Source organism: Coregonus lavaretus (genome assembly GCF_964263955.1).
Source record: "Coregonus lavaretus genome assembly, chromosome: 5".
Taxonomy (NCBI): Eukaryota; Metazoa; Chordata; class Actinopteri; order Salmoniformes; family Salmonidae; genus Coregonus; species Coregonus lavaretus.
The window spans coordinates 1,497,091-1,569,179 of record NC_139992.1 but is presented as its reverse complement, the minus strand read 5'-3'; the positions used below and the strand labels follow the sequence as shown (position 1 = coordinate 1,569,179).

Below are 72,089 nucleotides of genomic sequence, written 5' to 3'. Positions count from 1 at the left end.
GAGGGTATACCAGGTATTCTCCAGTGGTGTAGTGGAGGGTATACCAGGTATTCTCCAGTGGTGTAGTGGAGGGTATACCAGGTATTCTCCAGTGGTGTAGTGGAGGGTATACCAGGTATTCTCCAGTGGTGTAGTGGAGGGTATACCAGGTATTCTCCAGTGGTGTAGGGAGGGTATACCAGGTATTCTCCAGTGGTGTAGTGGAGGGTATACCAGGTATTCTCCAGTGGTGTAGTGGAGGGTATACCAGGTATTCTCCAATGGTGTAGTGGAGGGTATACCAGGTATTCTCCAGTGGTGTAGTGGAGGGTATACCAGGTATTCTCCAGTGGTGTTGTGGAGGGTGTACCAGGTATTCTCCAGTGGAGTAGTGGAGGGTATACCAGGTATTCTCCAGTGGTGTAGTGGAGGGTGTACCAGGTATTCTCCAGTGGTGTAGTGGAGGGTATACCAGGTATACTCCAGTGGTGTAGTGGAGGGTGTACCAGGTATTCTCCAGTGGTGTAGTGGAGGGTATACCAGGTATACTCCAGTGGTGTAGTGGAGGGTATACCAGGTATTCTCCAGTGGTGTAGTGGAGGGTGTACCAGGTATTCTCCAGTGGAGTAGTGGAGGGTATACCAGGTATTCTCCAGTGGTGTAGTGGAGGGTATACCAGGTATTCTCCAGTGGTGTAGTGGAGGGTATTCTCCAGTGGTGTAGTGGAGGGTATACCAGGTATTCTCCAGTGGTGTAGTGGAGGGTATTCTCCAGTGGTGTAGAGGAGGGTATTCTCCAGTGGTGTAGTGGAGGGTATACCAGGTATTCTCCAGTGGTGTAGTGGAGGGGTATACCAGGTATTCTCCAGTGGTGTAGTGGAGGGTATACCAGGTATTCTCCAGTGGTGTAGTGGAGGGTATACCAGGTATTCTCCAGTGGTGTAGTGGAGGGTATACCAGGTATTCTCCAGTGGTGTAGTGGAGGGTATACCAGGTATTCTCCAGTGGTGTAGTGGAGGGTGTACCAGGTATTCTCCAGTGGTGTAGTGGAGGGTATACCAGGTATACTCCAGTGGTGTAGTGGAGGGTATACCAGGTATTCTCCAGTGGTGTAGTGGAGGGTATTCTCCAGTGGTGTAGTGGAGGGTGTACCAGGTATTCTCCAGTGGAGTAGTGGAGGGTATACCAGGTATTCTCCAGTGGTGTAGTGGAGGGTATACCAGGTATTCTCCAGTGGTGTAGTGGAGGGTATTCTCCAGTGGTGTAGTGGAGGGTATACCAGGTATTCTCCAGTGGTGTAGTGGAGGGTATACCAGGTATTCTCCAGTGGTGTAGTGGAGGGTATACCAGGTATCCTCCAGTGGTGTAGTGGAGGGTATACCAGGTATTCTCCAGTGGTGTAGTGGAGGGTATACCAGGTATTCTCCAGTGGTGTAGTGGAGGGTATACCAGGTATTCTCCAGTGGTGTAGTGGAGGGTATACCAGGTATTCTCCAGTGGTGTAGTGGAGGGTATACCAGGTATTCTCCAGTGGTGTAGTGGAGGGTATACCAGGTATTCTCCAGTGGTGTAGTGGAGGGTGTACCAGGTATTCTCCAGTGGTGTAGTGGAGGGTGTACCAGGTATTCTCCAGTGGTGTAGTGGAGGGTATACCAGGTATTCTCCAGTGGTGTAGTGGAGGGTATACCAGGTATTCTCCAGTGGTGTAGTGTAGGGTATACCAGGTATTCTCCAGTGGTGTAGTGGAGGGTATACCAGGTATTCTCCAGTGGTGTAGTGGAGGGTATACCAGGTATTCTCCAGTGGTGTAGTGGAGGGTATACTCCAGTGGTGTAGTGGAGGGTATACCAGGTATTCTCCAGTGGTGTAGTGGAGGGTATACCAGGTATTCTCCAGTGGTGTAGTGGAGGGTATACCAGGTATACTCCAGTGGTGTAGTGGAGGGTATACCAGGTATTCTCCAGTGGTGTAGTGGAGGGTATACCAGGTATTCTCCAGTGGTGTAGTGGAGGGTATACCAGGTATTCTCCAGTGGTGTAGTGGAGGGTATACCAGGTATTCTCCAGTGGTGTAGTGGAGGGTGTACCAGGTATTCTCCAGTGGTGTAGTGGAGGGTATACCAGGTATTCTCCAGTGGTGTAGTGGAGGGTGTACCAGGTATTCTCCAGTGGTGTAGTGGAGGGTATACCAGGTATACTCCAGTGGTGTAGTGGAGGGTATACCAGGTATTCTCCAGTGGTGTAGTGGAGGGTATACCAGGTATACTCCAGTGGTGTAGTGGAGGGTATACCAGGTATTCTCCAGTGGTGTAGTGGAGGGTATACCAGGTATTCTCCAGTGGTGTAGTAGAGGGTATACCAGGTATTCTCCAGTGGTGTAGTGGAGGGTATACCAGGTATTCTCCAGTGGTGTAGTGGAGGGTGTACCAGGTATTCTCCAGTGGTGTAGTGGAGGGTATACCAGGTATACTCCAGTGGTGTAGTGGAGGGTATACCAGGTATTCTCCAGTGGTGTAGTGGAGGGTATACCAGGTATTCTCCAGTGGTGTAGTGGAGGGTATACCAGGTATTCTCCAGTGGTGTAGTGGAGGGTATACCAGGTATTCTCCAGTGGTGTAGTGGAGGGTATACCAGGTATTCTCCAGTGGTGTAGTGGAGGGTATTCTCCAGTGGTGTAGTGGAGGGTATACCAGGTATTCTCCAGTGGTGTAGTGGAGGGTATTCTCCAGTGGTGTAGTGGAGGGTATACCAGGTATTCTCCAGTGGTGTAGTGGAGGGTATACCAGGTATTCTCCAGTGGTGTAGTGGAGGGTATACCAGGTATTCTCCAGTGGTGTAGTGGAGGGTGTACCAGGTATTCTCCAGTGGTGTAGTGGAGGGTATACCAGGTATTCTCCAGTGGTGTAGTGGAGGGTGTACCAGGTATTCTCCAGTGGTGTAGTGGAGGGTATACCAGGTATACTCCAGTGGTGTAGTGGAGGGTGTACCAGGTATTCTCCAGTGGTGTAGTGGAGGGTATACCAGGTATTCTCCAGTGGTGTAGTGGAGGGTATACCAGGTATACTCCAGTGGTGTAGTGGAGGGTGTACCAGGTATTCTCCAGTGGTGTAGTGGAGGGTATACCAGGTATTCTCCAGTGGTGTAGTGGAGGGTATACCAGGTATTCTCCAGTGGTGTAGTGGAGGGTATACCAGGTATTCTCCAGTGGTGTAGTGGAGGGTATACCAGGTATTCTCCAGTGGTGTAGTGGAGGGTATACCAGGTATTCTCCAGTGGTGTAGTGGAGGGTATACCAGGTATTCTCCAGTGGTGTAGTGGAGGGTATACCAGGTATACTCCAGTGGTGTAGTGGAGGGTGTACCAGGTATTCTCCAGTGGTGTAGTGGAGGGTATACCAGGTATACTCCAGTGGTGTAGTGGAGGGTGTACCAGGTATTCTCCAGTGGTGTAGTGGAGGGTATACCAGGTATTCTCCAGTGGTGTAGTGGAGGGTATACCAGGTATTCTCCAGTGGTGTAGTGGAGGGTGTACCAGGTATTCTCCAGTGGTGTAGTGGAGGGTATACCAGGTATTCTCCAGTGGTGTAGTGGAGGGTATACCAGGTATACTCCAGTGGTGTAGTGGAGGGTATACCAGGTATTCTCCAGTGGTGTAGTGGAGGGTGTACCAGGTATTCTCCAGTGGTGTAGTGGAGGGTATACCAGGTATCCTCCAGTGGTGTAGTGGAGGGTGTACCAGGTATTCTCCAGTGGTGTAGTGGAGGGTATACCAGGTATTCTCCAGTGGTGTAGTGGAGGGTATACCAGGTATTCTCCAGTGGTGTAGTGGAGGGTATACCAGGTATTCTCCAGTGGTGTAGTGGAGGGTATACCAGGTATTCTCCAGTGGTGTAGTGGAGGGTATACCAGGTATTCTCCAGTGGTGTAGTGGAGGGTGTACCAGGTATTCTCCAGTGGTGTAGTGGAGGGTATACCAGGTATTCTCCAGTGGTGTAGTGGAGGGTATACCAGGTATTCTCCAGTGGTGTAGTGGAGGGTATACCAGGTATTCTCTAGTGGTGTAGTGGAGGGTATACCAGGTATACTCCAGTGGTGTAGTGGAGGGTATACCAGGTATTCTCCAGTGGTGTAGTGGAGGGTGTACCAGGTATTCTCCAGTGGTGTAGTGGAGGGTGTACCAGGTATTCTCCAGTGGTGTAGTGGAGGGTATACCAGGTATTCTCCAGTGGTGTAGTGGAGGGTATACCAGGTATTCTCCAGTGGTGTAGTGGAGGGTATACCAGGTATTCTCCAGTGGTGTAGTGGAGGGTGTACCAGGTATTCTCCAGTGGTGTAGTGGAGGGTATACCAGGTATTCTCCAGTGGTGTAGTGGAGGGTATACCAGGTATTCTCCAGTGGTGTAGTGGAGGGTATACCAGGTATTCTCCAGTGGTGTAGTGGAGGGTATACCAGGTATTCTCCAGTGGTGTAGTGGAGGGTATACCAGGTATTCTCCAGTGGTGTAGTGGAGGGTATACCAGGTATTCTCCAGTGGTGTAGTGGAGGGTATACCAGGTATTCTCCAGTGGTGTAGTGGAGGGTATACCAGGTATTCTCCAGTGGTGTAGTGGAGGGTATACCAGGTATTCTCCAGTGGTGTAGTGGAGGGTATACCAGGTATTCTCCAGTGGTGTAGTGGAGGGTATACCAGGTATTCTCCAGTGGTGTAGTGGAGGGTGTACCAGGTATTCTCCAGTGGTGTAGTGGAGGGTATACCAGGTATTCTCCAGTGGTGTAGTGGAGGGTATACCAGGTATTCTCCAGTGGTGTAGTGGAGGGTATACCAGGTATTCTCCAGTGGTGTAGTGGAGGGTGTACCAGGTATTCTCCAGTGGTGTAGTGGAGGGTATACCAGGTATTCTCCAGTGGTGTAGTGGAGGGTGTACCAGGTATTCTCCAGTGGTGTAGTGGAGGGTATACCAGGTATTCTCCAGTGGTGTAGTGGAGGGTGTACCAGGTATTCTCCAGTGGTGTAGTGGAGGGTATACCAGGTATTCTCCAGTGGTGTAGTGGAGGGTGTACCAGGTATTCTCCAGTGGTGTAGTGGAGGGTGTACCAGGTATTCTCCAGTGGTGTAGTGGAGGGTATACCAGGTATTCTCCAGTGGTGTAGTGGAGGGTGTACCAGGTATTCTCCAGTGGTGTAGTGGAGGGTGTACCAGGTATTCTCCAGTGGTGTAGTGGAGGGTGTACCAGGTATTCTCCAGTGGTGTAGTGGAGGGTATACCAGGTATTCTCCAGTGGTGTAGTGGAGGGTATACCAGGTATTCTCCAGTGGTGTAGTGGAGGGTATACCAGGTATTCTCCAGTGGTGTAGTGGAGGGTATACCAGGTATTCTCCAGTGGTGTAGTGGAGGGTATACCAGGTATTCTCCAGTGGTGTAGTGGAGGGTATACCAGGTATTCTCCAGTGGTGTTGTGGAGGGTATACCAGGTATTCTCCAGTGGTGTAGTGGAGGGTATACCAGGTATTCTCCAGTGGTGTAGTGGAGGGTATACCAGGTATTCTCCAGTGGTGTAGTGGAGGGTATACCAGGTATTCTCCAGTGGTGTAGTGGAGGGTGTACCAGGTATTCTCCAGTGGTGTAGTGGAGGGTATACCAGGTATTCTCCAGTGGTGTAGTGGAGGGTATACCAGGTATTCTCCAGTGGTGTAGTGGATGGTATACCAGGTATACTCAGTATATCCATTTATGTTTCAGTGGGAATCGTCTATACTCACTTATAAATCACCAGGATGCGTATCAAACTAGTGTAGTGGAGGTCTACGCCGCATCAATTAATACGGTGGATGGAACAGATCAGAATGTTTAGTTTAGAATGTTGATCAACTATTATTTATTCACAGGAGCGGCAATGTGCACATGGCGGAAGGCCTCCACGCGAATGTTACTAAATGCAATTTGCAGTAAAACACCGTTCTCAAATGTGCACTGCACATGCAAGCGTTTTTCATGGACAGAGATGGAAATACAGTTAGAAGTTTAGAAAGAGGGGAGATCTAAAGATGCAACAACTATCATGGGGTTGTTAATATGACTGGGATAATGCCTTTGTCTGCTAGACAATGAAAGAACGTTGAAAGAAAACCAATAGAACAGGAGAACACATATGAGGAAGTCTTTATAAAAGAATTGCCTCCACGTTTCTACAGTGGGATTTTGGCTATAGGCTACATTGAAGCAAGGTAAGACATGGCCTCATAATATGAAGTAAAATGTCCAGGTTTCAAACAATGAAGGAATAGAAAACACATAATGATACAAAATGTTCACACATGGCGCCTTTCCTTCGCCAGCCGTTTGGGAAATGTTCGGCATAATTAGAGTCTAACCACTTATCCAGGCACCAGTGGATATTACAACACCACCTCTGGCCTTACTGCTTTAACATAAAATCACGATTGGTAACACTTTACTTAACTAAAGTCTGCAGGTACAGTTCCCGCCGTAATTATTGGGACAGTGAAGCAATTTTTTCTTCTTTTGGCTTTATACTCCAAAAGTTTGGATTTGAAATCAAACAATGACTGTGAGGTAAAAGTGCAGAGTGTCAGCTTTAATTTGAGGGTATTCTCATTCATATCCGTTTAGAAATGACAGGACTATTTCCACATTGTTCCCCCATTTTTAGGGCGACAAAAGTATTGGGACAAATTAACTTTTGTGTATTAAAGTAGTAAAAAGTTAAGTATTTGGTCCCATTAGTATTTGGTCCCATATTCACAGCACGCAATGACTACATCAAGCTTGTGACTACAACTTTGTTGGATGCATTTGCTGTTTGTTTTGGTTGTGTTTCAGCTTCTACCCCCAAGCCATAAGACTCCTGAACAGCTAATCATGGCTACCCGGACTATATGCATTGTCCCCCCACCCCACCCCACCCCATCCCCCTCTTTTACGCTGCTGCTACTCTGTTTATTATTTATGCATAGTCACTTTAACTCTACCCACATGTACATATTACCTCAATTACCTCGACTAACCTGTACCCTCGCACATTGACTCTGTACCGGTACCCCCTGTATATAGCCTCCCTACTGTTATTTCACAATGACTCTGTACCGGTACCCCCTGTATATAGCTGTATATAGCCTGTATATTGTGTCACGCCCTGGCTCTGGGGACTCTTATATGTTGAGCCAGGGTGTGGATGTTCTATGTGTGATTTTCTATGTTTTGTTCTAGTTCGTGTTTTCTATGTTGGCCAGGGTGGTTCCCAATCAGAGGCAGCTGATTCTCGTTGTCTCTGATTGGGAACCATACTTAGGCAGTCCGTTGGCACTAGTTATTTGTGGGATCTTGTTCCGGAAGGTTTGTGTTCAACCCAGGACTTCACGTATCATTTGGTTTGTTGTTTTGTTAGTGTTGTGTGCGAAATAAAAGATGTACGCATATCACGCTGCGTCTTGGTCCGCTGTTTATAACGATCGTGACATATTGACTCTGTACCGGTACCCCCTGTATATAGCCTGTATATAGCCTGTATATTGACTTGGTACCGGTACCCCCTGTATATAGCTGTATATAGCCTGTATATTGACTCTGTACCGGTACCCCCTGTATATAGCCTGTATATAGCCCCTGTATATTGACTCTGTACCGGTACCCCCTGTATATAGCTGTATATAGCTGTATATAGCCTGTATATTGACTCTGTACCGGTACCCCCTGTATATAGCCTGTATATAGCCTGTATATTGACTCGGTACCGGTACGCCCTGTATATAGCCTGTATATAGCCTGTATATTGACTCTGTACCGGTACCCCCTGTATATAGCTGTATATAGCCTGTATATTGACTCGGTACCGGTACCCCCTGTATATAGCTGTATATAGCCTGTATATTGACTCGGTACCGGTACCCCCTGTATATAGCTGTATATAGCCTGTATATTGACTCTGTACCGGTACCCCCTGTATATAGCCTGTATATTGACTCTGTACCGGTACCCCCTGTATATAGCTGTATATAGCCTGTATATTGACTCTGTACTGGTACCCCCTGTATATAGCTGTATATAGCCTGTATATTGACTCTGTACCGGTCCCCCCTGTATATAGCCTGTATATAGCCTGTATATTGACTCTGTACCGGTACCCCCTGTATATAGCTGTATATAGCCTGTATATTGACTCGGTACCGGTACCCCCTGTATATAGCCTGTATATTGACTCTGTACTGGTACCCCCTGTATATAGCTGTATATAGCCCCTGTATATTGACTCTGTACCGGTACCCCCTGTATATAGCTGTATATAGCTGTATATAGCCTGTATATTGACTCTGTACCGGTACCCCCTGTATATAGCCTGTATATAGCCTGTATATTGACTCGGTACCGGTACCCCCTGTATATAGCCTGTATATAGCCTGTATATTGACTCTGTACCGGTACCCCCTGTATATAGCTGTATATAGCCTGTATATTGACTCGGTACCGGTACCCCCTGTATATAGCCTGTATATTGACTCTGTACCGGTACCCCCTGTATATAGCTGTATATAGCCTGTATATTGACTCTGTACCGGTCCCCCCTGTATATAGCCTGTATATAGCCTGTATATTGACTCTGTACTGGTACCCCCTGTATATAGCTGTATATAGCCTGTATATTGACTCTGTACCGGTACCCCCTGTATATAGCTGTATATAGCCTGTATATTGACTCTGTACCGGTACCCCCTGTATATAGCTGTATATAGCCTGTATATAGCCTGTATATTGACTCTGTACCGGTACCCCCTGTATATAGCTGTATATAGCCTGTATATTGACTCTGTACCGGTACCCCCTGTATATAGCCTGTATATAGCCCCTGTATATTGACTCTGTACCGGTACCCCCTGTATATAGCTGTATATAGCTGTATATAGCCTGTATATTGACTCTGTACCGGTACCCCCTGTATATAGACTGTATATAGCCTGTATATTGACTCGGTACCGGTACCCCCTGTATATAGCCTGTATATAGCCTGTATATTGACTCTGTCCCGGTACCCCCTGTATATAGCTGTATATAGCCTGTATATTGACTCGGTACCGGTACCCCCTGTATATAGCTGTATATAGCCTGTATATTGACTCGGTACCGGTACCTCCTGTATATAGCTGTATATAGCCTGTATATTGACTCTGTACCGGTACCCCCTGTATATAGCCTGTATATTGACTCTGTACCGGTACCCCCTGTATATAGCTGTATATAGCCTGTATATTGACTCTGTACTGGTACCCCCTGTATATAGCTGTATATAGCCTGTATATTGACTCTGTACCGGTCCCCCCTGTATATAGCCTGTATATAGCCTGTATATTGACTCTGTACCGGTACCCCCTGTATATAGCTGTATATAGCCTGTATATTGACTCGGTACCGGTACCCCCTGTATATAGCCTGTATATTGACTATGTACTGGTACCCCCTGTATATAGCTGTATATAGCCCCTGTATATTGACTCTGTACCGGTACCCCCTGTATATAGCTGTATATAGCTGTATATAGCCTGTATATTGACTCTGTACCGGTACCCCCTGTATATAGCCTGTATATAGCCTGTATATTGACTCGGTACCGGTACCCCCTGTATATAGCCTGTATATAGCCTGTATATTGACTCTGTACCGGTACCCCCTGTATATAGCTGTATATAGCCTGTATATTGACTCGGTACTGGTACCCCCTGTATATAGCCTGTATATTGACTCTGTACCGGTACCCCCTGTATATAGCTGTATATAGCCTGTATATTGACTCTGTACCGGTCCCCCCTGTATATAGCCTGTATATAGCCTGTATATTGACTCTGTACTGGTACCCCCTGTATATAGCTGTATATAGCCTGTATATTGACTCTGTACCGGTACCCCCTGTATATAGCTGTATATAGCCTGTATATTGACTCTGTACCGGTACCCCCTGTATATAGCTGTATATAGCCTGTATATAGCCTGTATATTGACTCTGTACCGGTACCCCCTGTATATAGCTGTATATAGCCTGTATATTGACTCTGTACCAGTACCCCCTGTATATAGCCTGTATATTGACTCTGTACCGGTCCCCCCTGTATATAGCCTGTATATAGCCTGTATATTGACTCTGTACCGGTACTCCCTGTATATAGCTGTATATAGCCTGTATATTGACTCTGTACCAGTACCCCCTGTATATAGCCTGTATATTGACTCTGTACCGGTACCCCCTGTATATAGCCTGTATATAGCCTGTATATTGACTCTGTACCGGTACCCCCTGTATATAGCCTGTATATTGACTCTGTACCGGTACCCCCTGTATATAGCTGTATATAGCCTGTATATTGACTCTGTACCGGTACCCCCTGTATATAGCTGTATATAGCCTGTATATTGACTCGGTACCGGTACCCCCTGTATATAACTGTATATAGCCTGTATATTGACTCTGTACCGGTACCCCCTGTATATAGCTGTATATAGCCTGTATATTGACTCTGTACCGGTACCCCCTGTATATAGCTGTATATAGCCTGTATATTGACTCTGTACCGGTACCCCCTGTATATAGCTGTATATAGCCTGTATATAGCCTGTATATTGACTCGGTACCGGTACCCCCTGTATATAGCTGTATATAGCCTGTATATTGACTCTGTACCGGTACCCCCTGTATATAGCTGTATATAGCCTGTATATTGACTCTGTACCGGTACCCCCTGTATATAGCCTGTATATTGACTCGGTACCGGTACCCCCTGTATATAGCTGTATATAGCCTGTATATTGACTCTGTACCGGTACCCCCTGTATATAGCTGTATATAGCCTGTATATAGCCTGTATATTGACTCGGTACCGGTACCCCCTGTATATAGCCTGTATATAGCCTGTATATTGACTCGGTACCGGTACCCCCTGTATATAGCCTGTATATAGCCTGTATATTGACTCTGTACTGGTACCCCCTGTATATAGCTGTATATAGCCTGTATATTGACTCGGTACCGGTACCCCCTGTATATAGCTGTATATAGCCTGTATATTGACTCTGTACCGGTACCACCTGTATATAGCCTGTATATAGCCTGTATATTGACTTGGTACCGGTACCCCCTGTATATAGCTGTATATAGCCTGTATATTGACTCTGTACCGGTACCCCCTGTATATAGCCTGTATATAGCCCCTGTATATTGACTCTGTACCGGTACCCCCTGTATATAGCTGTATATAGCTGTATATAGCCTGTTTATTGACTCTGTACCGGTACCCCCTGTATATAGCCTGTATATAGCCTGTATATTGACTCGGTACCGGTACCCCCTGTATATAGCCTGTATATAGCCTGTATATTGACTCTGTACCGGTACCCCCTGTATATAGCTGTATATAGCCTGTATATTGACTCGGTACCGGTACCCCCTGTATATAGCTGTATATAGCCTGTATATTGACTCGGTACCGGTACCCCCTGTATATAGCTGTATATAGCCTGTATATTGACTCTGTACCGGTACCCCCTGTATATAGCCTGTATATTGACTCTGTACCGGTACCCCCTGTATATAGCTGTATATAGCCTGTATATTGACTCTGTACTGGTACCCCCTGTATATAGCTGTATATAGCCTGTATATTGACTCTGTTCCGGTCCCCCCTGTATATAGCCTGTATATAGCCTGTATATTGACTCTGTACCGGTACCCCCTGTATATAGCTGTATATAGCCTGTATATTGACTCGGTACCGGTACCCCCTGTATATAGCCTGTATATTGACTCTGTACTGGTACCCCCTGTATATAGCTGTATATAGCCCCTGTATATTGACTCTGTACCGGTACCCCCTGTATATAGCTGTATATAGCTGTATATAGCCTGTATATTGACTCTGTACCGGTACCCCCTGTATATAGCCTGTATATAGCCTGTATATTGACTCGGTACCGGTACCCCCTGTATATAGCCTGTATATAGCCTGTATATTGACTCTGTACCGGTACCCCCTGTATATAGCTGTATATAGCCTGTATATTGACTCGGTACCGGTACCCCCTGTATATAGCCTGTATATTGACTCTGTACCGGTACCCCCTGTATATAGCTGTATATAGCCTGTATATTGACTCTGTACCGGTCCCCCCTGTATATAGCCTGTATATAGCCTGTATATTGACTCTGTACTGGTACCCCCTGTATATAGCTGTATATAGCCTGTATATTGACTCTGTACCGGTACCCCCTGTATATAGCTGTATATAGCCTGTATATTGACTCTGTACCGGTACCCCCTGTATATAGCTGTATATAGCCTGTATATAGCCTGTATATTGACTCTGTACCGGTACCCCCTGTATATAGCTGTATATAGCCTGTATATTGACTCTGTACCAGTACCCCCTGTATATAGCCTGTATATTGACTCTGTACCGGTCCCCCCTGTATATAGCCTGTATATAGCCTGTATATTGACTCTGTACCGGTACCCCCTGTATATAGCTGTATATAGCCTGTATATTGACTCTGTACCAGTACCCCCTGTATATAGCCTGTATATTGACTCTGTACCGGTACCCCCTGTATATAGCCTGTATATAGCCTGTATATTGACTCTGTACCGGTACCCCCTGTATATAGCCTGTATATTGACTCTGTACCGGTACCCCCTGTATATAGCTGTATATAGCCTGTATATTGACTCTGTACCGGTACCCCCTGTATATAGCTGTATATAGCCTGTATATTGACTCGGTACCGGTACCCCCTGTATATAGCTGTATATATCCTGTATATTGACTCTGTACCGGTACCCCCTGTATATAGCTGTATATAGCCTGTATATTGACTCGGTACCGGTACCTCCTGTATATAGCTGTATATAGCCTGTATATTGACTCTGTACCGGTACCCCCTGTATATAGCCTGTATATTGACTCTGTACCGGTACCCCCTGTATATAGCTGTATATAGCCTGTATATTGACTCTGTACTGGTACCCCCTGTATATAGCTGTATATAGCCTGTATATTGACTCTGTACCGGTCCCCCCTGTATATAGCCTGTATATAGCCTGTATATTGACTCTGTACCGGTACCCCCTGTATATAGCCTGTATATTGACTCTGTACCGGTACCCCCTGTATATAGCTGTATATAGCCTGTATATTGACTCTGTACCGGTACCCCCTGTATATAGCTGTATATAGCCTGTATATTGACTCGGTACCGGTACCCCCTGTATATAGCTGTATATATCCTGTATATTGACTCTGTACCGGTACCCCCTGTATATAGCTGTATATAGCCTGTATATTGACTCGGTACCGGTACCTCCTGTATATAGCTGTATATAGCCTGTATATTGACTCTGTACCGGTACCCCCTGTATATAGCCTGTATATTGACTCTGTACCGGTACCCCCTGTATATAGCTGTATATAGCCTGTATATTGACTCTGTACTGGTACCCCCTGTATATAGCTGTATATAGCCTGTATATTGACTCTGTACCGGTCCCCCCTGTATATAGCCTGTATATAGCCTGTATATTGACTCTGTACCGGTACCCCCTGTATATAGCTGTATATAGCCTGTATATTGACTCTGTACCAGTACCCCCTGTATATAGCCTGTATATTGACTCTGTACCGGTACCCCCTGTATATAGCCTGTATATAGCCTGTATATTGACTCTGTACCAGTACCCCCTGTATATAGCCTGTATATTGACTCTGTACCGGTCCCCCCTGTATATAGCCTGTATATAGCCTGTATATTGACTCTGTACCGGTACCCCCTGTATATAGCTGTATATAGCCTGTATATTGACTCTGTACCAGTACCCCCTGTATATAGCCTGTATATTGACTCTGTACCGGTACCCCCTGTATATAGCCTGTATATAGCCTGTATATTGACTCTGTACCGGTACCCCCTGTATATAGCCTGTATATTGACTCTGTACCGGTACCCCCTGTATATAGCTGTATATAGCCTGTATATTGACTCTGTACCGGTACCCCCTGTATATAGCTGTATATAGCCTGTATATTGACTCTGTACCGGTACCCCCTGTATATAGCTGTATATATCCTGTATATTGACTCTGTACCGGTACCCCCTGTATATAGCTGTATATAGCCTGTATATTGACTCGGTACCGGTACCTCCTGTATATAGCTGTATATAGCCTGTATATTGACTCTGTACCGGTACCCCCTGTATATAGCCTGTATATTGACTCTGTACCGGTACCCCCTGTATATAGCTGTATATAGCCTGTATATTGACTCTGTACTGGTACCCCCTGTATATAGCTGTATATAGCCTGTATATTGACTCTGTACCGGTCCCCCCTGTATATAGCCTGTATATAGCCTGTATATTGACTCTGTACTGGTACCCCCTGTATATAGCTGTATATAGCCTGTATATTGACTCTGTACCGGTACCCCCTGTATATAGCTGTATATAGCCTGTATATTGACTCTGTACCGGTACCCCCTGTATATAGCTGTATATAGCCTGTATATAGCCTGTATATTGACTCTGTACCGGTACCCCCTGTATATAGCTGTATATAGCCTGTATATTGACTCTGTACCAGTACCCCCTGTATATAGCCTGTATATTGACTCTGTACCGGTCCCCCCTGTATATAGCCTGTATATAGCCTGTATATTGACTCTGTACCGGTACCCCCTGTATATAGCTGTATATAGCCTGTATATTGACTCTGTACCAGTACCCCCTGTATATAGCCTGTATATTGACTCTGTACCGGTACCCCCTGTATATAGCCTGTATATAGCCTGTATATTGACTCTGTACCGGTACCCCCTGTATATAGCCTGTATATTGACTCTGTACCGGTACCCCCTGTATATAGCTGTATATAGCCTGTATATTGACTCTGTACCGGTACCCCCTGTATATAGCTGTATATAGCCTGTATATTGACTCGGTACCGGTACCCCCTGTATATAGCTGTATATATCCTGTATATTGACTCTGTACCGGTACCCCCTGTATATAGCTGTATATAGCCTGTATATTGACTCGGTACCGGTACCTCCTGTATATAGCTGTATATAGCCTGTATATTGACTCTGTACCGGTACCCCCTGTATATAGCCTGTATATTGACTCTGTACCGGTACCCCCTGTATATAGCTGTATATAGCCTGTATATTGACTCTGTACTGGTACCCCCTGTATATAGCTGTATATAGCCTGTATATTGACTCTGTACCGGTCCCCCCTGTATATAGCCTGTATATAGCCTGTATATTGACTCTGTACCGGTACCCCCTGTATATAGCTGTATATAGCCTGTATATTGACTCGGTACCGGTACCCCCTGTATATAGCCTGTATATTGACTATGTACTGGTACCCCCTGTATATAGCTGTATATAGCCCCTGTATATTGACTCTGTACCGGTACCCCCTGTATATAGCTGTATATAGCTGTATATAGCCTGTATATTGACTCTGTACCGGTACCCCCTGTATATAGCCTGTATATAGCCTGTATATTGACTCGGTACCGGTACCCCCTGTATATAGCCTGTATATAGCCTGTATATTGACTCTGTACCGGTACCCCCTGTATATAGCTGTATATAGCCTGTATATTGACTCGGTACCGGTACCCCCTGTATATAGCCTGTATATTGACTCTGTACCGGTACCCCCTGTATATAGCTGTATATAGCCTGTATATTGACTCTGTACCGGTCCCCCCTGTATATAGCCTGTATATAGCCTGTATATTGACTCTGTACTGGTACCCCCTGTATATAGCTGTATATAGCCTGTATATTGACTCTGTACCGGTACCCCCTGTATATAGCTGTATATAGCCTGTATATTGACTCTGTACCGGTACCCCCTGTATATAGCTGTATATAGCCTGTATATAGCCTGTATATTGACTCTGTACCGGTACCCCCTGTATATAGCTGTATATAGCCTGTATATTGACTCTGTACCAGTACCCCCTGTATATAGCCTGTATATTGACTCTGTACCGGTCCCCCCTGTATATAGCCTGTATATAGCCTGTATATTGACTCTGTACCGGTACCCCCTGTATATAGCTGTATATAGCCTGTATATTGACTCTGTACCAGTACCCCCTGTATATAGCCTGTATATTGACTCTGTACCGGTACCCCCTGTATATAGCCTGTATATAGCCTGTATATTGACTCTGTACCGGTACCCCCTGTATATAGCCTGTATATTGACTCTGTACCGGTACCCCCTGTATATAGCTGTATATAGCCTGTATATTGACTCTGTACCGGTACCCCCTGTATATAGCTGTATATAGCCTGTATATTGACTCGGTACCGGTACCCCCTGTATATAGCTGTATATAGCCTGTATATTGACTCTGTACCGGTACCCCCTGTATATAGCTGTATATAGCCTGTATATTGACTCTGTACCGGTACCCCCTGTATATAGCTGTATATAGCCTGTATATTGACTCTGTACCGGTACCCCCTGTATATAGCTGTATATAGCCTGTATATAGCCTGTATATTGACTCGGTACCGGTACCCCCTGTATATAGCTGTATATAGCCTGTATATTGACTCTGTACCGGTACCCCCTGTATATAGCTGTATATAGCCTGTATATTGACTCTGTACCGGTACCCCCTGTATATAGCCTGTATATTGACTCGGTACCGGTACCCCCTGTATATAGCTGCATATAGCCTGTATATTGACTCTGTACCGGTACCCCCTGTATATAGCTGTATATAGCCTGTATATAGCCTGTATATTGACTCGGTACCGGTACCCCCTGTATATAGCCTGTATATAGCCTGTATATTGACTCGGTACCGGTACCCCCTGTATATAGCCTGTATATAGCCTGTATATTGACTCTGTACTGGTACCCCCTGTATATAGCTGTATATAGCCTGTATATTGACTCGGTACCGGTACCCCCTGTATATTGCTGTATATAGCCTGTATATTGACTCTGTACCGGTACCACCTGTATATAGCCTGTATATAGCCTGTATATTGACTTGGTACCGGTACCCCCTGTATATAGCTGTATATAGCCTGTATATTGACTCTGTACCGGTACCCCCTGTATATAGCCTGTATATAGCCCCTGTATATTGACTCTGTACCGGTACCCCCTGTATATAGCTGTATATAGCCTGTTTATTGACTCTGTACCGGTACCCCCTGTATATAGCCTGTATATAGCCTGTATATTGACTCGGTACCGGTACCCCCTGTATATAGCCTGTATATAGCCTGTATATTGACTCTGTACCGGTACCCCCTGTATATAGCTGTATATAGCCTGTATATTGACTCGGTACCGGTACCCCCTGTATATAGCTGTATATAGCCTGTATATTGACTCGGTACCGGTACCCCCTGTATATAGCTGTATATAGCCTGTATATTGACTCTGTACCGGTACCCCCTGTATATAGCCTGTATATTGACTCTGTACCGGTACCCCCTGTATATAGCTGTATATAGCCTGTATATTGACTCTGTACTGGTACCCCCTGTATATAGCTGTATATAGCCTGTATATTGACTCTGTTCCGGTACCCCCTGTATATAGCCTGTATATTGACTATGTACTGGTACCCCCTGTATATAGCTGTATATAGCCCCTGTATATTGACTCTGTACCGGTACCCCCTGTATATAGCTGTATATAGCTGTATATAGCCTGTATATTGACTCTGTACCGGTACCCCCTGTATATAGCTGTATATAGCCTGTATATTGACTCTGTACCGGTACCCCCTGTATATAGCTGTATATAGCCTGTATATTGACTCTGTACCGGTACCCCCTGTATATAGCTGTATATAGCCTGTATATAGCCTGTATATTGACTCGGTACCGGTACCCCCTGTATATAGCTGTATATAGCCTGTATATTGACTCTGTACCGGTACCCCCTGTATATAGCTGTATATAGCCTGTATATTGACTCTGTACCGGTACCCCCTGTATATAGCCTGTATATTGACTCGGTACCGGTACCCCCTGTATATAGCTGCATATAGCCTGTATATTGACTCTGTACCGGTACCCCCTGTATATAGCTGTATATAGCCTGTATATAGCCTGTATATTGACTCGGTACCGGTACCCCCTGTATATAGCCTGTATATAGCCTGTATATTGACTCGGTACCGGTACCCCCTGTATATAGCCTGTATATAGCCTGTATATTGACTCTGTACTGGTACCCCCTGTATATAGCTGTATATAGCCTGTATATTGACTCGGTACCGGTACCCCCTGTATATTGCTGTATATAGCCTGTATATTGACTCTGTACCGGTACCACCTGTATATAGCCTGTATATAGCCTGTATATTGACTTGGTACCGGTACCCCCTGTATATAGCTGTATATAGCCTGTATATTGACTCTGTACCGGTACCCCCTGTATATAGCCTGTATATAGCCCCTGTATATTGACTCTGTACCGGTACCCCCTGTATATAGCTGTATATAGCCTGTTTATTGACTCTGTACCGGTACCCCCTGTATATAGCCTGTATATAGCCTGTATATTGACTCGGTACCGGTACCCCCTGTATATAGCCTGTATATAGCCTGTATATTGACTCTGTACCGGTACCCCCTGTATATAGCTGTATATAGCCTGTATATTGACTCGGTACCGGTACCCCCTGTATATAGCTGTATATAGCCTGTATATTGACTCGGTACCGGTACCCCCTGTATATAGCTGTATATAGCCTGTATATTGACTCTGTACCGGTACCCCCTGTATATAGCCTGTATATTGACTCTGTACCGGTACCCCCTGTATATAGCTGTATATAGCCTGTATATTGACTCTGTACTGGTACCCCCTGTATATAGCTGTATATAGCCTGTATATTGACTCTGTTCCGGTCCCCCCTGTATATAGCCTGTATATAGCCTGTATATTGACTCTGTACCGGTACCCCCTGTATATAGCTGTATATAGCCTGTATATTGACTCGGTACCGGTACCCCCTGTATATAGCCTGTATATTGACTCTGTACTGGTACCCCCTGTATATAGCTGTATATAGCCCCTGTATATTGACTCTGTACCGGTACCCCCTGTATATAGCTGTATATAGCTGTATATAGCCTGTATATTGACTCTGTACCGGTACCCCCTGTATATAGCCTGTATATAGCCTGTATATTGACTCGGTACCGGTACCCCCTGTATATAGCCTGTATATAGCCTGTATATTGACTCTGTACCGGTACCCCCTGTATATAGCTGTATATAGCCTGTATATTGACTCGGTACCGGTACCCCCTGTATATAGCCTGTATATTGACTCTGTACCGGTACCCCCTGTATATAGCTGTATATAGCCTGTATATTGACTCTGTACCGGTCCCCCCTGTATATAGCCTGTATATAGCCTGTATATAGACTCTGTACTGGTACCCCCTGTATATAGCTGTATATAGCCTGTATATTGACTCTGTACCGGTACCCCCTGTATATAGCTGTATATAGCCTGTATATTGACTCTGTACCGGTACCCCCTGTATATAGCTGTATATAGCCTGTATATAGCCTGTATATTGACTCTGTACCGGTACCCCCTGTATATAGCTGTATATAGCCTGTATATTGACTCTGTACCAGTACCCCCTGTATATAGCCTGTATATTGACTCTGTACCGGTCCCCCCTGTATATAGCCTGTATATAGCCTGTATATTGACTCTGTACCGGTACCCCCTGTATATAGCTGTATATAGCCTGTATATTGACTCTGTACCAGTACCCCCTGTATATAGCCTGTATATTGACTCTGTACCGGTACCCCCTGTATATAGCCTGTATATAGCCTGTATATTGACTCTGTACCGGTACCCCCTGTATATAGCCTGTATATTGACTCTGTACCGGTACCCCCTGTATATAGCTGTATATAGCCTGTATATTGACTCGGTACCGGTACCCCCTGTATATAGCTGTATATATCCTGTATATTGACTCTGTACCGGTACCCCCTGTATATAGCTGTATATAGCCTGTATATTGACTCTGTACCGGTACCCCCTGTATATAGCTGTATATAGCCTGTATATTGACTCTGTACCGGTACCCCCTGTATATAGCTGTATATAGCCTGTATATAGCCTGTATATTGACTCGGTACCGGTACCCCCTGTATATAGCTGTATATAGCCTGTATATTGACTCTGTACCGGTACCCCCTGTATATAGCTGTATATAGCCTGTATATTGACTCTGTACCGGTACCCCCTGTATATAGCCTGTATATTGACTCGGTACCGGTACCCCCTGTATATAGCTGTATATAGCCTGTATATTGACTCTGTACCGGTACCCCCTGTATATAGCTGTATATAGCCTGTATATAGCCTGTATATTGACTCGGTACCGGTACCCCCTGTATATAGCCTGTATATAGCCTGTATATTGACTCGGTACCGGTACCCCCTGTATATAGCCTGTATATAGCCTGTATATTGACTCTGTACTGGTACCCCCTGTATATAGCTGTATATAGCCTGTATATTGACTTGGTACCGGTACCCCCTGTATATAGCTGTATATAGCCTGTATATTGACTCTGTACCGGTACCACCTGTATATAGCCTGTATATAGCCTGTATATTGACTTGGTACCGGTACCCCCTGTATATAGCTGTATATAGCCTGTATATTGACTCTGTACCGGTACCCCCTGTATATAGCTGTATATAGCCTGTATATAGCCTGTATATTGACTCGGTACCGGTACCCCCTGTATATAGCCTGTATATAGCCTGTATATTGACTCTGTACCGGTACCCCCTGTATATAGCCTGTATATAGCCTGTATATTGACTCTGTACCGGTACCCCTGTATATAGCTGTATATAGCCTGTATATTGACTTGGTACCGGTACCCCCTGTATATAGCTGTATATAGCCTGTATATTGACTCGGTACCGGTACCCCCTGTATATAGCCTGTATATAGCCTGTATATTGACTCGGTACCGGTACCCCTGTATATAGCTGTATATAGCCTGTATATTGACTCTGTACCGGTACCCCCTGTATATAGCTGTATATAGCTGTATATTGACTCGGTACCGGTACCCCCTCTATATAGCTGTATATAGCCTGTATATTGACTTGGTACCGGTACCCCCTGTATATAGCTGTATATAGCCTGTATATTGACTCGGTACCGGTACCCCCTGTATATAGCCTGTATATTGACTCTGTACCGGTACCCCCTGTATATAGCCTCCCTACTGTTATTTTATTTACTGCTGCTCTTTAATTATTAATGTTATTATTATTATTATTAATTATAAATTTTTACTAATCTATTTTTTACTTAACACTTTTTATTTTCTTAAAAACTGCATTGTTGGTTAAGTACGCATTTCGCTGTAATGTCTACACCTGTTGTATTTGGCGCATGTGGCAAATAAGATTTGATTTGATTATTTTGTGGCCAATAGAAATGAATGGTAAATAATGTATTGTGTCATTTTGGAGTCACTTTTATTGTAAATAAGAATATAATATGTTTCTAAACACTTCTACATTAATGTGGATGCTACCATGGTTACGGATAATCCTGAATGAATTGTGAATAATGATGAGTGAGAAAGTTACAGACGCACAAATACCATACCCCCAAGACATGCTAACCTCTCACCATTACAATAACAGGGGAGGTTAGCATTTTATATCATACCCCCAAGACATGCTAACCTCTCACCATTACAATAACAGGGGAGGTTAGCATTTTATATCATACCACCAAGACATGCTAACCTCTCACCATTACAATAACAGGGGAGGTTAGCATTTTATATCATACCCCCAACACATGCTAACCTCTCACCATTACAATAACAGGGGAGGTTAGGATTATATTTCATACCCCCAACACATGCTAACCTCTCACCATTACAATAACAGGGGAGGTTAGCATTTTATATCATACCCCCAACACATCCTAACCTCTCACCATTACAATAACAGGGGAGGTTAGGATTATATTTCATACCCCCAACACATGCTAACCTCTCACCATTACAATAACAGGGGAGGTTAGCATTTTTGGGAGATGATATTTTTCCCATAGAGAATAGGGTACACATCCATAGGAAGGCCAGAATCAGAATCTCCTGGTGACTGGATGGTGGATTCTCTTAGGCCCTGTCTTCTCTCCAGGCTTAATGTTCACGTAGTCACTCCTTTCAGACACTTCCTTCTTCAGTTTCCTCTGAGGAAAAATAAATATAACATATCAGCACATCAGAAGATGTGGGACAATGATGGGATGTAGGATGTGTACGATAGGTCAGTCATTGGTCAGGATTGTGTTAGAATGATACAACATGTTGTTTTTAGACAGTCACTATGTCATGCTTTTATTTCTACAGGGTGGGTCACCATGGAGACCAGGGTCTCATTTACAAGGGAGCCCTGTGAACGTGAATTTTATTTATACAGGGTGGGTCACCATGGAGACCAGGGTGTAATACAACATCATGTAAAATAAGGACACAACAAGAATCAAAAATCAAAAAGGAACACAACATACATTGGCTTGCGAAAGTATTCACCCCCCCTTGGCATTTCTCCTATTTTGTTACCTTATAACCTGGAATTAAAAATTTTTTTTTTTTTTGGGGGGGGGCGTACATTTTTTTTTGTATCATTTGATTTACACAACATGCCTACCAGTTTAAATGTTTCCCCTTAAACCACTCGAGTGTTGCTTTAGCAGTATGCTTAGGGTCATTGTCCTGCTGGAAGGTGAACCTCCATCACAGTCTCAAATCTCTGGAAGACTGAAACATGTTTCCCAAAAGAATTTCCCTGTATTTAGCGCCATCCATCATTCCTTCAATTCTGACCAGTTTTCCAGTCCCTGCCGATGAATAACATCCCCACAGCATGATGCTGCCACCACCATGATTCACTGTGGGGATGGTGTTCTCGGGGTGATGAGAGGTGTTGGGTTTACGCCAGACATAGCATTTTCCTTGATGGCCAAAAATATCAATTTTAGTCTAATCTGACCAGAGTACCTTCTTCCATATGTTTGGGGAGTCTACCACATGCCTTTTGGTGAACACCAAACGTGTTTGCTTATTTTTTTCTTTAAGCAATGGCGTTTTTCTGGCCACTCTTCCATAAAGCCCAGCTCTGTGGAGTGTATGGCTTAAAGTGGTCCTATGGACAGATACTCCAATCTCTGCTCTGGAGCTTTGCAGCTCCTTCAGGGTAATCTTTGGTCTCTTTGTTGCCTCTCTGATTAATGCCCTCCTTGCCTGGTCCGTGAGTTTTGGTGGGCGGCCCTCTCTTGGCAGATTTGTTGTGGTGCCATATTCTTTCAATTTTTTAATAATGGATTTAATGGTGCTCTGTGGGATGTTCAAATTTTCGAATATTTTTTTATAACCCAACCCTGATCTGTACTTCTCCACAACTTTGTCCCTGACCTGTTTGGAGAGATACTTGGTCTTCATGGTGCCTGGTTGCTTGGTGGTGCCCCTTGCTTAGTGGTGTTGCAGACTCTGGGGCCTTTCAGAACAGGTGTATATATACTGAGATCATGTGACACTTAGATTGCACACAGGTGGACTTTATTTAACTAATTATGTGACTTCTGAAGGTAATTGGTTGCACCAGATCTTATTTAGGGGCTTCATAGCAAAGGTGGTGAATACATATGCACGCACCACTTTTCCGTTATTAATTTTTTTGAATTTCACTTCACCAATTTGGACTATTTTGTGTATGTCCATTAAATGAAATCCAAATAAAAATCCATTTAAATTACAGGTTGTAATGCAACAAAATAGGAAAAACGCCAAGGGGGATGAATACTTTTGCAAGGCACTGTATCACCTCCCTTAAACTCCATATTAAAAATATTTATATAATACAAAGCATGTAGAGGTCTGTAATTTTGGAGAGGTTGGAGTCTGTTTGATTGAGTGTGTGGACAGGTGTCTTTTATACAGGTAACGAGTTCAAACAGGTGCAGTTAATGCAGGTAATGAGTGGAGAACAGGAGGGCTTCTTAAAAAAAAACTAACAGGTCTGTGAGAGCCGGAATTCTTACTGGTTGGTAGGTGATCAAATACTTATGTCATGCAATAAAATGCAAATTAATTACTTAAAAATCATACAATGTGATTTTCTGGATTTTTGTTTAAGATTCCGTCTCTCACAGTTGAAGTGTACCTATGATAAAAATTACAGACCTCTACATGCTTTGTAAGTAGGAAAACCTGCAAAATTGGCAGTGTATCAAATACTTGTTCTCCCCACTGTATATTAAAATAAAACTAAACTAAAAGCATTTTTTTTTTATAGATCCCAGGACTCCCTGAACTCCCTGGAAAACAAAATGGCTGCTGAGTTTCCTGGCTAGAGTACTAAACAGAGTGACCAGACTCCCAGGACACCTCTTCTCGATAGCTAAACAACCGTACCTTCTGCAACAACAAAAAATATGGAGCTCTGCTGCTGTTTCCCCCTGCCTTCCTTAATAACATGAAATGAAATGAGTACTGACCCAGATGACGATGGTGATGATGGTGATGATGATGCTGTAGAGAGCCCCACATCCCACCAATAATGGACACAGTGGGAGGTGTTTAGGAACCTCTGTACAATTCTGGTTGGCCAGCAGATCTTGATCTTGATTGGCCAGTGGATCTCGGTGTGTCAGACACTGCTTCTCTGTGAACCAATCAGAACGTACTCGAAACCAGTAATAAGAAGCCATAATTCATCCACTTCACAGCCCAGCCACAACCAGGCTTCACCAGGGACGTTGTGTACCATGACCATGTCACTTTCATTTTCAAACTGTTTGTGCTATCATGCCAACTCCCTGTCACTCATTGCCAATGACAGCGATCGAGATAGCAAGAGCACAAACAGATCTTTGTGCAGTGCAACTGCTTTGTAGACGGTCCCTTACCTTCAATCAATAGAGTGTGAACAGAGTCCTCTTGATAAGGCGGAGACCACATCCTTTCTGCTCTGCAGGTGTACACGCCTGTGCTGTTGACCGTGAACACATAGCGGTTGGTCAAGTTCTGGTTCAGATTTTGGTCAACTAGAAAGAACTGGGCCCAGGTGTCTGGTTGGTTGGTTCTGGTGTGGCTCTGGTTCCTCTGGAGCAGTGTGGTGTGAACGAGGCACTGGTTCACAGACAGGTGGAACCTCAGCTCCTCCCCTGACATGTTAGGGCAGGAGATGGACACTCTGCTCTGCAGAGACACACGCTGGATGGACAGAGGTCTGTCTGTATGGGGAAACAGGATGGTGGGTCAGGGTGGGTTAAGTAATGCTGCAAGGCAAACGCAGCGTTTCATTGGAAATTAATATACTTCTGGTGTACAAGGCGTTAGCCTAGCTAGCACTTCAACAACCACTAGCATTAAGCCTAGTTGCCCATAAGCACTCTGTTATGTTGCGGATGTTATGCATAGTCTCCCGAGTGGTGCAGTGGTCTAAGGCACTGCATCGCAGTGCTAGCTGTGCCACTAGAGATCCTGGTTTGAATCCAGGCTCTGTCGTAGCCGGCTGCGACCCGGGAGACCCATGGGGCGGCGCACAATTTGTCCGGGGTAGGGGAGAGAATGGCCGGCAGGGATGTAGCTCAGTTGGTAGAGCATGGCCTTTGCAACGCCAGGGTTGTGGGTTCATTTCCCACGGGGGGCCAGTATGAAAAAAAATAAAATAATGTATGCACTCACTAACTGTAAATCGCTCTGGATAAGAGCGACTTCAATGGGGACGTCCACAACGGAGTGGAATCGCAAACAGCTGAAGAATCCGCTGCGAGACGGACCTCCAAATCACTAAGTCCGCCCCTGATTGTGCATGCACTACAGAAACTCAGCCTGCCAAACACCAGTCTCTTGAGGTCTGCAATTTAAATTAAAGGGCAACTATACCCTATTTTTTCCTTTTCTTCCATAGACCTCAAAAGTGGTCTCCTGTTGTGGTATTAGAAGATACAATTGGTTGTTTTTCTATTCAAGTGTGATTTTGAGAGTGTTATTATGGCGAATAAATGTATTGGCTGGTTAGAATTCCTAGTGGCTGGTAGATTTTTTAAATCAAAAATTTAATTTTTAGGCTCTGTTCATAAACCATGTCACGGGTAATTTACACCTTGTTCAGTGATGTTGCTTCATTAACTAGCTAGCTACTGGCGCAGCGGTCTAAGGCACTGCATCTCAGTGCTTGAGGCGTCACTACAGACCCCCTGGTTCGATTCCAGGCTGTATCACAACCGGCCGTGATTGGGAGTCCCATAGGGCGGCGCATAATTGGCCCTGCGTCGTCCGGGTTTGGCCGGTGTAGGCCGTCATTGTAAATAAGAATTTGTTCCTAACTGACTTCCCTAGTTAAATAAAAAAAACCTGGTTACTTTACCAGTATATCTAAACCCAAGTGGAAAATGCTTATATATAAATACACTTAAATCATATTTAATTAATTGATTTTAATATATTTAAGTATGACCGTGAAAAATATACTTAAGCATATTTAAAATGATCTAAATTAGATTTTTTTTTATACATTTAATGTCAATTTCATTTGTATTTTAATACAATTTAAGTATATTGAAATAGTTTTTTGTACTTAAGTATATTAAATAATGCGCAAAACAAATATACTTTCAATACACATCAAGTACATTTAATGTATATTAAAAGTATGCTAAAATGGTATTAGAATTCATGAATTTATTTACAAATAGTGTATTTATATATATTTATAATGTGTTTCAAGTTTACTTTTACAAATACACTTCTACTCATTAACCACATTAGCTATTGTACTACAAATTGCCATGTGTATGTTATCTTCATTGACCAAGGCATCTTCTCAGCCAATGTTAACACGCTATTTAGAAAGCAGTCGTGGTTGGAGCAACAATTTACAAGTAACATTTTTGATAACTGTGCACCAATCGCATTTCACACTTGAGTTGTTCACATTACGGTGATAAATGTACATTTCAATAAAATGTGTAACTAAAACATTATTCAGTTGGAAAATGAACAAAATATTTGAACAAGATAAACATGAGGAACTATATTATAAATCAAAACTTCAGCTGCAGAAAAGGATGCTGGTTATATGCTATTTTTTCTGCACATGCGTTTTTGAAAGTATGCTTCTAATAAATGTTATGGACATTTTAAGTTAAATATACTTTTTGGAAAGTATACTTAAGTATATTTTCTTGAGATATGAAAAAAAGTATACTGTCAGGAAGCATGTTCCTCAGCTGTGGAATAGACAATCATTGTCACCATTCTCTGCATGAATTCAGAAAGTACTTCAAAACTCATTATTGGCACTGAAACTATACTTATAGTGTACTTGATAACTCACGAGTAGAATTTAATAAAAAAAAAATCTATCCTTCTACTAAAAAACAACTCCAAGTGTATTTTGAATGAATGTACTAAATTGTAATGAAAGCGTATTGACATTGAGGTTTTAATGAGTATGTTTAAGTGTGAACACACATATATATATACATATATATATATATATATATATATATATATATATATATATATACATACTGAAAGACTGAAAAAACATACAAAAATATGTGTGTTGAAGTGTAATGATGGCATACTTAAGATACAGTGCATTCAGAAAATACTCAGACCCCTTCACTTTTTCTATATTTTGTTACGTTACAGCCTTATTCTAAAATGAATTAAATTGTTTTTCCCCTCATCAATCTACACATAATACCCCATAATGACAAAGCAAAACACAGGTTTTTAGAAATGTTACCAAATGTATAAATAAAAAACCATGGACACATCTCATTTACATAAGTATTCAGACCCTTTACTCAGTACTTTGTTGAAGCACCTTTGGCAGCGATTACAGCCTCGAGTCTTCTTAGGTATGACTCTACAAGCTTGGCACACCTGTATTTAAGGAGTTTCTCCCATTCTTCTCTGCAGGTCCTCTCAAGCTCTGTCAGGTTGGATGGATAGCGTCGCTGCACAGCTATTTTCAGATCTTTCCAGAGATGTTCGATCAGGTTCATGTCCGGGCTCTGGCTGGGCCACTCAAGGACATTTAGAGACTTGTCATGAAGCCACTCCTGTGTTGTCTTGGCTGTGTGTTTAGGGTCATTGTCCTGTTGGAAGGTGAACCTTCGCCCCAGTCTGAGGTCCTGATCGCTCTGGAGCAGGTTTCAATCAAGGATCTCTCTGTACTTTGCTCCGTTCATCTTTCCCTTGATCCTGACTAGTCTCCCAGTCCCTGCTAATGAAAAACATCCCCACAGCATGATGCTGCCACCACCATGCTTCACCGTAGGGATGGTGCCAGGTTTCCTCCAGACATGACGCTTGGCATTCATGCCAAAGAGTTCAATCTTGGTTTCATCAGACCAGAGAATCTATTTCTCATGGTCTGAGAGTCTTTAGGTGCCTTTTGGCAAAATCCAAGCAGGCTGTCATGTGCCTTTTACTGAGGAATGGCTTCCATCTGGCCACTCTACCATAAAGGCCTGATTGGTGGAGTGCTGCAGAGATGGTTGTCCTTCTGGAAGGTTCTCCCATCTCCACAGAGGAACTCTGAAGCTCTGTCTTGGTGACCATCTGGTTCTTGGTTACCTCTCTGACCAAGGCCCTTCTCCCGTGATTGCTCAGTTTGGCCGGGCGGCCAGCTCTAGAAGAGTCTTGATGGTTCCAACCTTCTTCCATTTAAGAATGATGGAGGCCACTGTGTTCTTGGGGACCTTCAATGCTTCCATTTTTTGGTACCCTTCCCCAGATCTGTGCCTCGACACAATCCTGTCTTGGAGCTCAATGGACAATTCCTTCAACCTCATGGCTTGGTTTTTGCTCTGACATGCACCGTCAACTGTGGGACCTTATATAGACAGGTGTGTGCCTTTCCAAATCATGTCCAATCAATTTCATTTACCACAGGTGGACTCCAATCAAGTTGTAGAAACATCTCAAGGATGATCAATGGAAACAGGATGCACCTGCGCTCAATTTCAAGTCTCATATTAAACGGTCTGAATACTTATGTAAATAAGGTATTTCTGTGTTTTATTTTTAATACATTTGCTAACATTTCTAAAAAACAGTTTTTGCTTTGTCATTATGGAGTATTGTGTGTAGATTGATGAGGACAAAAAATAATTTAATCCATTTTAGAATAAGGCTGTAACGTAACAAAATGTGGAAAAGGTCAAGGGGTCTGAATACTTTCCAAATGCACTGTATAATAGAAAAGTACATGCTTTATTTGAAGTATATTATTTGAATTTTTTGTATATTTAAGTATACTTTATTGGTATTTGATGGTCAGCTAATTCAGTTCTGTGTAGGCCAAGTTGATAGCAGCTAGCTAGCATTTCTCTGTCAAGTCAGTGATGGCAAGAACTGTGTCTGGAATGTTTCATAAAACACTCACTGTACGACACCGTGCTACAAAAGTAGCTTGCAACTTAGTTTCAAGTTGTATCATATCATGTAAATACATGTTACCATGGAAACAATATCAACTACTGCGAGTTGAATGCCGAGGATCTTCAGTCAGCTCAGCTCTACTACAAGACAATGTTCTATAACTGGCTAGTTTTGTCTCATCTCTCCTTATGTCCGCTGTTAGATCTTTCCCTGGGGAAAAATCCCAGAACTAATATCCCTACAGGTGTACGCTACATGTGGACATAATCCCAGAACTAAATATCCTTACAATTGTAGGCTACATGTGGATATAATCCCAGAACTACTAATATCCTTACAGGTTACAGGATACATGTAACATAATCCCAGAACTAAATATCATTACAGGTTACAGGCTACATGTGGACATAATCCCAGAACTAAATATCATTACAGGTTACAGGCTACATGTGGACATAATCCCAGAACTAAATATCCTTACAGGTGTAGGCTATATGTGGACATAATCCCAGAACTACTAATATCCCTACAGGTGTAGGCTACATGTGGACATAATCCCAGAACTAAATATCATTACAGGTTACAGGCTACATGTGGACATAATCCCAGAACTAAATATCATTACAGGTTACAGGCTACATGTGGACATAATCCCAGAACTAAATATCCTTACAGGTGTAGGCTACATGTGGACATATTCCCAGAACTACTAATATCCCTACAGGTGTAGGCTACATGTGGACATAATCCCTGAACTAAATATCATTACAGGTGTAGGCTACATGTGGACATAATCCCAGAACTAAATATCCTTACAGGTTACAGGCTACATGTGGACATAATCCCAGAACTAAATATCCTTACAGGTGTAGGCTACATGTGGACATAATCCCAGAACTAAATAGCATTACAGGTGTAGGCTACATGTGGACATAATCCCAGAACTAAATATCCTTACAGGTGTAGGCTACATGTGGACATAATCCCAGAACTAAATATCCTTACAGGTGTAGGCTATATGTGGACATAATCCCAGAACTACTAATATCCCTACAGGTGTAGGCTACATGTGGACATAATCCCAGAACTAAATATCATTACAGGTTACAGGCTACATGTGGACATAATCCCAGAACTAAATATCATTACAGGTTACAGGCTACATGTGGACATAATCCCAGAACTAAATATCCTTACAGGTGTAGGCTACATGTGGACATATTCCCAGAACTACTAATATCCCTACAGGTGTAGGCTACATGTGGACATAATCCCTGAACTAAATATCATTACAGGTGTAGGCTACATGTGGACATAATCCCAGAAATACTCATATCCTTACAGGTGTAGGCTACATGTGGACATAATCCCAGAACTAAATATCCTTACAGGTGTAGGCTACATGTGGACATAATCCCAGAACTAAATAGCATTACAGGTGTAGGCTACATGTGGACATAATCCCAGAACTAAATATCCTTACAGGTGTAGGCTACATGTGGACATAATCCCAGAACTAAATATCCTTACAGGTGTAGGCTACATGTGGACATAATCCCAGAACTAAATAGCATTACAGGTGTAGGCTACATGTGGACATAATCCCAGAACTAAATATCCATTACAGGATACATGTGGACATAATCCCAGAACTAAATATCCTTACAGGTGTAGGCTACATGTGGACATAATCCCAGAACTACTAATATCCTTACAGGTGTAGGCTACATGTGGACATAATCCCAGAACTAAATATCATTACAGGTTACAGGCTATATGTGGACATAATCCCAGAGCTAAATATCCTTACAGGTGTAGGCTACATGTGGACATAATCCCAGAACTAAATATCCTTACAGGTGTAGGCTACATGTGGACATAATCCCCAAACTAAATATCCCTACAGGTGTAGGCTACATGTGGACATAATCCCAGAACTAAATATCCTTACAGGTTACAGGCTACATGTGGACATAATCCCAGAACGAATATCCTTACAGGTTACAGGCTACATGTGGACATAATCCCAGAACGAATATCCTTACAGGTTACAGGCTACATGTTGACATAATCCCAGAACTAAATATCCTTACAGGTTACAGGCTACATATGGACATAATCCCAGAACTAAATATCCTTACAGGTTACAGGCTACATGTGGACATAATCCCAGAACTAAATATCCTTACAGGTTATAGGCTACATGTGGACATAATCCCAGAACTAAATATCATTACAGGTTACAGGCTGCATGTGGACATAATCCCAGAACGACTATCCTTACAGGTTACAGGCTACATGTGGACATAATCCCAGAACTAAATATCATTACAGGTGTAGGCTACATGTGGACATAATCCCAGAACTAAATGTCATTACAGGTGTAGAATACATGTGGACATAATCCCAGAACTAATATCCTTACAGGTGTAGGCTACATGTGGACATAATCCCAGAACTACTAATATCCCTACAGGTGTAGGCTACATGTGGACATAATCCCAGAACTAAATATCATTACAGGTTACAGGCTACATGTGGACATAATCCCAGAACTAAATATCATTACAGGTTACAGGCTACATGTGGACATAATCCCAGAACTAAATATCCTTACAGGTGTAGGCTACATGTGGACATATTCCCAGAACTACTAATATCCCTACAGGTGTAGGCTACATGTGGACATAATCCCTGAACTAAATATCATTACAGGTGTAGGCTACATGTGGACATAATCCCAGAACTACTCATATCCTTACAGGTGTAGGCTACATGTGGACATAATCCCAGAACTAAATATCCTTACAGGTGTAGGCTACATGTGGACATAATCCCAGAACTAAATGTCCTTACAGGTTACAGGCTACATGTGGACATAATCCCAGAACTAAATATCCTTACAGGTGTAGGCTACATGTGGACATAATCCCAGAACTAAATATCCTTACAGGTGTAGGCTACATGTGGACATAATCCCAGAACTAAATAGCATTACAGGTGTAGGCTACATGTGGACATAATCCCAGAACTAAATATCCTTACAGGTGTAGGCTACATGTGGACATAATCCCAGAACTAAATATCCTTACAGGTGTAGGCTACATGTGGACATAATCCCAGAACTAAATAGCATTACAGGTGTAGGCTACATGTGGACATAATCCCAGAAATAAATATCCATTACAGGATACATGTGGACATAATCCCAGAACTAAATATCCTTACAGGTGTAGGCTACATGTGGACATAATCCCAGAACTACTAATATCCTTACAGGTGTAGGCTACATGTGGACATAATCCCAGAACTAAATATCCTTACAGGTGTAGGCTACATGTGGACATAATCCCCAAACTAAATATCCCTACAGGTGTAGGCTACATGTGGACATAATCCCAGAACTAAATATCCTTACAGGTTACAGGCTACATGTGGACATAATCCCAGAACGAATATCCTTACAGGTTACAGGCTACATGTGGACATAATCCCAGAATGAATATCCTTACAGGTTACAGGCTACATGTGGACATAATCCCAGAACTAAATATCCTTACAGGTTACAGGCTACATGTGGACATAATCCCAGAACTAAATATCCTTACAGGTTACAGGCTACATGTGGACATAATCCCAGAACTAAATATCCTTACAGGTTATAGGCTACATGTGGACATAATCCCAGAACTAAATATCATTACAGGTGTAGGCTACATGTGGACATAATCCCAGAACTAAATATCATTACAGGTGTAGGCTACATGTGGACATAATCCCAGAACTAATATCCTTACAGGTGTAGGCTACATGTGGACATAATCCCAGAACTACTAATATCCCTACAGGTGTAGGCTACATGTGGACATAATCCCAGAACTAAATATCATTACAGGTTACAGGCTACATGTGGACATAATCCCAGAACTAAATATCATTACAGGTGTAGGCTACATGTGGACATATTCCCAGAACTACTAATATCCCTACAGGTGTAGGCTACATGTGGACATAATCCCTGAACTAAATATCATTACAGGTGTAGGCTACATGTGGACATAATCCCAGAACTACTCATATCCTTACAGGTGTAGGCTACATGTGGACATAATCCCAGAACTAAATATCCTTACAGGTGTAGGCTACATGTGGACATAATCCCAGAAATAAATATCCTTACAGGTTACAGGCTACATGTGGACATAATCCCAGAACTAAATATCCTTACAGGTGTAGGCTACATGTGGACATAATCCCAGAACTAAATATCCTTACAGGTGTAGGCTACATGTGGACATAATCCCAGAACTAAATAGCATTACAGGTGTAGGCTATATGTGGACATAATCCCAGAACTAAATATCCTTACAGGTGTAGGCTACATGTGGACATAATCCCAGAACTAAATATCCTTACAGGTGTAGGCTACATGTGGACATAATCCCAGAACTAAATAGCATTACAGGTGTAGGCTACATGTGGACATAATCCCAGAACTAAATATCCATTACAGGATACATGTGGACATAATCCCAGAACTAAATATCCTTACAGGTGTAGGCTACATGTGGACATAATCCCAGAACTACTAATATCCTTACAGGTGTAGGCTACATGTGGACATAATCCCAGAACTAAATATCATTACAGGTTACAGGCTATATGTGGACATAATCCCAGAGCTAAATATCCTTACAGGTGTAGGCTACATGTGGACATAATCCCAGAACTAAATATCCTTACAGGTGTAGGCTACATGTGGACATAATCCCCAAACTAAATATCCCTACAGGTGTAGGCTACATGTGGACATAATCCCAGAACTAAATATCCTTACAGGTTACAGGCTACATGTGGACATAATCCCAGAACGAATATCCTTACAGGTTACAGGCTACATGTGGACATAATCCCAGAACGAATATCCTTACAGGTTACAGGCTACATGTGGACATAATCCCAGAACTAAATATCCTTACAGGTTACAGGCTACATGTGGACATAATCCCAGAACTAAATATCCTTACAGGTTACAGGCTACATGTGGACATAATCCCAGAACTAAATATCCTTACAGGTTATAGGCTACATGTGGACATAATCCCAGAACTAAATATCATTACAGGTTACAGGCTGCATGTGGACATAATCCCAGAACGACTATCCTTACAGGTTACAGGCTACATGTGGACATAATCCCAGAACTAAATATCATTACAGGTGTAGGCTACATGTGGACATAATCCCAGAACTACTCATATCCTTACAGGTGTAGGCTACATGTGGACATAATCCCAGAACTAAATATCCTTACAGGTGTAGGCTACATGTGGACATAATCCCAGAACTAAATATCCTTACAGGTTACAGGCTACATGTGGACATAATCCCAGAACTAAATATCCTTACAGGTGTAGGCTACATGTGGACATAATCCCAGAACTAAATATCCTTACAGGTGTAGGCTACATGTGGACATAATCCCAGAACTAAATAGCATTACAGGTGTAGCCTACATGTGGACATAATCCCAGAACTAAATATCCTTACAGGTGTAGGCTACATGTGGACATAATCCCAGAACTAAATATCCTTACAGGTGTAGGCTACATGTGGACATAATCCCAGAACTAAATAGCATTACAGGTGTAGGCTACATGTGGACATAATCCCAGAACTAAATATCCATTACAGGATACATGTGGACATAATCCCAGAACTAAATATCCTTACAGGTGTAGGATACATGTGGACATAATCCCAGAACTACTAATATCCTTACAGGTGTAGACTACATGTGGACATAATCCCAGAACTAAATATCATTACAGGTTACAGGCTATATGTGGACATAATCCCAGAGCTAAATATCCTTACAGGTGTAGGCTACATGTGGACATAATCCCAGAACTAAATATCCTTACAGGTGTAGGCTACATGTGGACATAATCCCCAAACTAAATATCCCTACAGGTGTAGGCTACATGTGGACATAATCCCAGAACTAAATATCCTTACAGGTTACAGGCTACATGTGGACATAATCCCAGAACGAATATCCTTACAGGTTACAGGCTACATGTGGACATAATCCCAGAACGAATATCCTTACAGGTTACAGGCTACATGTGGACATAATCCCAGAACTAAATATCCTTACAGGTTACAGGCTACATGTGGACATAATCCCAGAACTAAATATCCTTACAGGTTACAGGCTACATGTGGACATAATCCCAGAACTAAATATCATTACAGGTGTAGGCTACATGTGGACATAATCCCAGAACTACTCATATCCTTACAGGTGTAGGCTACATGTGGACATAATCCCAGAACTAAATATCCTTACAGGTGTAGGCTACATGTGGACATAATCCCAGAACTAAATATCCTTACAGGTTACAGGCTACATGTGGACATAATCCCAGAACTAAATATCCTTACAGGTGTAGGCTACATGTGGACATAATCCCAGAACTAAATATCCTTACAGGTGTAGGCTACATGTGGACATAATCCCAGAACTAAATAGCATTACAGGTGTAGGCTACATGTGGACATAATCCCAGAACTAAATATCCTTACAGGTGTAGGCTACATGTGGACATAATCCCAGAACTAAATATCCTTACAGGTGTAGGCTACATGTGGACATAATCCCAGAACTAAATAGCATTACAGGTGTAGGCTACATGTGGACATAATCCCAGAACTTAATATCCATTACAGGATACATGTGGACATAATCCCAGAACTAAATATCCTTACAGGTGTAGGCTACATGTGGACATAATCCCAGAACTACTAATATCCTTACAGGTGTAGGCTACATGTGGACATAATCCCAGAACTAAATATCATTACAGGTTACAGGCTATATGTGGACATAATCCCAGAGCTAAATATCCTTACAGGTGTAGGCTACATGTGGACATAATCCCAGAACTAAATATCCTTACAGGTGTAGGCTACATGTGGACATAATCCCCAAACTAAATATCCCTACAGGTGTAGGCTACATGTGGAAATAATCCCAGAACTAAATATCCTTACAGGTTACAGGCTACATGTGGACATAATCCCAGAACGAATATCCTTACAGGTTACAGGCTACATGTGGACATAATCCCAGAACGAATATCCTTACAGGTTACAGGCTACATGTGGACATAATCCCAGAACTAAATATCCTTACAGGTTACAGGCTACATGTGGACATAATCCCAGAACTAAATATCCTTACAGGTTACAGGCTACATGTGGACATAATCCCAGAACTAAATATCCTTACAGGTTATAGGCTACATGTGGACATAATCCCAGAACTAAATATCATTACAGGTTACAGGCTGCATGTGGACATAATCCCAGAACGACTATCCTTACAGGTTACAGGCTACATGTGGACATAATCCCAGAACTAAATATCATTACAGGTGTAGGCTACATGTGGACATAATCCCAGAACTAAATATCATTACAGGTGTAGGCTACATGTGGACATAATCCCAGAACTAATATCCTTACAGGTGTAGGCTACATGTGGACATAATCCCAGAACTAAATATCCTTACAGGTGTAGGCTACATGTGGACATAATCCCAGAACTAAATATCATTACAGGTGTAGACTACATGTGGACATAATCCCAGAACTAATATCCTTACAGGTGTAGTCTACATGTGGACATAATCCCAGAACTAAATATCATTACAGGTGTAGGCTACATGTGGACATAATCCCAGAACTAATATCCTTACAGGTGTAGTCTACATGTGGACATAATCCCAGAACTAAATATCCTTACAGGTGTAGGCTACATGAGGACATAATCCCAGAACTAAATATCATTACAGGTTACAGGCTACATGTGGACATAATCCCAGAACTAAATATCCTTACAGGTTACAGGCTACATGTGGACATAATCCCAGAACTAAATATCCTTACAGGTTACAGGCTACATGTGGACATAATCCCAGAACTAAATATCCTTACAGGTTACAGGCTACATGTGGACATAATCCCAGAACTAAATATCCTTACAGGTTACAGGCTACATGTGGACATAATCCCAGAACTAAATATCCTTACAGGTTACAGGCTACATGTGGACATAATCCCAGAACGAATATCCTTACATGTTACAGGCTACATGTGGACATAATCCCAGAACTAAATATCCTTACAGGTTACAGGCTACATGTGGACATTGCACAAACATCGCCCATCTTGTGGGTAGATACAGTGGGGAAAAAAAGTATTTAGTCAATTGTGCAAGTTCTCCCATTGTGCAAGTTCTCCCACTTAAAAAGATGAGAGAGGCCTGTAATTTTCATCATAGGTACACGTCAACTATGATAGACAAATTGAGAAAAAAAAATCCAGAAAATCACATTGTAGGATTTTTAATGAATTTATTTGCAAATTATGGTGGAAAATAAGTATTTGGTCACCTACAAACAAGGAAGATTTCTGGCTCTCACAGACCTGTAACTTCTTCTTTAAGAGGCTCCTCTGTCCTCCACTCGTTACCTGTATTAATGGCACCTGTTTGAACTTGTTATCAGTATAAAAGACACCTGTCCACAACCTCAAACAGTCACACTCCAAACTCCACTATGGCCAAGACCAAAGAGCTGTCAAAGGACACCAGAAACAAAATTGTAGACCTGCACCAGGCTGGGAAGACTGAATCTGCAATAGGTAAGCAGCTTGGTTTGAAGAAATCAACTGTGGGAGCAATTATTAGGAAATGGAAGACATACAAGACCACTGATAATCTCCCTTGATCTGGGGCTCCACGCAAGATCTCACCCCGTGGGGTCAAAATGATCACAAGAACGGTGAGCAAAAATCCCAGAACCACACGGGGGGACCTAGTGAATGACCTGCAGAGAGCTGGGACCAAAGTAACAAAGCCTACCATCAGTAACACACTACGCCGCCAGGGACTCAAATCCTGCAGTGCCAGACGTGTCCCCCTGCTTAAGCCAGTACATGTCCAGGCCAGTCTGAAGTTTGCTAGAGTGCATTTGGATGATCCAGAAGAGGATTGGGAGAATGTCATATGGTCAGATGAAACCAAAATAGAACTTTTTGGAAAAAACTCAACTCATCGTGTTTGGAGGACAAAGAATGCTGAGTTGGATCCAAAAAACACCATACCTACTGTGAAGCATGGGGGTGGAAACATCATGCTTTGGGGCTGTTTTTCTGCAAAGGGACCAGGACGACTGATCCGTGTAAAGGAAAGAATGAATGGGGCCATGTATCGTGAGATTTTGAGTGAAAACCTCCTTCCATCAGCAAGGGCATTGAAGATGAAACGTGGCTGGGTCTTTCAGCATGACAATGATCCCAAACACACCGCCCGGGCAACGAAGGAGTGGCTTCGTAAGAAGCATTTCAAGGTCCTGGGGTGGTCTAGCCAGTCTCCAGATCTCAACCCCATAGAAAATCTTTGGAGGGAGTTGAAAGTCCGTGTTGCCCAGCGACAGCCCCAAAACATCACTGCTCTAGAGAAGATCTGCATGGTGGAATGGGCCAAAATAACAGCAACAGTGTGTGAAAACCTTGTGAAGACTTACAGAAAACGTTTGACCTGTGTCATTGCCAACAAAGGGTATATAACAAAGTATTGAGAAACTTTTGTTATTGACCAAATACTTATTTTTCACCATAATTTGCAAATAAATTCATAAAAAATCCTACAATGTGATTTTCTGGAATTTTTTTCCTCATTTTGTCTGTCATAGTTGACGTGTACCTATGATGAAAATTACAGGCCTCTCTCATCTTTTGAAGTGGGAGAACTTGCACAATTGGAGGCTGACTAAATACTTTTTTCCCCCACTGTACATCAACAAATAATGGATGGATGTGTTCATGTTACAAAGACAAAACATGTTCTGCTGTAAATATCATATACAGTGGGGAGAACAAGTATTTGATACACTGCCGATTTTGCAGGTTTTCCTACTTACAAAGTATTTAGAGGTCTGTAATTTTTATCATAGACACACTTCAACTGTGAGAGACGGAATCTAAAACAAAAATCCAGAAAAATCCCATTGTATGATTTTTAAGTAATTAATTTGCATTTTATTGCATGACATAAGTATTTGATACATCAGAAAAGCAGAACTTAATATTTGGTACAGAAACCTTTGCTTGCAATTACAGAGATCATACGTTTCCTGTAGGTCTTGACCAGGTTTGCACACACTGCAGCAGGGATTTTGGCCCACTCCTCCATACAGACCTTCTCCAGATCCTTCAGGTTTTGGGGCTGTCGCTGGGCAATACGGACTTTCAGCTCCCTCCAAAGATGTTCTATTGGGTTCAGGTCTGGAGACTGGCTAGGCCACTCCAGGACCTTGAGATGCTTCTTACGGAGCCACTCCTTAGTTGCCCTGGCTGTGTGTTTCGGGTCGTTGTCATGCTGGAAGACCCAGCCACAACCCATCTTCAATGCTCTTACTGAGGGAAGGAGGTTGTTGGCCAAGATCTCGCGATACATGGCCCCATCCATCCTCCCCTCAATACGGTGCAGTCATCCTGTCCCCTTTGCAGAAAAGCATCCCCAAAGAATGATGTTTCCACCTCCATGCTTCACGGTTGGGATGGTGTTCTTGGGGTTGTACTCATCCTTCTTCTTCCTCCAAACACGGCGAGTGGAGTTTAGACCAAAAAGCTCTATTTTTGTCTCATCAGACCACATGACCTTCTCCCATTCCTCCTCTGGATCATCCAGATGGTCATTGGCAAACTTCAGACGGGCCTGGACACCTTGTGTGCGCTGCAGAATTTTAATCCATGACTCCGTAGTGTGTTACTAATGGTTTTCTTTGAGACTGTGGTCCCAGCTCTCTTCAGGTCATTGACCAGGTCCTGCCGTGTAGTTTTGGGCTGATCCCTCACCTTCCTCATTATCATTGATGCCCCACGAGGTGAGATCTTGCATGGAGCCCCAGACCGAGGGTGATTGACCGTCATCTTGAACTTCTTCCATTTTCTAATAATTGCGCCAACAGTTGTTGCCTTCTCACCAAGCTGCTTGCCTATTGTCCTGTAGCCCATCCCAGCCTTAAGCAGGTCTACAATTTTATCCCTGGTGTCCTTACACAGCTCTCTGGTCTTGGCCATTGTGGAGAGGTTGGAGCCTGTTTGATTGAGTGTGTGGACAGGTGTCTTTTATACAGGTAACGAGTTCAAACAGGTGCAGTTAATACAGGTAATGAGTGGAGAACAGGAGGGCTTCTTAAAGAAAAACTAACAGGTCTGTGAGAGCCGGAATTCTTACTGGTTGGTAGGTGATCAAATACTTATGTCATGCAATAAAATGCAAATGTATTACTTAAAAATCATACAATGTGATTTTCTGGATTTTTGTTTAAGATTCCATCTCTCACAGTTGAAGTGTACCTATGATAAAAATTACAGACCTCTACATGCTTTGTAAGTTGGAAAACCTGCAAAATCGGCAGTGTATCAAATACTTGTTCTCCCCATTGTAGATGTGCTTATGAAGACAGTTTGCCTACACTTTACCTAACAAGTCAAAACCAGTTGTGTGAAGAGCACAACTTCACCTGTCCCAGAACTAGCTTGGCATTCTATTCTATTTCTATGGTCTATTCTAAGGATGTGTCTGTCTAACACACTGACATGCACAGCTCTCTGGCTGAGGTTCTGTTTAACACACTGACATGCACAGCTCTCTGGCTGAGGTTCTGTCTGTCTAACACACTGACATGCACAGCTCTCTGGGTGAGGTTCTGTCTGTTTAACACACTGACATGCACAGCTCTCTGGCTGAGGTTCTGTCTGTCTAACACACTGACATGCACAGCTCTCTGGGTGAGGTTCTGTCTGTTTAACACACTGACATGCACAGCTCTCTGGGTGAGGTTCTGTCTGTTTAACACACTGACATGCACAGCTCTCTGGCTGAGGTTCTGTCTGTCTAACACACTGACATGCACAGCTCTCTGGCTGAGGTTCTGTTTAACACACTGACATGCACAGCTCTCTGGCTGAGGTTCTGTCTAACACACTGACATGCACAGCTCTCTGGCTGAGGTTCTGTTTAACACACTGACATGCACAGCTCTCTGGCTGAGGTTCTGTCTAACACACTGACATGCACAGCTCTCTGGCTGAGGTTCTGTCTGTCTAACACACTGACATGCACAGCTCTCTGGCTGAGGTTCAAGTCTCCAGGGGGTGATGAAGTGCCTTCCATCTATGTATTACAGGTTATGGACAGGTTCAGTCGGGTGGCAGGAGGGGTGGAGTGCACGACACTCCATCCTGGATCTGACAGTTTGCCTCATGGGACGAGCAGGCAGAGTTCAATAAATACAGGTAGATGTGAGATGCCTCTCTATAGCTAATGACCAAGCTTCCTCCAGGAGGTCAGTGGCCTACAGAGTAATATGAGAAGAATGCAATTGCTGAACTTATTTAGATATTCTAAACAAAGTGTTTTAATAACTCTTCATGTGTACCAGTTCCAAGTAGAATAAAACATTTTTCACATCATACTGTAGAAGCTGTGCTACATGATACTGTATCTGTCAACATGTTGTCTGGTTGTTCTGGGGCTACATGATACTGTATCTGTCAACATGTTGTCTGGTTGTTCTGGGGCTACATGATACTGTATCTGTCAACATGTTGTCTGGTTGTTCTGGGGCTACATGATACTGTATCTGTCAACATGTTGTCTGGTTGTTCTGGGGCTACATGATACAGTATCTGTCAACATGTTGTCTGGTTGTTCTGGGGCTACATGATACAGTATCTGTCAACATGTTGTCTGGTTGTTCTGGGGCTACATGATACTGTATCTGTCAACATGTTGTCTGGTGGTTCTGGGGCTACATGATACTGTATCTGTCAACATGTTGTCTGGTTGTTCTGGGGCTACATGATACTGTATCTGTCAACATGTTGTCTGGTTGTTCTGGGGCTACATGATACTGTATCTGTCAACATGTTGTCTGGTTGTTCTGGGGCTACATGATACAGATACTGTATCTGTCAACATGTTGTCTGGTTGTTCTGGGGCTACATGATACTGTATCTGTCAACATGTTGTCTGGTTGTTCTGGGGCTACATGATACTGTATCTGTCAACATGTTGTCTGGTTGTTCTGGGGCTACATGATACTGTATCTGTCAACATGTTGTCTGGTTGTTCTGGGGCTACATGATACAGATACTGTAGCTGTCAACATGTTGTCTGGTTGTTCTGGGGCCAAACATGTCAGTGGTCATACCTTCCTGTGTGGTGTTCCCATGCCCCTCCCCATTGATAGTACCTTTCTATTCAATAATGACAAAATACAATATAAAGCAATGGAGGTGTATCATTTTAATGCTGAGTGCAAGGCCTCTTCCATGTTCAGACCTCAGGATCAACCTGTCTTTCAATCAGATGACTCCATGACCAGAGCCTGTCCTTCATCTGTTGAAAATCAAGGTAGAGTTGATGAGTGACGCATGTGTTGAAAGGGTGGTGTCGTATCGAGTGAGTGGTGGCAATTATTGCTGATAAACAAAGGAGTCCGCTCATACTGAATCCTTGATCATAAGTTTATTCAGATCACAAGCTTCAGCATAAGTGACAGGTGACATGACACCCGGAGAGCGACGCCTCAGAATGGCTGCTCTGCCTTCTCCTTCGTTTTTCCCCCTATTTATAAACAATGCAAAAAGATGCTCCCTCTTCTGGCCAATCACCAGTCTCCCCTGTCTACAACACACTTCCTGTCTGTTGTATGTGGTGTTACACTAAAACATACCCTCTTGATACTAAAATCAACATTATTTCAGTTCCACTTAAAAAACATTTAACACCATCATAATCTCAATACACTACAGTGGTGTTATCTTGTCCGTAAATTATGTTTATTTTGGCAGCACTTCCACGGCGTCAAATTCCTGTACATGCAAATGTACAGTATTTGGCAAATAAAGGTGATTCTGATATTACTAAACACTTGTGTTAACCTGTCTTATTAGTAAAACACCTTTTTGTCCCTTCTGAGGTTTTTTGGGGTCAGCAGATCAGCTCCTCGTCACAGATACTGGTCACGAGGGAGCCCGACATGCAGATCTGACCCAGCTCCCATCACAGAGAAAGAGAGCGAGGGACTATCCCCACACAGTCAACAGTAAATACACGGTTGAGCATAACCTATCAAATAATGACATGTAGCTAGCTAGCTATAAACAAAAAACGTTGCTACTTACCAACAACACACCAGTCTCAGGAAGGTGACAGCCCATGTAGAAGCTAGTCGGATGTCATCCATATTCTGGCCATCTGCTAATGTTAGCTATGACGTATTCTGGCCATCTGCTAATGTTAGCTATGACGTATTCTGGCCATCTGCTAATGTTAGCTATGACGTATTCTGGCCATCTGCTAATGTTAGCTATGACGTATTCTGGCCATCTGCTAATGTTAGCTATGACGTATTCTGGCCATCTGCTAATGTTAGCTATGACGTATTCTGGCCATCTGCTAATGTTAGCTATGACGTATTCTGGCCATCTGCTAATGTTAGCTATGACATATTCTGGCCATCTGCTAATGTTAGCTATGTAAAATCTTCCTCTCATTTCACGCTAGGGAGAGGCTATGTATGTACACTGAACAAAAATATAAACTCGCCACTTGTGCCATCAAACCCCTGCAACTTTTTCCAAACCTCTGCCTGGTGTTCAACCTTCCCAAGTTCTCCCATGTCACCCTGCTCTTCCGCACACTCCACTGGCTTCCAGTCTAAGCTCTCATCCACTACAAGACCATGGTACCTTCCTATGGAGCAGCAAGAGGAACTGCCCCTCCCTACCTTCAGGCTATGCTCAAACCCTGCACACCATCCCGAGAACTCCGTTCTGCCACCTCTGTCTGGTCTCTTGGCCCTCCCACCCAGTCCAAGCTCTTCTTTGTCCTGGCACTCCAAATGGTGGAACCAACCTTCCAACATCCCCCTGAAGCTGGTTCCTCTTGATGTTTACATACACCTTAACCAAATACATGTAAACTCAGTTTTTCACAATTCCTGACATTTAATCCTGGTAAAAAATTCCCTGTCTTAGGTCAGTTAGGATCACCACTTTATTTTAAGAATGTGAAATGTCGGAATAATAGTAGAGAGAATGATTTATTTCAGCTTTTATTTCTTTTATCACATTCCCAGTGAGTCAGAAGTTTACATACACTCAATTAGTATTTGGTAAAACTGCCTTTAAATTGTTTAACTTGGGTCAAACGTTTCGGGTAGCCTTCCACAAGCTTCCCACAATAAGTTGGGTGAATTTTGGCCCATTCCTCCTGACAGAGCTGGTGTAACTGAGTCAGGTTTGTAGGCCTCCTTGCTCGCACACGCTTTTTCAGTTCTGCCCACACATTTTCTATAGGATTGAGGTCACGGCTTTGTGATGGCCACTCCAATACCTTGACTTTGTTGTCCTTAAGCCATTTTGCCACAACTTTGGAAGTATGCTTGGGGTCATTGTCCATTTGGAAGACCCATTTGCGACCAAGCTTTAACTTCCTGAATGATGTCTTGAGATGTTGCTTCAATATATCCACATAATTTTCCTTCCTCATGATGCTATCTATTTTGTGAAGTGCACCAGTCCCTCCTGCAGCAAAGCACCCCCACAGCATGATGCTGCCACTCCCGTGCTTCACGTTTGGGATGGAGTTCTTCGGCCCGCAAGCAACCCCCTTTTTCCTCCAAACATAACGATGGTCATTATGGCCAAACAGTTATATTTTTGTTTCATCAGACCAGAGGACATTTCTCCAAAAAGTACGATCTTTGTCCCCATGTGCAATTGCAAACCGTAGTCTGGCTTTTTTATGGCGGTTTTGGAGCAGTGGCTTCTTCCTTGCTGAGCGGCCTTTCAGGTTATGTCGATATAGGACTCGTTTTACTGTGGATATAGATACTTTTGTACCTGTTTCCTCCAGCATCTTCACAAGGTCCTTTGCTGTTCTGGGATTGATTTGCACTTTTCGCACCAAAGTACGTTCATCTCTAGGAGACAGAACGCATCTCTTTCCTGAGCGGTATGATGGCTGCGTGGTCCCATGGTGTTTATACTTGCGTACTATTGTTTGTACAGATGAACGTGGTACTTTCAGGCATTTGGAAATTGCTCCCAAGGATGAACCAGACTTGTGGAGGTCTACCATTTTTTTTCTGAGGTCTTGGCTGATTTCTTTTGATTTTCCCATGATGTCAAGCAAAGAGGCACTGAGTTTGAAGGTAGGCCTTGAAATACATCCACAGGTACACCTCCAATTGACTCAAATTATGTAAATTAGCCTATCAGAAGCTTCTAAAGCCATGACATCATTTTCTGGAATTTTCCAAACTGTTTAAAGGCACAGTCAACTTAGTGTATGTAAACTTCTGACCCACTGGAATTGTGATACAGTGAATTATAAGTGAAATAATCTGTCTGTAAAAAATTACTTGTGTCATGCACAAAGTAGATGTCCTAACCGACTTGCCAAAACTATAGTTTGTTAAGAAGACATTTGTGGAGTGGTTGAAAAATGAGTTTTAATGACTCCAACCTAAGTGTATGTAAACTTCTGACTTCAACTGTAGCTAGCTAGCTAGCTATAAACAACATGTAGCTACTTACCAGAAACACCAGTCTCAGGTCTGACGGTTGACAGCCCAAGTAGAAGCTAGTCGGATGAAATCCAAATCCTGACCATCTGCCAAAGACTGTTGAACAACTTCATGGAAGTCCATTTCCACTCCTATTTGCTGAGTGAAATGTGTATGCTTTGCAGACAAATGTCCACATGGCAGCTGGAGGCGTACCACAACGTGTTGTCTCTGGGCAATTGAACATCATTGGTAAAAGTGGGCACGTAAGTAATCCATGTAGTGGGAATGTATAGCCAACCCTCCAGTAAGTTGGGATGAACTCACTCACAAAACTACATTTTGGAACGAGACTGACTTTATGACCAAATGTATCCTATTTACACTTTGTAGTAAATTTTGACACTATAATTAATGTTTCTGACTCACAAAACCAGAGAAGTTGGTTCTAAGGAGTCTTTGGACTTAACAAAGTAAAATGTAAACAAACACTACGGTATATAGCCTTAAAACATAGTTCAAAATTATAATTCTGATATCACGGATGGTCAGTCCTTGCATCAATTGCGCTGCCTTTGAATTTGAGAGTGCTACATTTCTGCAGCCCATATCACACAGCTTTTTAACGAAACAGGGGGCGAGGAAATGCTTCAGGCTTTAGATATGAGTTTGTAAGCATGGGGCTGGGGTGGGTTTGATTTGGTTCTGTGTCTTGCCATCTACCAGTTTGTCTGTATTATCTTAAAAGCCAAATAAAGAAACTTTGACCCCCCCCCAAAAAAAAATTATTTATTTATTTCTAGAACACAACATGCGCTTCAAAAGTAGCTAGAGTTCATATAGGCAGAATATGCTATATCTCAATCAATTAAAATCATGTTTTCTGGTGCTCCTAGATTTGATGTTGTGCTCCTGACTTTTTGTTGTTGTTGGGAACACCAGTGCTACCAATGAAAAATGTTAATTCAGAGCCCTGCCCGTGGCCCAAATATGGTTTCCCAAGCAGGAGACCAGGGTTCAGATCCCACCAGTTACACGCGCTGGTGGGGTCACTCCTGTTGTTTGAGGAGGGACGGCAATAATCAAGACACCCTGTAGGGTGAAGTTGCCCCTTAGAAGCTGATCCCGGGTCAGTTTTGCATTTCAAATGGTTATGAATCGGGGGAGGGTAAACTGATCCTTGATCTGCATGTAGTGGAAACTTCACCCCGGAACATCTGTAGAGGAGGATGTACACTGAGTATACCAAAACATTAACACCTTCCTAACCTGTCTCCTCCAGTTCATCTACACTGATTTTAAGTGGATTTAACAAGTGACATCAATAAGGGATCATAGCTTTCACCTGGATTCACATGGTCAGTCGTATGTCACGGAAAAAGAGCATGTGTTCTTAATGTTTTGTCCACTCAGCGTACAGTCACGTACCTGTTTGTGACACATAGACACGTGGAGAACCAGAGCGCGGCAGTTGTTTACGTCTCGCCTCACACAACCCTGTTTGCTCAATCAGGAAGTGGTTTATACAATGGGATCTCTGAACCTATCTGGTTTTTATATGAAGATAAAATGAATCCATCTGTGACGGCAACATTCAATATGGCAATATATTTTACTGTCCATCCCTCCCATCTCTGTCTGTTCTATGGAACATTGGGGGTTTGTGATCGTTATAACCCACCTGATACTGTAACAAGAAACACATAGAATAGAAATACCATTACAAGTACAGGAGTAAACTACAGTATATCCATTTACTACAGCCCCACAACCTTCACTACAGCCCCACAACCTTCACTACAGCCCCACAACCTTCGCTACAGCCCCACAACCTTCACTACAGCCCCACAACCTTCACTACAGCCCCACAACCTTCACTACAGCCCCACAACCTTCACTACAGCCCCACAACATTCGCTACAGCCCCACTACATTTGCTACAGCCCCACAACATTCACTACAGCCCCACAACATTCGCTACAGCCCCACAACATTCGCTACAGCCCCACACATTCACTACAGCCCCACAACATTCACTACAGCCCCACAACATTCGCTACAGCCCCACAACGTGTTGCTACGTACAACATGTTGTTCCTAAATCACTGTAATGAGAGCCGTTGAAAAACTTTTCCTCATTTTTCTCATTTATCATCTCAGAATGTTTTTTTTATGAAAGACAACTCAAGTAACAGAATAAAAGGTATTTTAGTTTTCATGATAGACAGATGACATGACAACTAAATGATGCATCATGGAAAAACAAGCTTCATACTCTAGAAATTATTGTATACATTACTGTAAAATATGAAACTGATCTCACCTTTGCAGTTGGGAGGTTGGGAGTGTTCAGAAAGTACACGATCTGAAAGGCATAATGACAGGAGGATCGCTGTTATCCAGAAGTTACGCTCCATCTTGCCCTCTTCATCCCTGAAGTGGCAGCAGAGCGGAGGAGAGGAGAGGAGTGTTTCTGATTCACCCCGATGTTAGGAGACTGTTTAACCCTCAGACAGAAAACACAGAGGGGGCTTTCTAAAACCACAACACACCCACTCTCACTGTGTTGAGCAACAATGTGAGTCCCAAACGGCACCCTATTCCCTGTATAGTGCACTACTGTTGACCAGGACCCATAGAGCTCTGGTGGAAAGTAGTGCACTATATAGAGAACATGGTGCCAATTTCAGACGCACACACACACACGATATGTCTATGCATTCACAGAGTTTACTGTGCAGGTTAATGACCAGATTCAATCAATGTATTCATTTATTATTCACAAACCCAGGCCCAAATACTGTGCATTCTCTTCCGGTAAAGATCAAATTGGAGATCAGAGTTTTTACATTCCACTGTGCATGTGGGTATTTCTGTCTGCTTTGTGAGTCTTCCGTGCCTTGTCCTCAACACCTCTCTCTCTCTCTCTCTCTCTCTCTCTCTCTCTCTCTCTCTCTCTCTCTCTCTCTCTCTCTCTCTCTCTCTCTCTCTCTCTCTCTCTCCCTCTCTCTTCTCCCTCTCCCTCTCCCCCCTCTCTCTTCTCCCTCTTCTCCCTCTCTCTCCCCCCTCTCTCTTCTCCCTCTCTCTTCTCCCTCTCTCTTCCCCCTCTCTCTCCCCCCTCTCTCTTCTCCCTCTCTCGTTTCCCTCTCTCTTTTCCCTCTTCTCCCTCTCTCTCCCCCCTCTCTCTTCCCCTCTCTCTTCTCCCCCTCTCTTTTCCCTCATTCTCCCTCTCTCTCTCTTCTCCCCCTCTTCTCTCCCTCTCTCTCCCCCCTCTCTCTTCTCCCTCTCTCTCCCCCCTCTCTCTTCTCCCTCTCTCTTCCCCCTCTCTCTCTTCTCCCTCTCTCTTTTCCCTCTTCTCCCTCTCTCTTCCCCCTCTCTCTTCTCCCTCTCTCTCACCCCTCTCTCTCCCCCCTCTCTCTTCCCCCTCTCTCTTCCCCCTCTCTCTTCCCCCTCTCTCTTCTCCCCCTCTCTTCTCCCTCTCTCTCACCCCTCTCTCTTCTCCCTCTCTCTTCCCCCTCTCTCTTCCCCCTCTCTCTTCCCCCTCTCTCTTCCCCCTCTCTCTCTTCTCCCTCTCTCTTCTCCCTCTCTCTTCCCCCTCTCTCTTCCCCCTCTCTCTCCCCCCTCTCTCTTCTCCCCCTCTCTTCTCCCTCTCTCTTCTCCCTCTCTCTCACCCCTCTCTCTCCCCCCTCTCTCTTCCCCCTCTCTCTTCCCCCTCTCTCTCCCCCCTCTCTTCTCCCTCTCTCTTCCCCCTCTCTCTCTTCTCCCTCTCTCTTTTCCCTCTCTCTTCCCCCTCTCTCTCCCCCCTCTCTTCTCCCTCTCTCTTCTCCCTCTCTCTTCCCCCTCTCTCTCTTCTCCCTCTCTCTTCTCCCTCTCTCTTCCCCCTCTCTCTCTTCCCCCTCTCTCTTCCCCCTCTCTCTTCCCCCTCTCTCTCCCCCCTCTCTCTTCCCCCTCTCTCTTCCCCCTCTCTCTTCCCCCTCTCTCTTCCCCCTCTCTCTCTTCTCCCCCTCTCTTCTCCCTCTCTCTTCCCCCTCTCTCTTCCCCCTCTCTCTTCCCCCTCTCTCTCCCCCCTCTCTCTTCCCCCTCTCTCTTCCCCTCTCTCTTTCCCCTCTCTCTTCCCCCTCTCTCTCGTTTCCCTCTCTCTTTTCCCTCTTCTCCCTCTCTCTCACCCCTCTCTCTTCCCCCTCTCTCTTCCCCCTCTCTCTCCCCCCTCTCTCTTCCCCCTCTCTCTTCCCCCTCTCTCTTTCCCCTCTCTCTTCCCCCTCTCTCTCGTTTCCCTCTCTCTTTTCCCTCTTCTCCCTCTCTCTCACCCCTCTCTCTTCTCCCTCTCTCTTCTCCCTCTCTCTTCTCCCTCTCTCTTCTCCCTCTCACTTCTCCCTCTCTCTTCCCCCTCTCTCTCTTCCCCCTCTCTCTTCCCCCTCTCTCTCCCCCCTCTCTCTTCCCCCTCTCTCTTTCCCCTCTCTCTTCCCCCTCTCTCTTCCCCCTCTCTCTTCCCCCTCTCTCTTCCCCCTCTCTCTTCCCCCTCTCTCTCTTCTCCCCCTCTCTCTCTTCTCCCCCTCTCTTCTCCCTCTCTCTTCCCCCTCTCTCTCACCCCTCTCTCTTCCCCCTCTCTCTCTTCCCCCTCTCTCTCCCCCCTCTCTCTTCCCCCTCTCTCTTCCCCCTCTCTCTTTCCCCTCTCTCTTCCCCCTCTCTCTCGTTTCCCTCTCTCTTTTCCCTCTTCTCCCTCTCTCTCACCCCTCTCTCTTCTCCCTCTCTCTTCCCCCTCTCTCTTCCCCCTCTCTCTTCCCCCTCTCTCTTCCCCCTCTCTCTCTTCTCCCCCTCTCTTCTCCCTCTCTCTTCCCCCTCTCTCTTCCCCCTCTCTCTTCTCCCCCTCTCTTCTCCCTCTCTCTCACCCCTCTCTCTCCCCCCTCTCTCTTCCCCCTCTCTCTTCCCCCTCTCTCTCCCCCCTCTCTTCTCCCTCTCTCTTCTCCCTCTCTCTTCCCCCTCTCTCTCTTCTCCCTCTCTCTTTTCCCTCTCTCTTCCCCCTCTCTCTCCCCCCTCTCTTTTCCCTCTCTCTTCTCCCTCTCTCTTCTCCCTCTCTCTTCTCCCTCTCTCTTCCCCCTCTCTCTCTTCTCCCTCTCTCTTCCCCCTCTCTCTCTTCCCCCTCTCTCTTCCCCCTCTCTCTCCCCCCTCTCTCTTCCCCCTCTCTCTTCCCCCTCTCTCTTTCCCCTCTCTCTTCCCCCTCTCTCTTCTCTCCCTCTCTTTTCCCTCCATTCTCCCTCTCTCTCTCTTCTCCCCCTCTCTTCTCTCCCTCTCTCTTCTCCCTCTCTCTTCTCCCTCTCCCTCTCCCCCTCTCCCTCTCCCCCCTCTCTCTTTTCCCTCTCTCTTTTCCCTCTCTCTTTTCCCTCTCTCTTTTCCCTCTTCTCCCCCCTCTCTCTCCCCCCTCTCTCTCCCCCCTCTCTCTTCCCCCTCTCTCTTCCCCCTCTCTCTTCCCCCTCTCTCTTCCCCCTCTCTCTTCCCCCTCTCTCTTCACCCTATAAATGTCATCATGGCTGCTGTGCTCTGCTATAATCCGAAGAGCTGTAAACTGTAAGTCAGTGACTGCATCCCAAATGGCGCCCTATTCCATACAGTGCCTTACTTTTGTAAAAGTAGGTGCACTATGTAGGGAATAGTGTGCCAATTTGGACTCAGACAGACAGTCACAGTTTAACACCTCTCCCCCGCAAGGCAAACCCCTGCTCTCTGGGTCTGACTCTGAGGTGGGTTAGGAGAGACAGTTGTTTCAGCTAACAGAGTGTTGAGGAAGTGAGAGGTTTAACCACAGTGTGTGGTGGTGGTTCCACAGAACTACCAGGGGTGGTGATCATAAACACACCAAAGCATAGACCTTATATAGCATAAAAGAAGGAAACCGGTGTACTCTTTGCCCTAGTTTAGATATCTGTTATCTCTGGCTGTGTGGTGAGAGCCTATAGGGAGGAGGTCAGTGACCTGGCTGTGTGGTGAGAGCCTATAGGGAGGAGGTCAGTGACCTGGCAGTGTGGTGCGATGAGACAGCCTATAGGGAGGAGGTCAGAGACCTGGCAGTGTGGTGCGATGAGACAGCCTATAGGGAGGAGGTCAGAGACCTGGCAGTGTGGTGCGATGAGACAGCCTATAGGGAGGAGGTCAGAGACCTGGCAGTGTGGTGCGATGAGACAGCCTATAGGGAGGAGGTCAGAGACCTGGCAGTGTGGTGCGATGAGACAGCCTATAGGGAGGAGGTCAGAGACCTGGCAGTGTGGTGCGATGAGACAGCCTATAGGGAGGAGGTCAGAGACCTGGCAGTGTGGTGCGATGAGACAGCCTATAGGGAGGAGGTCAGAGACCTGGCAGTGTGGTGCGATGAGACAGCCTATAGGGAGGAGGTCAGAGACCTGGCAGTGTGGTGCGATGAGACAGCCTATAGGGAGGAGGTCAGAGACCTGGCTGTGTGGTGCGATGAGACAGCCTATAGGGAGGAGGTCAGTGACCTGGCAGTGTGGTGCGATGAGACAGCCTATAGGGAGGAGGTCAGTGACCTGGCAGTGTGGTGCGATGAGACAGCCTATAGGGAGGAGGTCAGAGACCTGGCAGTGTGGTGCGATGAGACAGCCTATAGGGAGGAGGTCAGTGACCTGGCAGTGTGGTGCGATGAGACAGCCTATAGGGAGGAGGTCAGAGACCTGGCAGTGTGGTGCGATGAGACAGCCTATAGGGAGGAGGTCAGAGACCTGGCAGTGTGGTGCGATGAGACAGCCTATAGGGAGGAGGTCAGTGACCTGGCTGTGTGGAGACAGCCTATAGGGAGGAGGTCAGAGACCTGGCAGTGTGGTGCGATGAGACAGCCTATAGGGAGGAGGTCAGAGACCTGGCAGTGTGGTGCGATGAGACAGCCTATAGGGAGGAGGTCAGAGACCTGGCAGTGTGGTGCGATGAGACAGCCTATAGGGAGGAGGTCAGAGACCTGGCAGTGTGGTGCGATGAGACAGCCTATAGGGAGGAGGTCAGAGACCTGGCAGTGTGGTGCGATGAGACAGCCTATAGGGAGGAGGTCAGAGACCTGGCAGTGTGGTGCGATGAGACAGCCTATAGGGAGGAGGTCAGTGACCTGGCAGTGTGGTGCGATGAGACAGCCTATAGGGAGGAGGTCAGAGACCTGGCAGTGTGGTGCGATGAGACAGCCTATAGGGAGGAGGTCAGAGACCTGGCAGTGTGGTGCGATGAGACAGCCTATAGGGAGGAGGTCAGAGACCTGGCAGTGTGGTGCGATGAGACAGCCTATAGGGAGGAGGTCAGTGACCTGGCAGTGTGGTGCGATGAGACAGCCTATAGGGAGGAGGTCAGTGACCTGGCAGTGTGGTGCGATGAGACAGCCTATAGGGAGGAGGTCAGTGACCTGGCTGTGTGGAGACAGCCTATAGGGAGGAGGTCAGAGACCTGGCAGTGTGGTGCGATGAGACAGCCTATAGGGAGGAGGTCAGAGACCTGGCAGTGTGGTGCGATGAGACAGCCTATAGGGAGGAGGTCAGAGACCTGGCAGTGTGGTGCGATGAGACAGCCTATAGGGAGGAGGTCAGAGACCTGGCAGTGTGGTGCGATGAGACAGCCTATAGGGAGGAGGTCAGAGACCTGGCAGTGTGGTGCGATGAGACAGCCTATAGGGAGGAGGTCAGAGACCTGGCAGTGTGGTGCGATGAGACAGCCTATAGGGAGGAGGTCAGAGACCTGGCAGTGTGGTGCGATGAGACAGCCTATAGGGAGGAGGTCAGAGACCTGGCAGTGTGTTGCCAGGACAACAACCTCTCCCTTAACGTCAGCAAGACAAAAGAGATGATCGTGGACTACAGGAAATGGAGGGGCGAGCGTGCCCCCATCCACATCGAAGGGGCTGTAGTGGAGCGGGTCGAGAGCTTCAAGTTCCTTGGTGTCTACATCACCAACAACACATTACTAAGGAATTAACATGGTCCAAACCACAGGCGGCCGGTGGCACCTTAATTGGGGAGGACTGGCTCATAGTAATGGCTGGAATGGAATGAATATAATGGTATTGAACACCTTCAAACACGGTTTCCATTGTTTCCATCTGTTTGATACCATTCCATTCACTCCATTCCAGCCATTATTATGAGCCAGTCCTCCCCTCAGCAGCCTCCTGTGGTCCACACACACCCACACCAATGTGAAGAGGGCACGACAGCGCCCCTCCCCTCTCAAGAGGCTGAAAATATTTGGCATGGGCCCTCAGATCCTCAAAGTTCTACAGCTGCACCATTGGTCATCTTGACTGGCTGCATCACCGCTTGGTACGGCAACTGCAAGGAATCTGACCTCAAGGCGCTACACATGGTGGTGAGTACGGTCCGGTACATCACTGGGGGCCGAGCTCCCTGCCTTCCAGGACCGCCATACCAGGCGGTGTCAGAGGAAGGTAAAAAAAAATCAGACTCCAGCCACCCAAGCTATAGACTGTTCTCTCTGCTACCGCATGGAACACAGTACCGGTGCACCAAGTCTGGAACCAACAGGATCCTGAACAGCTTCTAAGGCTGCTAATCAAGGCTGCTAAACAAGGCTGCTAAACAAGGCTGCTAAACAAGGCTGCTAAACAAGACTGCTAATCAAGGCTGCTAAACAAGGCTGCTAAACAAGGCTGCTAAACAAGACTGCTAAACAAGACTGCTAAACAAGACTGCTAATCAAGGCTGCTAAACAAGACTGCTAAACAAGACTGCTAATCAAGGCTGCTAAACAAGGCTGCTAAACAAGGCTGCTAAACAAGACTGCTAATCAAGGCTGCTAAACAAGACTGCTAAACAAGGCTGCTAAACAAGGCTGCTAAACAAGGCTGCTAAACAAGGCTGCTAAACAGCTAATCAAATGGCTGCCCAGACTACCTGCATTTACCCTTTTTTTGAACTAACTCTCTTGCACAGACTCTACTCACACACACTGACACCCCAACAGACACACACTACATACGCCCACACACACAGACATAACATGCATACTGACACCAAACACACACACACACACACACACTTTCAAACTCACCACATTAGCTGCTGTTACTGTTTATTATCGATCCTGTTGCCTAGTCACTTTACCCCTACCTACAGTATACTGCTGCTACTGTCTATTATCTATCCTGTTGCCTAGTCACTTTACCCCTACCTACAGTATACTGCTGCTACTGTCTATTATCTATCCTGTTGTCTAGTCACTTTACCCCTACCTACAGTATACTGCTGCTACTGTCTATTATCTATCCTGTTGTCTAGTCCCTTTACCCCTACCTACAGTATACTGCTGCTACTGTCTATTATCTATCCTGTTGTCTAGTCCCTTTACCCCTACCTACAGTATACTGCTGCTACTGTCTATTATCTATCCTGTTGCCTAGTCACTTTACCCCTACCTACAGTATACTGCTGCTACTGTCTATTATCTATCCTGTTGTCTAGTCACTTTACCCCTACCTACAGTATACTGCTGCTACTGTCTATTATCTATCCTGTTGTCTAGTCACTTTACCCCTACCTACAGTATACTGCTGCTACTGTCTATTATCTATCCTGTTGTCTAGTCACTTTACCCCTACCTACAGTATACTGCTGCTACTGTCTATTATCTATCCTGTTGTCTAGTCACTTTACCCCTAACTATAAGTACATAGGTACCTCAATTACTCCATACTCCTGCACATCCACTCGGTACTGGTACTCCCTGTATTTTAAACATGTTATTATCTGGTACTCCCTGTACATAGCCATGTTATTACCTGGTGCTACCTGTATATAGCCATGTTATTACCTGGTACTTCCTGTATATAGCCATGTTATTACCTGGTACTTCCTGTATATAGCCATGTTATTACCTGGTGCTCCCTGTATATAGCCATGTTATTACCTGGTGCTCCCTGTATATAGTCATGTTATTACCTGGTACTTCCTGTATATAGCCATGTTATTACCTGGTACTCCCTGTATATAGCCATGTTATTACCTGGTACTCCCTGTATATAGCCATGTTATTACCTGGTACTCACTAAATATAACCATGTTATTACCTGGTACTTCCTGTATATAGCCATGTTATTACCTGATACTCCCTGTATATAGCCATGTTATTACCTGATACTTCCTGTATATAGCCATGTTATTACCTGGTACTTCCTGTATATATCCATGTTATTATCTGGTACTCCCTGTACATAGCCATGTTATTACCTGGTACTCCCTGTATATAGCCATGTTATTACCTGGTACTCCCTGTATATAGCCATATTATTACCTGGTACTCTCTGTATATAGCCATGTTATTACCTGGTACTTCCTGTATATAGCCATGTTATTACCTGGTACTCCCTGTATATAGCCATGTTATTACCTGGTACTTCCTGTATATAACCATGTTATTACATGGTACTTCCTGTATATAGCCATGTTATTACCTGGTACTTCCTGTATATAGCCATGTTATTACCTGGTACTCCCTGTATATAGCCATGTTATTACCTGGTACTCCCTGTATATAACCATGTTATTACCTGGTACTCCCTGTATATAACCATGTTATTACATGGTGCTACCTGTATATAGCCATGTTATTACCTGGTACTTCCTGTATATAGCCATGTTATTACCTGGTACTCCCTGTATATAGCCATGTTATTACCTGGTACTCCCTGTATATAGCCATGTTATTACCTGGTACTCCCTGTATATAACCATGTTATTACCTGGTACTCCCTGTATATAACCATGTTATTACATGGTGCTACCTGTATATAGCCATGTTATTACCTGGTACTCCCTGTATATAGCCATGTTATTACCTGGTACTCCCTGTATATAACCATGTTATTACATGGTGCTACCTGTATATAGCCATGTTATTACCTGGTACTTCCTGTATATAGCCATGTTATTACCTGGTACTTCCTGTATATAGCCATGTTATTACCTGATACTTCCTGTATAAAACCACGTTATTTCCTGGTATCCCTGTATATAGCCATGTTATTACCTGGTACTTCCTGTATATAGCCATGTTATTACCTGGTACTTCCTGTATATAGCCATGTTATTACCTGGTACTTCCTGTATATAGCCATGTTATTACCTGGTACTTCCTGTATATAGCCATGTTATTACCTGGTACTTCCTGTATATAGCCATGTTATTACCTGATACTTCCTGTATATAGCCATGTTATTACCTGATACTTCCTGTATATAGCCATGCTGTTTTTTCTCATTATTGTTATTCGTTATTCACTGTGTATTTTTTCCTTCTGTCACTATTTAAATGTTATATTTTTTATCTTTAACTATGCATTTCACTGTTAGTCTACACTTGTTGTTTTTCGAAGCATGTGACAAATACATTTGCATACTTGCATTTGCAAATTTGATTTGAAGGATTTTTAATTTACAGTATATAGAATGGTTTATTTACAAAGTATCAATGGCAGCCGATGCTGCATTGTTTGACACAATTCACATAAACACACTATCCACAAGAAAATCATCAACAACAAACAAAAAACTACAACTTTAAAAGGCGTTGTTGTAGCTGTTGTATTCTACGCCCATTATGATGCGCCCGGCTCTGTATCTTCTCCATCCCCTCCCGCTGTTTACTGGTTAAACCAGAGCGCCACACTGGTGCTGCGTATTCTGTCACTGGGCCGTATCTGTGGTGTACACCTTCACCATGTCCTCCTGTATTTCAGCTTCCTAAGGAGGAACAGTCATTGACTGGCTTTCTTGCAGATCGCATCCACCTGTGCAGTCCAACGGAGGTCTACCTGGATGAGGATTTTTTTATGGCTTCAACTCTCAGGAGCTCTGAGTTATTAATGTGCAGTGGTGGTAGATCTGGTGATGTTCTGTGAGAAGGTGTGAAGTACTTTGCAGAACCATGACTCAAGGTCGGAGAGGTCTTGTTGGATCGAAGAGGTTGCAGTTTGGGGTCGGACCGCTGTCCAACATGGAGCCATGGTCCTTCACTGCCTGGTGCCTGTTAGATGTGATTTTGATGTGATTTATTAGGATCTCCATTAGCCTGACGCCAGTGGAAGTCAGCAATCCAAATGATTAGTGATGGTTGAAGTCCCATGTCTAGGAGCCTGGTGATGACCACCTTGTGGCAGACTGTGTCAAAGGCCTTGCTACAGTCAGTGGAAACCAGTGAGCAGATGAAGTCAGACTTGTCGAAGTGCTTGTACAGCTCGTTGGTAAGGTTCACGAGGCAGTGGGTGGTGGAACGGCCCTTGATGCAGCCAAATTGACGGTCATCGATTTGGGGAAGGATGTCTCCTACTGCCCACTGGGAGATGAAGATCTCAGCTGCCTTACCTAGAAGGGAGGTAAGGGAGATGGGTGTGATTTCACCAAGACTGGGTGGATTTGTCTTGGAGGGGCACCATAGTAGCATATTTCCACTCCTTTGGGACCACACCTTGGTTGAGGGAAGCGTTTAGGATATTGTCTATGGGTACACTTAGCTTGTAAGCAAACTATTTTTGAGCCTGCCAGGCATGTCGTCTGGGACGGGTTTTTGGGGGGGGGGGTTTCACCTTAACCAACTTCTCGTGGCTGGATGGTTGGAGCTGGTCTTGATGGTAGGTAAGAGGGAAGCTGTGATGGGTTGAAGGGGGTGCTGGATCACAGAGGCTAGTGATTTTTTAAATTTAATTGGCTATTCCTCATCGATCATCTGGGTTAAGCCCCAGCAATGTGGAAGGTGGGCTCAGACTTGGAGATGTTGGCTAAAGCCTTGACGTCGTTGTGCCATTTCACTGGATTTTTTTCAGTGCTTTGATTTTATCACTGTGGAAGGCCTGCCTAGCTGATCTTGCATTGTATTTTGTTCCTCAACTCTTTCGATAAGACAGAGTTCTTCTGGTAATGTTGTACTAATAGCTTTAATCCACTAGGGGGCATATACGATCCAAAAAGCAGAAGAACAGAGGGATGTCTGTCATCATAAGGTCTTGGTTTGAACGTTTTAGGTAAGAAGAGGAGAATGTCATGTCGATGTTAGAAATGTACCTTTGAGACAATGTTAGAAAAATGCCTTTGAGACTACAAAAGTGACATTACATAATTTTTCTAAATCTAAGGGCTAGATGAAGTAGCTGTAGTGATGTCATCTCAGGCCCTGGATATAACGTAACTAGTGATGTCATCTCAGGCCCTGGATATATAACGTAAAGTAACCAGCGGTCTCGACTCAGCCCCAGAACCTGAGAAACAGGGAGGATTTTAAAAAAACACTAGATCTAGTAGCTGGTGGTCTTAGCTCAGATGCTGGAAACATGCCCATATATGATGGAAACATGCCCATATATGATGGAAACATGCCCATATATGCTGGAAACATGCCCATATATGCTGGAAACATGCCCATATATGCTGGAAACATGCCTGTATATGCTGGAAACATGCCTGTATATGATGGAAACATGCCCGTATATGATGGAAACATGCCCATATATGCTGGAAACATGCCCATATATGATGGAAACATGCCTGTATATGATGGAAACATGCCTGTATATGATGGAAACATGCCCATATATGATGGAAACATGCCTGTATATGATGGAAACATGCCCATATATGATGGAAACATGCCCATATATGATGGAAACATGCCCTTACATGATGGAAACAAGCCCTTATACATGCCCGTATAGTGCATATGGCAACACTGCTGTGCTTCCCCCTGCTGGGGGCAACAGGCATAAACAACTCCCAATGGAACTCCTTGAAGGACTCAGCCCAAAATAATAGTAGATTATAAAGTACAACCTACAGTACAACCAGTCATTGATTACAACAATATCTAAACCATGTTTCATAAAAACAATGTGATTCCATAACCTTATCAGAAGCCACGACTATAATGTAGAAAAATAAACATTCACACCTAGATTGTCACGTTCGTTGAGTACAGGATTGGACCAAGGTGCAGCGTGGTATTCGTACATGTTCGTTTATTAATTAAACACCGACAAAACAACAAAAGCAACGTAACGCGAAGTTCTAAAGGCTAAACGTCAAACAAGCCAAACACACAGAAACGAGATCCCATAACATAGGTAGGCAACATGGCTGCCTAAGTATGGTCCGCAATCAGAGACAACGATCGACAGCTGCCTCTGATTGGGAACCACACCAGGCCAACATAGATCTGCAATATCTAGATCATACACATAGAAATTCACACCCTGACCAAACCAACTAAAGAAAACCGGGCTCTCAAGGCCGGGGCGTGACATAGATAGGTTTCTGTGCATTTTCAAAACCTTTAAATCACAAATTATCAACCTACAATAGTTGTCTATGCCATCTCAATCTAATCTCAAAATGAGATGGAAAGTATCATCTACAGTAGATACAACAAACAACAAAGGAGTCATAAGGTACAATACAGAGAGAGAAAAAAAGAGAAATAATGTACAAATAATAACACAAGGAATGAATACACAATGAGTAACGATAACTTGGCTATATACACAGGGTACCAAGGTAATGGGGTGCTGGGGTACGAGGTAATTAAGGTCGATATGTACAGTGGGGAAAAAAAGTATTTAGTCAGCCACCAATTGTGCAAGTTCTCCCGCTTAAAAAGATGAGAGAGGTCTGTAATTTTCATCATAGGTACACGTCAACTGTGACAGACAAAATGAGAATTTTCTTTCCAGAAAATCACATTGTAGGATTTTTAATGAATTTATTTGCAAATTATGGTGGAAAATAAGTATTTGGTCAATAACAAAAGTTTCTCAATACTTTGTTATATACCCTTTGTTGACAATGACACAGGTCAAAAGTCTTCACAAGGTTTTCACACACTGTTGCTGGTATTTTGGCCCATTCCTCCATGCAGATCTCCTCTAGAGCAGTGATGTTTTGGGGCTGTCGCTGGGCAACACGGACATTCAACTCCCTCCAAAGATTTTCTATGGGGTTGAGATCTGGAGACTGGCTAGGCCACTCCATGCTTTGGGGCTGTTTTTCTGCAAAGGGACCAGGACGACTGATCCGTGTAAAGGAAAGAATGAATGGGGCCATGTATCGTGAGATTTTGAGTGAAAACCTCCTTCCATCAGCAAGGGCATTGAAGATGAAACGTGGCTGGGTCTTTCAGCATGACAATGATCCCAAACACACCTTGAAATGCTTCTTACGAAGCCACGCCTTCGTTGCCCGGGCGGTGTGTTTGGGATCATTGTCATGCTGAAAGACCCAGCCACGTTTCATCTTCAAGGCCTTCAGGCCTCTCTCATCTTTTTAAGTGGGAGAACTTGCACAATTGGTGGCTGAATAAAGACTTTTTTTCCCCACTGTACATATACTGTAGGTAAAGTTACTAGGCAACAAAGATAGATAATAAACAAATAATAGTCATTTCAAAATGAGATGGAAAGTATCATCTACAGTAGATAAAAGAAACAACAAAGGAGTCATAAGGTTGTCTATCACTAAATGCAATTAGAAAATAATGAATCACTAAGTGTGAGATTTATGTATGGTTTAAAAAATATATTCCATAAAAAAAATATATATTTCTGGGATACATTTCAAAGCAATAAATGCATTTAACAACAACAACAAAACAATGTTCTGAGTACATTTTGCATGCTGAAAATACATATCCAAATTATAAGTTCTTGTATGGGCGGTGTGAGATTTATATGTGTTATAAAAAATATATGATAATACATCTTTAAATGTATGTCACATTCTTTGATATGTAAGGCCATACATCACTTTACATCACTTTACCGTGTGGGAGTACTGGGTCGGACCCCCCTTTGCCTCCAGAACAGCCTGAATTTTCCGGGGCATGAATTCTACAAATCGGAAATGTTGCACAGGGATGTTGGTCCACGCTAACGCGATGGCATCGCGTAGTTGCTGCAGATTGTATGGCGGTGCACCACTGCCCCCCAGCCTGTACCGTTGACACCAGGCAGGATGGGTCCATGGACTCATGCTGCTTACACAAAATCCTGACTCTGGCATCAGCATGACGCAACAGGAACCGGGATTTGTCGGACCAGGCGTTGATTTTCCACTCCTCAATTGTCCAGTGTTGGTGATGGCGTGCCCACTGGAGACTCTTCTTCTTGTTTTTAGCTGATAGGAGTGGAACCCGGTGTGGTCGTCTGCTGCAATAGCCCATCGGTGACAAGGACTGACGAGTTGTGCGTTCCGAGATGCCGTTCTGCACACCACTGTTGTACTGCTCCGTTATTTGTCTGTTTGTGGCCCGCCTGTTAGCTTGCACGATTCTTGCCATTCTCCTTCGACCTCTCTCATCAACGAGCTGTTTTCACCCACAGGATTGCCACTGACTGGATGTTTTTTGTTAGTCGCACCATTCTCTGTATACCCTAGACCACAGGTGTCCAACTCATTCCACGGAGGGCCGAGTGCCTGCGGGTTTTCACTCCTCCCTTGTACTTGATTGATGAATTAAAGTCACAAATTAGTAAGGAACTCCTCCCCTCACCTGGTTGTCTAGGTCTTAAATGAAAGGAAAACCCAAAAAACCTGAAGACACTAGGCCCTCCATGGAATGAGTTTGACCCCTCTGCCTTAGATAGATACTGTCGTGCGTGAAAAGCCCAGGAGGGCGGCCTTTTCTGAGACTGGATCCGGCGCGCCTGGCAACGATGATCCTACAACGTTATTCGTTTTGCCCATTCTAACGTTCAATCGAACAGTAACTGAATGCCTCTTCTTCTGTGGAGTTTAACGGCAGTTGGCATCAAATATGTTGTGTTACAGCCCCAAACTGAACTATAGTATAAATCCATTACAAAATGTGAAAAGGGAAACTAACCCTACCCTCATTAAAACCCACCATCTTATTCCACTACTTTAACCCTATCTGCTCCTGCACCATGCCAACGGCCTGAGAGAACGGGACACCACCACTCAACACACCCTGTAACTCCTCTGACGTCAAGTCTCATACCCCCAAATACTTCTCTGCAGCTGCCACCCACAACATCTATTTTCTGTGACTTACGTTCCATCTCTGTGGTATAGTTGATAATCATTGCTATAAACGCTAAGAAGCCAACCTTACTGAAACATACATCACTCGTTGGCCGATCCCTCTGTTCTGGCACAGATCTACTATTCACAGGGATCCTATCAGAATCCCTCCCCCTTGATCCACCCTCCTCTATTTTCTTCACATACGACGTCTTCTGCACTACTCTGACCCTGGCCACCTCAACCTGCCTCTTTCGCACCGGACACCTCCAATCCCCAGCAACATGGACACCTCTACAATTAACACACTTTTTCCACCGAAACTACACATTCCTCTGTCCCATGTCCTCCTGCACACTTCCCACATCTTGGAATCTCCCTCCAACTCTACTGCAACATGCCCATAAACATGGCACCTGTAACACCGCAGTGTATTCGGCACAAACGCTCTAACAGCATAACTCATATATCCTAACATGACTTTGTCAGGTAAAGACTCTGAATCAAAATAACAGACTGTGTCATCTCTGTTTCACCACGCTCCCCACTGGATCTGCATCGCACCAAACAGAATCTTCAACTTAAATTGCTCCACCTCCATACTTAACGCTACCCCAGAAATCACTCCCTTCAATGGTGCCCTGTACCTAACCGCATGGAGTCGCATGGAGCGCATGCTCCCTCTGATCTGAAGAAACACAAACAAACATCATTTGTTGGTGACTTCGGGTTACCTTCACCGACTCAACATCACCCACCGTCTTTTCCACCCAACCTGAAACCACCAATGGATCAGCCAAAAGGCCTGGCTCCACCCTCTTCAAAAATCTCACTCTCACTGGACCAAACATATCTTTATCATGTCCATCAATGCAAGGCTCGGGCTCTGAACTCCTCACAACACCTTCAACCCTTTACATTTCACCTCCAGAACTCAAACTGGCATCCGGCTCACTCTGTTTGAACTTGACACCAATCTTCTTCGACATACCCTTTCGTCGAGGCTGATTGCAGTGTTGCGCGAACCACCGCATTTAACCATGGTAATATGGCAGAATACAAACAGAGTAACTATTCACTCCGCAAGGCAATCAAACAGAGTAACTATTCACTCCGCAAGGCAATCAAACAGGCAAAAGTGGAGTCGCAATTCAACGGCTCAGACACAAGACGTATGTGGCAGGGTCTACAGACAATCACAGACTACAAAAAGAAAACCAGCCACGTCGCCGACAAGACGTCTTGCTTCCAGACAAGCTAAACACCTTTTTCGCCTGCTTTGAGGATAACACAGTGCCACCGACGAGGACTGTGGGCTCTCCTTCTCCGTGGCTGAGGTGATTAAGGCTGCCGGCCCAGACTGCATCCCTAGCCGCGTCCTCAGAGCATGAGCAGACCAGCTGGCTGGTGTGTTTACGGACATATTCAATCTCTCCCTTTCCCAGTCTGCTGTCCCCATTTGCTTCAAGATGGCCACCATTGTTCCTGTACCCATGAAAGCAAAGGTAACTGAACTAAATGACCATCGCCCCGTAGCACTCACCTCTGTCATCATGAAGTGCTTTGAGAGACTAGTCAAGGATCACATCACCTCTACCTTACCTGTCACCCTAGACCCACTTCAATTTGCTTACCGCCCCAATCGATCCACAGACGATGCAATCGCCATCACACTGCACACTGCCCTATCCCATCTGGACAAGAGGAATACCTATGTAAGAATGCTGTTCATTGACTATAGCTCAGCCTTCAACACCATAGTACCCTCCAAGCTCATCATTAAGCTCAAGGCCCTGGGTCTGAACCGCGCCCTGTGCAACTGGGTCCTGAACTTCCTGACGGGCCGCCCCCAGGTGGTGAAGGTAGGAAACAACACCTCCACTTTGCTGATCCTCAACACTGGGGCCCCACAAGGGTGCATGCTCAGCCCACTCCTATACTCCCTGTTCACCCATGACTGGGTGGCCAAGCACACCTCCAACTCAATCATCAAGTTTGCAGATGACACAAAAGTAGTAGGCTTGATTACCAACAATGACAAGAGCCAACATGGAGGAGGTGAGGGCTCTGGGAGTGTGGTGCCAGGAAAATAACCTCTCACTCAATGTCAACAAAACAACGGAGATGATCTTGGACTTCAGGAAACAGCAGAGGGTGCACCCCCCCTATCCACATCGACGGGACCGCAGTGGAGAAGGTGGAAAGCTTCAAGTTCCTTGACGTACACATCACTGACAAACTGAAATGGTCCACCCACACAGACAGTGTGGTGAAGAAGGCGCAACAGAGCTACTTCAACATCAGGAGGCTGCCATTTGGCTTGGCCTAAAACCCTCACAAACTTTTACAGATGCACAATTGAGAGCATCCTGTCGAGCTGTATCACCGCCTGGTACGACAACTGCACCGCCCGCAACTGCAGGGCTCTCCAGAGGGTGGTGCGGTCTGCCCAACGCATTACCGGGGGCAAACTACCTGCCCTACAGGACACCTACAGCCCCCGATGTCACAGGAAGGCCAAAAAGATCATCAAGGACATCAACCACCCGAGCCACGGCCTGTTCACCCCGGTGTCATCCAGAAGGCGAGGTCAGTACAGGTGCATCAAAGCTGGGACCGAGAGACTGAAAAACAGCTTCTATCTCAAGGCCATCAGACTGTTAAATAGCCATCACAAGCACATTAGAGAATGCTGCCTATAGACATTGACTAGAAATCACTGGCCACTTTAATAAATGGAACACTAGTCACTTTAATAATGTTTACATATCTTGCACTACTCATCTCATATGTATATACTGCATTCTATTCTATAGTATTCTACTGTATCTTAGTCTATGCCGCTCTGTCATTGCTCATCCATCATGTATATATTCTTAATTCCATTCCTTACTTAGATTTGTGTGTATTGGGTATATGTTGGGAAATTGTTGGATATTACTTGTTAGATATTACAGCACTGTCGGAGCTAGAAGCACAAGCATTTCGCTACACCCGCAATAACGTCTGCTAAACAAGTGTATGTGACCAATACAATTTGATTTGATTTGATTTGGTCTCGGGCTGGACAGGAAACAGGAATTCAGGAACGCGCATCCCATCTAGGCGCGCTCCCGGTTGATTTTCACAGAATGGAGCAGTGAGCCAGTTACCAAGCTGAGGAGTCGGTAACGGCGGTGAAAACCGTTCACTTCTGAAGACCCACCGACTGAAAGCACAATATTGCCTTGACACCCTGATTTGCGACACTGTTACTTATTTTCTCGATACATTTAAGCCTACCAGTTTTACATTGGATACCGAGGAAAACAGTCTGGATTTGTGACAGTAAGTAGCCGCCACCTTTATTTTCTAGCTAGATTTCTCGCGCTGCATTTGCTAAATGTCCTCACATTTACATTGGATTTATTGAATGCTGATCAGTTAAAATTCCGTACAATTTTGAATTTTACGCTATTATATCGCATTACCACATCAGGCTACCGTGATTAACCTACATTTCTACAGCGGTGAAATCTTGAGACATTTGGAAACACAAAAATGGTACATTTGAATGCAAGAATAAAGATGGGTTTATCGCCAGGCCGAACATGCACTGGGAGACTAGGCTATAGTGTTCATGCATTCAGCAGATTAGAAATGAAGGCGTCTGCAGCTGGCAAAGACGTTTTCAGGCTAAATTGAATAATCAGTGTCTGCCGCAGGAGGGACAAGCACAGGGAGAAAGCCGTGGATGGTTCCCTGCCTGTGAACACTATTGCCGGGGAGAATAATGGCAAATAAAGGCTTCCATTTAGTAGCCTAGCCCTAACGTTAATTGGGAACATGTACCAGTTTTTGTCTCCCATTAATCAAAGTTCTTAATTAGGCATACACAAATGATCAAGGCGTGGCGAGGCATTGATATGGGCGTGTTCTCGTTCCAGCGTTTAATTTTTGTGGATTTGACACCCTATAATTTCCAAATTCTCTCATCGCAGCACTGTTTGGTTCATGTTGGACGCAATGCCGAAAAGGCCACACTATTCATCTTTCCAAAATATCAGGCTGGTTTAGTGGTTAAGAGAGCCACGGTAGCGATGTTACGGGGGGCCTCATCCTGACGATAGGCCTGTCTGATGTATAGACGAGCATCCCCCGGTAAATGATGACGTAGATAGGGCTGGGTTGACTGTTTATCTCGGTGTCACACCGCCTCTCCACTGCACCGCTCTGCTCCGGATGTCTAACCGCAAGGGAATGAGTTCTCTTTGATACTCCGCGATATTCCCAAACCAACACCTGGTAGTTGTAATGTCATTATGGAGCAGCCTAATCCCACAAATGGTTGTTTATTGGCTGAACGGGGTTTAATGTCATAAACATATTACTCTGTAGGTTAACGGGCATTCTACACCCTAATCTCTACATTTGCTGAACCCAGCTTTTACAGGAGGTCAGAGAGTGTAGGCCCTTACCATGACCATCTACTGGCACAGCTATGCTGGATTTTAGTTGGTGTTGGATGCAGTGAGGAACCTCTGCAGTGTTGCAGTCAGCCAGTGTGAATATTTGCTATTTGTGTCCTCATTCCTTTGTCAGGTAGGGTAGACAAAGCTCTGTATCAAATATGCCTACATACATCAGTGTACGTCGGGGCATGGACTCTACAATGTGTTTTAAAGCGTTCTACAGGGATGCTGGCCCATGTTGACTCCAACGCTTCCCACAGTTGCGTCAAGTTGGCTGGATGTCCTTTGGGTGGTGGACCATTCTTGATACACACGGGAAACTGTTGAGCGTGAAAAACCCAGCAGTGTTGCAGTTCTTGACACAAACCGGTGCGCCTGGCACCTACTACCATACCCCGTTCAAAGGCACTTCAATATTTTGTCTTGCCCATTCACCCTCTGAATGACACACACACACAATCCATGTCTCAATTGTCTCAAGGCTTAAAAATCCTTCTTTAACCTGTCTCCTCCCCTTCATCTACACTGATTGAAGTGGATTTAACAAGTGACATCATTAAGGGATCACAGCTTTCACCTGGATTCACCTGGTCAGTCTCTGTCATGGAAAGAGCAGTTGTTCCTAATGTTTTGTACACTCAGTGTATTTATTAGGTAGGTCCATATAGGGCTGGCACAATTACCGTAAAACCGTGCAACCGAAGGTTATGGATGAAGACAGTCATGAAAATAAAATAACCATCATAACCATTAAAAAACAAAACAATGTTTTTGTTTTTCGGAACGAACATCTGACTTACGACGGGATGGCCGGGGATTGGTGCGGTTGAGTCTGTTTTCTGCCGTAACATGAACTCTTAACAATGTGATGAAACTGTTGCTAATTTCCATGGTAATGTAGAATGTTAATTCAAATGATGTTAACTGATGTGGCTCATGCAATGGAATGTATTTGTTTTGTAATGTCAGTTGAGTTCATTCAACAAATCACAGCACATTATATTAGCACTTCCTGTTTTGTACTTCCTGCTTTGCCCCCCATGGGTACACTCGCAATGGCTGTCAATCCACCCACTATGCCGTCATTGATTTGAACGGGGATGCCTCTTCTATTCATTCTTTCTATGGCAGCCCCATGCAGTCGGGAGCGGAGGAGAGAAGAAAATGTGTATTTAAAAAGAGACTTTTGAGACAGAGGGGGAAACTCCCAACAGGCATTTGTCATCAAGTGAGTAATCCGAAGTTCTGTGGCATCCTTCCATCCTCATCTGAAACAGCTGTTTTCTGCGGTGGTAGTGTGGAGGGGTGAGGTGAGGGGTTCTATAGGCGTCTAGCTTTTAGTAATGTCCCAAATGGCACCAGGGCCCATAGGGGAACTACAGTTTGTAGGAAATAGGGTGCCATTTAGGATGCCCGTACTGCAGGTCTAGGTTGGTGTGTTGTGTACATTTTAAACGTCATTTCTCTGAACCCTGAAACCTCCCTGGGTTGTGGTTACTGCCAGGACAGGCCTGTGGATGGAGAATAGTTTTCCCTTTTCTTCTCCTGGGCTAGACAAAGTAGGGTGCCAAGTCCTGAGCTGGGAACCTTGTGATCATTCTTAGAACAGTGATGTTGTTAGTCCTTTACACTGGCCGATTATGGAAAGGCCTACATCGAAATGTTTCTTATGGAAGAAAATATGAAATGCGTAACCATGGTAGCAATTGGAAAGGGAACAATTTTGGAGATTATGGGAAAATCGAAGACACATCAGTTAACCTGACACAGGACTGAATCCGAACATTACACTGTTGATTTGATGTGCATTTGCCATTTACTGTACTTTTCAATGCATTTTTTAAATAACAAAATCTGAAAATACTCTGGATACATTCAGTAAGATGATAAGAATATTCCTGGAACATGTGGGGTAGGTGCAACATAAGACAAGTGGGAGGACTAACTGGTGTGTCACACCTCTCCTAAGCCATTTCAATACACTTTTAAGACTCAAAGAAGAGTCTTCAACTATAAGGTGGGTTTTTTGAGCTCTCCTAGCTGTGATGTTAAGGAACTAGAGCAAGCACACTGGTAGTTTAGTTTGGAGCACAACCCTGCATCCCCGCCATCACACAACACAATCCAAAAACAGTCCATTATAAATCACAATCTGGGTCAGGCGGGCGTCATTTATTTGAAAGCTAGTTCTATTGCCAACATGACTCTCTTAAGTTATAAAATACGATCTTAGTGTTAGGCTTTCACAAGGCAATTCAGAGAAACGGATCGTCATTTTTGGTGCTCATAGAAAGCAGTCACGTTTGCATTCAGGTGTGTGTGTGTCCCCGAGGCTACATTTCTTCACAATAGACAAACGGGCTCATTCTGTTCATTCTTCCCAGGGTATGACGCCATGTCGTCTTGGAACTGTACATCAAATACAGTGATCATAAACGTTGACATTATATATGACATGAGGTTTATGATATGGAAATGTGAAGTGCACATTTGGACTCACTGGAGTTTGGCTTGCTCGTATGACATCAAAGTGGTATTTATTATCATCCTCAACGTCTCATCTTTTAAAAATAAATTGAGTCGTCTTAATTTACAGCATTTCCCTCACTCAGTCAACAAAACATTTGCTAAAGTTGCCCAGTTAGACGGTGGGATGGGGGCAACTTCCTGTCACGTGCAGTGCTTAAGTTTATAACGTCTGCCAGTCAAAACCCATACAGAGCTGTGAAGCACAGAGAGAGGTCTGTCAGTCAAAACCCATACAGAGCTGTGAAGCACAGAGAGAGGTCTGCCAGTCAAAACCCATACAGAGCTGTGAAGAACAGAGAGAGGTCTGTCAGTCAAAACCCAGACAGAGCTGTGAAGCACAGAGAGAGGTCTGTCAGTCAAAACCCATACAGAGCTGTGAAGCACAGACCCAGAGGTCTGATGTCATGTTTAGCTTGTTACTGTACAGCCCACTGCGTTCCAATAACATTCCCTCTTCGTAGCATTCCGCTGTGGTGTTCAGTGGTTTTGGTTCAGCTGACCCTTGGCTTAGTGGCAGCAGCTGCTGTAGTCATTCCAGAGCTGAGCCAGCCCACCCAGACCCTGTGCTGCCCTTCCTCCCAGGACCGACTCCAGAGAAAACCTCCTACACACTGGAGAAACTCGGGAAGAATGACGATACATGAACGACGACATTTCATTATAAAGTCAGCTAAGTCACCTGATCGCTAGCTCTCTTGATTGTCGAGGAACTGTGATACTGAAGTAGTTGGCTATCTGATGTGAAGTCTACACGGTCTTGTTGAGATGCAGAGTACATGCTTGTTTTAAGAAAGCCACTCTGAGCTTAGAAAGCCACAGAGTTTTTCATCCCACAGCTTTTCCTACCGCACCCGCCTGCTCCCGCTGGGTTTTCGTCAGACTCTGACCTCACTCCCACAGGAAAGGGTCCCGAACCCGACCGCAGGAAAGGGTCCCGAACCCGACCGCAGGAAAGGGTCCCGAACCCGACCGCAGGAAATGGTCCCGAACCCGACCGCAGGAAATGGTCCCGAACCCGACCGCAGGAAAGGGTCCCGAACCCGACCGCAGGAAATGGTCCCGAACCCGACCGCAGGAAAGGGTCCCGAACCCGACCGCAGGAAAGGGTCCCGAACCCGACCGCAGGAAATGGTCCCGAACCCGACCGCAGGAAAGGGTCCCGAACCCGACCGCAGGAAAGGGTCCCGAACCCGACCGCAGGAAAGGGTCCCGAACCCGACCGCAGGAAAGGGTCCCGAACCCGACCGCAGGAAATGGTCCCGAACCCGACCGCAGGAAAGGGTCCCGAACCCGACCGCAGGAAAGGGTCCCGAACCCGACCGCAGGAAAGGGTCCCGAACCCGCCCGCAGGAAAGGGTCCCGAACCCGCCCGCAGGAAATGGTCCCGAACCCGCCCGCAGGAAATGGTCCCGAACCCGACCGCAGGAAAGGGTCCCGAACCCGACCGCAGGAAAGGGTCCCGAACCCGCCCGCAGGAAATGGTCCCGAACCCGACCGCAGGAAATGGTCCCGAACCCGACCGCAGGAAATGGTCCCGAACCCGACCGCAGGAAATGGTCCCGAACCCGACCGCAGTCCCGCAAATGTTATTTTAGGCGTGTGTGATGCAGCTCGCTTTGCTGCCATGGTCCCAGCAATTATTGTGGCCTAAAGGCAATATCAAAATGGGCGGAAATAACTCAATAAATAGGTTTAATTACCGAGGTTCTCACTTGGCCCATTTTATATTAGGCTATGGGTGTTACTGGGATATATCAGCCAATAGGCTAGATGTAGAAAGAGAGTTGGAGTGAGAACGGACACGTGCACTTTCTCTTGAGCTACGTCGTGCATAATATAGCCTACCTTCATAGGAGCGGGACGATTTGCCGGCAAATATGGGTGATCAATATTTCTAGGTAATGTTGTAGGCCTAAACTGTAGCTTAATCATATT

At 44.6% G+C, this 72,089-nt stretch overlaps 1 protein-coding gene across 1 annotated transcript; it reads right to left on the bottom strand.

Annotated features, from left to right (window-relative positions):
- Nucleotides 1-21,549: 21,549 nt before the first annotated feature.
- Nucleotides 21,550-64,163, bottom strand: LOC311128780 (T-cell-specific surface glycoprotein CD28-like; the record flags this gene model as incomplete). The annotated part of the gene is made up of 5 exons (XM_084161022.1): nt 21,550-22,289; nt 24,597-24,763; nt 25,008-25,334; nt 58,228-58,515; nt 64,100-64,163. The coding sequence occupies 5 exons, from the start codon at nt 64,161-64,163 to the stop codon at nt 22,182-22,184; spliced, it is 954 nt and encodes a 317-aa protein (XP_084017148.1). The 3' UTR covers nt 21,550-22,181.
- Between the last annotated feature and the right edge of the window lie 7,926 nt (nt 64,164-72,089).